The sequence below is a fragment of the Hyperolius riggenbachi genome, chromosome 3 (assembly GCF_040937935.1).
Source record: "Hyperolius riggenbachi isolate aHypRig1 chromosome 3, aHypRig1.pri, whole genome shotgun sequence".
NCBI lineage: Eukaryota > Metazoa > Chordata > Amphibia > Anura > Hyperoliidae > Hyperolius > Hyperolius riggenbachi.
The window spans coordinates 461,822,446-461,894,534 of NC_090648.1; the positions used below are offsets into that span (position 1 = coordinate 461,822,446).

At 45.2% G+C, this 72,089-nt stretch overlaps 1 protein-coding gene across 1 annotated transcript; it reads left to right on the top strand.

Annotated features, from left to right (window-relative positions):
* The first annotated feature begins 4,359 nt into the window (after nt 1–4,359).
* Nucleotides 4,360–53,724, top strand: HSPA9 (heat shock protein family A (Hsp70) member 9). The gene is made up of 17 exons (XM_068277924.1): nt 4,360–4,562; nt 12,299–12,357; nt 13,306–13,393; nt 14,048–14,229; nt 15,984–16,108; nt 17,522–17,595; nt 20,389–20,495; nt 21,734–21,896; nt 22,072–22,164; nt 33,411–33,620; nt 36,048–36,275; nt 38,793–38,897; nt 41,830–41,947; nt 43,314–43,408; nt 46,812–46,904; nt 48,544–48,684; nt 53,004–53,724. The coding sequence occupies exons 1-17, from the start codon at nt 4,497–4,499 to the stop codon at nt 53,082–53,084; spliced, it is 2,028 nt and encodes a 675-aa protein (XP_068134025.1). The 5' UTR covers nt 4,360–4,496; the 3' UTR covers nt 53,085–53,724.
* Nucleotides 53,725–72,089: the final 18,365 nt, after the last annotated feature.

Genomic DNA, 72,089 nt, shown 5'->3' on the forward strand with positions numbered 1-72,089 from the left:
ATGACTGGGATTAATATTCAGCAAAGTGGGTGGAGCCTAAATAAGCCAATCAAAATTCACCTGTTGATTTTCAAGAAAAATATAAAAATTGCTGCCATTCTTGCACTGTTAATGGCTCAAGCCTCAAACCTGGTACAGTTGGTCATTGGGTCACTGGGGTTCAAATTCAGAAAAGGGGACAGAGCCATAAACAGCCAATCAGATTTGTTTAATTTCACTAGGGATATACAAATTTGTGATGCCAAGGACCCGAAAGCTCACAAACTTGGTCATTGAGTGACTATGGGCTCTATTCATAAAAAAGTTGTGGCGAAAAAACTCCTGGAGGGAAAATACCGCAGCGGTATTTTACACTTCTGGGTGGTCATTCAAAAAAATCTTGCCAGCTGCGATGCAACAGCGGAGATCTCCCGCTGAAAGCTGGCGGTAAGCTGTCGGAAGGCATGCAGAAACACTTCAGCCGGCAGAGTCCCTCCGTGCACTTCTCTCTCTGGGAGGTCTGTCCCATTCACTTGTATGTAATCCGCAAAATCAGAGGAAGCTGTATTTCCCGTCCACATACCGCTTCCTCTAAACTTCATGAATGGCCATTTTGTTACTTTTTTCTAGATAAATCTAGAAAAACACTGGAGAGGGCGGAAATTTCTCGCTCTGCTGGGGGATTGTAGATTTTCATGCGGGAACAGCTTTTATGAATGCCCACTTTGCTAAATGGACGGGAAAATCCGCTGTTTTGAGCGGAAAACTTGCGGTAACCTTTTATGAATAGAGCCCTATGTGTCCAGGTTACAAACAGTGGGCAGAGCCAAAAACAAATTTCACTTGGAAAATATAAACTGCAGCCATTCTTACACTGTTAATGGCAGGGTTCTCAAACTTTGCCCAGCTGGTCACTTGGTGACTGAGATTAATATTCAGGGAAGTGGGTGGAGCCTATAATAGCCAATCAAAATTCACCTGTTGATTTTCAAGCGGAATATTTATATTGCTGCCATTTTTACACTGTTAATAGCAGATGCCTCAAACCTGCTACAGTTGGGTTCAAATGCTGGAGAAGGGCGGAGTCACAAACAGCCAACTGATTTGTTTAATTTCTATAGGAATATACAAATTATTGATGCCAAAGACCCCAAAGCTCACAAACTTGGTCATTGATTGTTTGTGTGTTCGGGTTAGAAAAAGTGGGCGGAGTCAACACCAGCCAAATACATACCCGGGCAACGCCGGGTCATCAGCTAGTGAGAGTATATTAATTGTCTTATTTTGGAGCGAGCGCTTTTATTTCCTTTTTATTGTGTAATTAAATCAAGCCCAGAAATAACCAATGAGATGCAAATAATTCAGAGAAGATGCAGGAGAATGCAAATTTTGTATGCAATTTAAATATTTATACATACTACTTTCCCATGCCCCCAAATAAGCTGACACCCCATGCTGGGAAGCCTTGCAGAGTACTCAAGAGACCTTGGTTGAGAAAAACTGGCTTACAATTACACTGTAGAGCAATGTACCATCACGTGGAAGTCATCCGTAAAAGCAGGAAGTTTTGAATCAGCAGGATACCATTTATTGGTGAACTTAAAGTAGGGGGGTAGGGGGAAAAAGGGCTGAACTTACCTGGAGCATCTATTGGTTCCTTTGCAGACATCCTGTGCCTACGCAGCCACTCACCGATGCTCCGGTCCCCGCCGCCGGTTCACTTCCGGAATTTGCGACTTTAAAGGGATACTTAAGTCTGGCCAAAAAAATGAGTTTAACTCACCTGGGGCGTCCCTCAGCCCCCTGCAGCTGATCGGTGCCCTTGCAGCTCCGCTCCGATGCTCCTGGAACCGCCGGCGACGACTTCCGGTTTCCCCGTCACCGGCCGACAGGCATGGGAACGCGAGTGATTGTTCGCGTTCCCAGCCACAATAGCACCCCCTATGCGACTATTGCGGCAAGGAGGCCGCAATAGTCGCATAGGGGGTGCTATTGTGGCTGGGAACGCGAACAATCACTCGCGTTCCCATGCCCAGGAGCATCGGAGCGGAGCTGCAAGGGCACCGATCAGCTGCAGGGGGATGAGGGACGCCCCAGGTGAGTTAAAACTCGTTTTTTTTGGCCAGACTTAAATATCCCTTTAACTACTCTGAGACCACTCCACGCCAATGGGCGTGGCCACGGCGGCAGCCCCAGGACCACCTAACGCCAATTAGCGTCAGGTCCTGGAGCCGGCTACTGAAGGAGATTGCGCGCAGGGAGCACGCGCATCTCCTTCTCGGGGGGCGGAGCTCCACCCCGTCTTCAGTCTCCGAGTGGCTATTGCCGCTCGGGAGACTGTTAGACGGTGTGATCGCCGTCTATTTACACAGTACAGCGCTGCGATCAGCAGCAGCGCTGTACTAGGGACAGCCGTGTGGCACGGCTGTCCCCCTGGGGGACAAGAGAGCGATTGGCTCTCATAGGCAGAAGCCTATGACAGCCGATCGCTGTGATTGGCTGGCGGGGGGTGGGCGGGATAGTGGGAAAAAAGAAAAAATAGATTTATTTATTAAAAATAATTACAAAAAAAACAAACAAACAACTGGGGGGCGATCAGACCCTACCAACAGAGAGCTCTGTTGGTGGGGAGAAAAGGGGGGAATCACTCCTGTGCTGTGTTGTGCGGCCCTGCAGCTTGGCCTTAAAGCTGCAGTGGCCAATTATGAAAAAAACAGGCTGGTCTTTAGGGACCACTGTGGTCCTCAAGTGGTTAAAGTCACAAACCACTGCACCGGTGCGGCCGCGTCCTCGCTCCCGCTGACATCACCAGGAGCATACTGCGGAGGCACAGACCGTACTGGGCCTGCGCAGTACGCTCCCGGTGACGTCAGCGGGAGCGAGGACGCAGCCACAGTGGTTTGCGACTTTAAAGGGCTATAGCACAGCAGTGGGGGGCAGAGAGCAGTGGTTGGGGGGCACAGAGCCATGTCATTAGGCAGAGAACATGGCTCTGTGTCCCATATGCCCCCCGAAGATCCACCTCGGGTTCTCTTTAAATACTTACTGAGTCTCCAACGCCATCTTCAAACCTTCCTTTAGTTCCTAGAGGCTTTCCAGCATCCGTGCATGGCTCCTGGCATGTCATATCACCTGACGGGGTCAGGAGACACGCCGGAAGCAGTACATGGAGGACCCTGAAAACCAATAGGACGGGAAGGTTAAAAGATGGCCTGGTACACCATGAAATTTTCCGTGAAGATAGACAGGCCGAATCGATTATTTTCGGCATGTCCGATCGTTTTTGTATAGAATTAGAAAAATTGATCAAAAATTGATGCACACTGCAAATCCGATTTGCGATTCCAATTTTCCCTGAATGCTAACAGAAAAACACAGAAAAAAATGCAGCATGCAGCAACAATTCAAAATTGGAATTGCATGTAAAAAATGATTAAAAATCGGAATCGCATGCAGTGTGCAGGGAGCCTAATTAAAGGCCTCTTGCACACTACATGCGATTCCGATTTTTAATCCTTTTTCACATGCGAATCACATGCATTGTGCAGGAAGCCTGAGGGCTCGTTTCCACTATAGCGAATCCGCATGCGGGCACTGCATGCGGATTCGCATGGTCAATGTAAGTGGATGGGGCTGTTTCCACTTGTGCGGCGGCAGGATCGTTTTTCGGTGCGGCAGAAATCTGCACGGCAGAGCCGTCAGATTTCGCGTTCGGGAGGAATGCGGGCGAATCGCCGCTAATGCATTTAATAGGGAAATTGCATGCGGCTTTGTCATGCGGATTTCCCCGCGATTTCGCAAGGTTTGCTATGTAGCTTTACTCAGGCAGTGACATGGTTAATTTCGCCTGGCTCTTTGCCATGCGAAATTGCATGCAAAATCGCGGCTAAATCCGCATGCGGAAACGCAGCCGCATGCAATTTCTTCTGCGGTGGAATCCAGGCGATTCCGCACCGCAACAGTGGAAACGAGCCCTTAATCTATTTGACCAGTCAATCTGATGGGACATTGCATGACGTGTACCAGGAATTAGGTATCTATAATTTTTTGACTTTTCTCAATAAATGGTATCACCCCGATTCTAAGCTTCCTGCCTATATTAATAAGTGACAGAAGCACCCGGCATCACATGCAGCAGCATTCTCCACGCTGAGCCCTCTGCTACTTCCTGTCCCTGCTGGTGACCTTGAGGCTGAGGCCCCCGTATGGCCCCGCCGCGCTCGCCCAGTGTGTGCCTGTCTCCCCATGACACCGCGGCTACATCCCACCCGTCAGCCCGCATAGCGCCCCGGACACGCACAGCATCCCCGGCGGACGTACGCACAGCGGACCCTGGCCACAGAGCGGCACGCAGCCCAGACAGGCTCCCGTGTGACAGCAGGAGGGCGGGGCCAGCGGCAGAGCCTTCCCAGCCGTGAACTCTGCAGTCACTCCCACGTGCTTCAGATACTTCTAGAAGTGGCCCAGTGTGCCCGGCTCATTCCATCGCTGTGTCCCCGTCACTGACCGGCTACACCATGCTGAGCGCCAGCAAGACCGTCACCCGCCTCGTGTCACGTGTGCCCCGGAGCGGAGCCCGTCAGGTGATTACACGCTACATGCATGGGTTGCCTGGTCATGTTGCTGTGCCTGGGTGACCTTAGTGACAGAGTGGGGGAGGGGGGGTGCTGGCATAGAATATCGGGCATTCCACATAGCGAGAATAGCGCTTCAGCCATAAGAGAATGTCTTGTGGTGTACATCATAATAAACAGCTATATGTGAATAGTGCAGAGAAGGATCTGCTGCTTCTGTCCTCTGTTATATACACTGTGTGTTGTGTAAGGCTGTGTGATAGTAATACACTGTATATATGTGTGTTAGATATGTGTTTATTATATATATATATATATAATATGGTGGTGTTTAAGGCTGTATATCATATATGCACACAGTGTGTGTGTGTTGTGTAAGGAGTCCATCTCATGCTTCTTCCTGCACCCGGCAAGGTTACATAAAACGTCATCAGATTGCACCATCCAGCATGGAGGCCTGCTGAAGCCTCATTCCTATTCCATGCACAGCCTGCTCTGAGGACTGCTGTTAGCAGGGTTAGGAGGAAAATAAAATACCAAGTTGCTAGAATGAAATGGTTGTCTACTATTCCACTAAATTGGGGGGGGGGGGGGGTGTTTATATTCTTGTAAGTGGGTGGTAACTAAAATGGGATTCATATTGGTGGGTAGGGGGAGATTATGGTTAGACATAATGAAGAGGCTAGTGCTAACAGGTGGGAAGGTTAAAGGTTACTGGGGGGCTAAGGACCAGGAGACAGATCTCTCTCAGATCGGAGAAAGATCCGTTGGGCGCCATAAACCACAGCTCATTTGTTGATCAATTTTAGCATTAAATCTTTCAGGAATTTGCTTTATTGTGCTGCCCCGCAGGTAGTCCTGGGTCTATAGGTGGCCAGCGGTATAGATGTCCACAGAACAGGTAGCTAGGGGTATATGTGCCCAGTATATGTAGCCAGGGGTATATGTGCCCAGTATATGTAGCCAGGGGTATATGTGCCCAGTATATGTATCCAGCGGTATATGTGCCCAGTATATGTAGCCAGCGGTATATGTGCCCAGTATATGTAGCCAGCGGTATATGTGCCCAGTATATGTAGCCAGCGGTATATGTGCCCAGTATATGTAGCCAGCGGTATATGTGCCCAGTATATGTAGCCAGCGGTATATGTGCCCAGTATATGTAGCCAGCGGTATATGTGCCCAGTATATGTAGCCAGCGGTATATGTGCCCAGTATATGTAGCCAGCGGTATATGTGCCCAGTATATGTAGCCAGCGGTATATGTGCCCAGTATATGTAGCCAGCGGTATATGTGCCAAGTATATGTAGCCAGCGGTATATGTGCCCAGTATATGTAGCCAGGGGTATATGTGCCCAGTATATGTAGCCAGGGGTATATGTGCCCAGTATATGTAGCCAGGGGTATATGTGCCCAGTATATGTAGCCAGGGGTATATGTGCCCAGTATATGTAGCCAGGGGTATATGTGCCCAGTATATGTAGCCAGGGGTATATGTGCCCAGTATATGTAGCCAGGGGTATATGTGCCCAGTATATGTAGCCAGGGGTATATGTGCCCAGTATATGTAGCCAGGGGTATATGTGCCCAGTATATGTAGCCAGGGGTATATGTAGCCAGGGGTATATGTAGCCAGGGGTATATGTGCCCAGTATATGTAGCCAGAGGTGTATATGTAGGCAGGGGTATATGTCCCCAAAATAGGTAGCCAGCAGGAGGGGAGCAGCGCAGAGGAGAGCTGTGGGGAAGGGGGGGGCATCTCCCCCCGCCTTCCCTCTCCTTGGGTCTCTCCCTCCCTTGCTCTCCCCATTCAGAACTAAGTGTGGTGTGGTGGCTGGCAGCGGGCGGAACTTCCCTCCGTCTCATTGCAGGCGTGGGATGGTCTGATGGATTTGCCGCTAGTCTGGTCCAGAGCAGCGGCACCAGAACTTCCAGCGCTTGGAGCGAGACGGAGGTAAGTTCCGCCCGCTGCCAGCCACCGCACAACACTTCGTTCTGGAGGGGAGAGCGAGCGAGGGAGGGAGAGCTCCCTCTTTTCTGCGCTGCTCCCCTTCTAGTCATAGGGCGGCCAATTGACCGCCCTTACGGACGCTGCTGAATTCTTTACGGAATTCACGGGCAGCTAAATTTGTAACTAAATTTACGGTATGCCCGTAAATTTACGGGCGGTTGGCAACGCTGGCGGGGAGGCTGGGTAATGTATAAACGGGGGATCGGGGGGGGGGGGGGGTGCTGGACACTTGTACTAGCCAGCCTAGTGCTAGCTTAACATTTAACAGCCATTTGATCGCATTAATTAATTTTGGGGGACACAAACTGGCAAAATCTCCTGAGCGGCGTAACGCGCAGGAGGTTAAGCAGTAAATGAACTCGTGTGAAGGCTAAGATCCAAAAATATCATGTATTGGCTTACTATACAGAGTGCTTAGATGTTACCTTTCTGTGTGAATGAGGTTTCTTCCGCTAGAAACGTCATGAAATTATGATCACCTGACCAGCAGCATAGGCTTTAAATGGACTTTGTTTGAGAGCCTGTGGTGGGGCTGCTGATTGCACTTGGCTTGCATCATTCCTACTGTTCATACTGCAGAGGTGAAAGGCACAGCATGAATCTCTCTGAGAAGGTTGTGGCCTACTGTATAGTGCAGTGTGTCATGCAGATAGTATCTGGGCTCCTTACTTGGTACTTTTACAAGTAAATTTATTTACATTAAAGTAACTTAAAAGTGAGAGACATATGGAGGCTGCCATGTTTGTTTCTTTGTAAACAATACCTTAATTAACATATTGTCTGCCAGCTGACCAGGTCTTCCTGATTACACATTGCTCTAGCTCTGTGTATATAAGGAGAGCACATTGTCGGTTCGCCGACAATAGGGTTCGCTTTCTAAGGGTAGCTTTCAAAGGACGAAAAAACGAATTTACCCGAATTCAGCAGAAATAAGCACCACATCACGGTAACATTATCTTTGTTGTAATTTACTTGTATTTTGTATTTACTTGTATCTGAACTGCACTGCCTACAAGCCACCCCACCAAATAGAAACAAACTAACTGCACTGATAATCTACTAAACGCTGCTCAATTGCCCTAGTTAAGCCCACCACCAAGTATTCTCCAGCCTCTGCTGCACCATTTTCCCTACGTACCTACCTCACCACCACTCCCAGTGCAACAGTATGTATCCCCAACACATCATTATGCGTACCCCCCTCATACCTGCTCCTCTTTCCCCTGATCACCGCCCTATTGGTGCCTCATGTTCTGGCTCCATCTGCTCCTTCCCCTGGTCCCTTGTCCACTTCTCTCCACACATCTTAACCCCAGGCCCACTCCTGTCTCCCAGCCCCCCATTCCCCTCCTCTTACTTCCCCCCCCCCCCCCTCGTCCACCACAACCAAATTCACCCACCAAGCCCCTCTCCCCGCCGCACCTCCCACCCTCCCCATACCCACGAACATTCTCACCCCAATCTCATTCCCATCCGCCCCATACTCAGACAATCTTTTCCTCTATCTGGCGGTCTCTGGAATGCCAGTTCTATCCGTAACAAGCTTACAACCATCCATGACCTCTTTATCTCAAAAACCCTCACATTTTTTGCCCTTACTGAGACCTGGCTCACCCCCTCTGACCTGCCTGCGGCTGCAGCTCTATCCTACGGGGGTCTACACCTCAGCCATACCCCAAGACCAGATAACAGGCCTGTGGGAGGGGTGGGCCTACTCCTCTCCCCGTCCTGCACTTTCCGTGTCCTTACCTCTCCCCCTTCTCTTTACTTTACCTCCTTTGAGGCCCATGTTATCCGCCTCTACCATCCCCTCCCAGCCATTATTGCAGTCCTGTATTGCCCCACCTCCAGTACAATATTGCACTTCCTAGGAAACCTTGCCTCCTGGTTCCCACCGACCTTCCTAACCATCATCCTCTGAGACTTTAACATTCCATTTGATGAGCCTACCACCTCTGCTGCCACTCAGCTTCTCTCCCTCACCAACTCCCTTGGCCTCACTCAGCATACTAAAGCCCCCACCCACAGCGCTGGTAATACTCTGGACCTAATTTTCTCCAAAGCCATCACACTTACAAATCAGGACGTTGCACCATTCCCCATCTCCGACCACCACCTCCTCCCCTTCACCCTCACTCCGTCCAGCACCCCTGTCCCCCTCCCCAAACTGGATGCTGGCAGAGAGATCTGCGCAACCTTGACCCCATCGCACTAGCCACACCCCTCCACTCCCTCTCCTCCTCCCTCCCCAGCCTAACCTGCCCCAACGAAGCGGCAGCTCAATACAACCGTAACCTCTCGGCAGCCTTATGCTGGGCGTACACGGCAGGAAGGGAGGCTTATCAATCGAGCCTGATGGCTCGATTGATAATATCCGACGAGTCCGATACCCCGCCGGATCGATACTGTGCTCAATACCAGCGGGGAGAACAATGCCCAGAAACGAGCGGCTTATTAGCCGCTGCAGCGGGGACGAGCGGCAATCGATCCGTGCGGGGACGCGCCGGCATCCAGCCGCTGGCTCGAGTCGGCGCATAATTGAATGGAGAAATGTGCCGTGTATGCCCGGCATAAGATCATGCTGCTCCCCTGACCTTTCGTACCAACTGTCGCCCCAACCTTGGCACACTGCCCTCACAAAAAAAATTACAAAATGAAACACGAGTGCAAATGGAGGAGGTCCCGCCACAACCATGATTTCCTGGGATACAAGACCAAGTTGCAGACGAACCATACTGCCCTCGCTGATAGCAAACAGATATACTTCACTCGCTTGATCGCTACCCAAGCCTCCAACCCCCGTCGTCTTTTTGCCACCTTCAATGCCCTACTCAACCCCACACCTCCCCCCCCCCCCCCCCCCCCAACCTCCACCCTCTCAGCCACTGACCTATCAGACTACTTTATCAACAAAATTACAACCATCCGGAAGGATATTTCTCTCCATCACCCCATCCTACTCCTACCTCTTTCTCCTCCCTTACCTCCTTCAATCCTGTCACGTTGGAGGAAGTCAACCAGCTGCTGGCAACTTCACCTGCCACTTCCTGCCCCCTAGATCCGGTCCCGTCTGATGCTCTGTGCCCACATTTTTCTGATCTGGCCCCTGTCCTCACCCACCTGTTTAACCTCTCCTTCTCCACCGGCATCTTCCCCTCTGTATTAAAACAGGCCACTGTACTTCACCTGCTAAAGAAATCTTCACTTGACCCTGCTCTGCCATCCAACTACCGCCCAATCTCTCTCCTCTCTTTTGCCTCAAATTCTTGAACGCCTGGCCCACCAACGCCTGACCAACTTCAATTCCAACTCCCTTCTCGATCCTCTGTAATCTGGTTTCGCACAGCCCATTCTACAGAAACAGCCCTCACCAAAGTGGTCAATGACCTTGCCAAAGCCGAAGGTAAATACTCCATCCTGCTCCTCCTGGACCTCTCCTCGGCATTTGACACTGTCGACCACTCCCTCCTCCTCCACTCCCTGCAGTTAATGGGCATTCAGGACCTAGCCTTAGCCTGGATCTCCTCCTACCTCTCCAACTGCTCCTTCACAACATTTTTCAATGGCTCCTCATCCACTCCTACAACCCTCTCAGTTAGTGTTCCTCAAGGTTCCGTCCTAGGACCACTACTCTTCTCACTCTATACTGCCTCAATTGGCAAAATCATCTCCTCCATGGGTTTCAATTACCACCTGTATGCCGATGACACCCAGATGTACCTCCACACCCCAGATCTCTCCTCCTCTATCATAGACAAATTCTCCGCCTGCCTCACATCCATTTCCTCCTGGATGGCTGCCAGGTACCTGAAGCTTAATTTGGACAAGACTGAGCTGCTAATATTCCCACCCCGCACAGCTCCACCCTCCCAGATCTGCACATCACTATCAAAAATACTACCATCCGCCCTACCTCCCAAGCCCGCTGTCTAGGCGTTACCCTGGACTCTGAACTTTCCTTTACACCCCACATCCAAGGTATTGCCAGATCCTGCAACTTCCACCTCCGCAACATCTCCAAGATCCGCTCATACCTGTCCCCTGACACCACTAAACTCCTTATCCACGCCCTTATCATCTCCCGCCTAGACTACTGCAATTCTCTTTTGTCTGGCCTCCCCTCTAACCGTACTGCCCCACTTCAATTGGTAATGAATGCGGCAGCCAGACTGATACATTCTTCTCATCGCAGCGCCTCTACAACTCCACTCTGTAAAGCCCTACACTGGCTCCCCATCAGCTTTAGGATCAATTTCAAAATCCTGTGCTTGGCCTACAAATCAGTGCACAAGACTTGCCCAACCTACATCTCTGATCTGGTCCACAGGCACATACCAGCCCGCCCCCTCCGATCCTCCAATGACCTGCGCCTAGTCGCACCACGCCTAACTCAGTCACACGCACGATTTCAGGACTTCACCAGGGCTGCCCCTACTCTCTAGAACTCGCTCCCACCAGCCGTCAGAATCGCCCCCACCTTTAATACCTTCAAACAAGCTCTCAAGACTCACCTCTTCACGCTCGCATACCCCCCTACACCAGCACCATAATATGTTCTGTTAGACACCCTCTCAAAAGATGCACCTATTGTCTCCACCCCACCCTTTAGATTGTAAGCCTCTGGCAGGGCCTTCCTCCCTAGTGTTTCCAGCTTGACTATGCAAACTTACTGACAATCACCGCTCTCGTGGACTAGAACAGTCTCTATTTTGACCTATGACACTGTATTATTATCAAATCATTTGCATGATCTTGTTTTGTTGTGAGTTTCCTGTATGTTCTACCTTGTATGTTAACCCATTTATCTATTGTGCAGCGCTGCGTAATATGTTGGTGCTTTATAAATACAATAAATAATAATACCTGTTGCCTGGCAGTCCTGCTGATCATTTTGGCTTCAGTAGTGTCTGAGCCACATAGCAGCTAATCCAGTCAGATTTTCATCAGAAACACCTGATCTGTTGCATGCTTGTTTAGGGTCTGTGGCTATAAGTATTAGAGGCAGAGGATCAGCAGGACTGCCAGGCAATCTGCATTGTTAAAAATTAAATATGGTGGTATATACATCTCTCACTTCAGGTGTCCTTTGTGGCCGTTTTTTACAGCGGATGTGATGAGAATTCATATTACCCTGCGCCACGGTGTGGCAATAAGGTCAAATCCATAGGAACCCCGCCCCCTGGCTAGTGACGTACTACCTGCTGAGCAGGAACTACGTAGCTGGGGTTCTCATTGGTCCGTGTTGCATCACGCTGGGATCATGCGGTAATGTGCTGCAGCCTCTGCACCGGGATTGCAGTATATACTTCTGGTGCGCCATGTTGCATGAAGTATGAAAGTCTCCATAGACTTTCATGGCCCTTGTGGTGGGGAAGAATACTGCGGCAGTGTGCTCGTGTTCAAGGGGCCTGATGCTGCATTTCCACTGGGGTGCTTCCTCCGTTCCCATACTGATGCAAAGTCGCATCTGTATCAATTTGCTGTGCCTTAACAATGGGGATTCTGATGCATGCATCATTTCATCCATCCCCCCCCCCCCCCCTTTATTCCCCCTTAGGCCCTAACCAATAAAAAAAAAAAAAAAAAAAAAAAAAAAAAAAAAAAAACGATTAAAAACAAACTGAAACTGCATGCGTATGCTTATCTACATAATCCATTTAATGGGGTTTGTTTGTTTTGTTTTTTTTCTTGTAACAATGACTAAAATGTCCTTAACACAACTCTGAATTTTAGGACTACTTCAATGGCCTCAGTCAAGAAATTCTCAGAGGGATGTTCGCACGAAACTATGCGTAAGTCCTTTTTTTTTTTTTTTTTTTTACAATGATAATCCATATCATTTCTTTCTTTGCTTTGCTCTTCTATTTCATTTTTATACTTTTTTATATGTCAGCTGGAGTATTTCTATACCTCTGTCAGGTCTATAGGTCTATTTTTTTTTTTTTTCCTGAATTATAAAAAACAGTGTATGTGATTATGCTGTCCTTTAACCACTTAACAACCTCTGCCACGCTTATCTACGCCCCTTTAAACTTCACCTGAGTCACAGGGGCGTAGATAGGCAACTCCTGTTTATTTTGCTGCTGTTCGCGATCGCGTTCGCGTCCACGCGGATGTGCATACGCGTCGGGCACCTGCTGGTCCGTGATTGGCTGATGTGAACATGTATTCACAAAGCCAATGACGGTGATCATTCATGCAGAATGTGTGTAAACATTGTATCAGTCACTATGCTGTTACAGTTACTGAGATCACTCGTGAGAGGATCTCAGATAACTAGCACAGCATTAGTGACTGATCAGCATCAGTGAGGTTTTTTTTAAATAAATTATACCCCCATTAAGCCCATTAACCCTTGCCTCCCTTAAATGTGAAAATTGCTGTGGTTTTTAGGTGAAAAACCCTGTGGTAGAGAAGTGGTTAAAGTAAGAGAAGATGTACTTCTTACTTTTATCCACAATGTCGGCCTCTGTACAGTCTGTGGTGTCCAGTGAAACACGTGTGGCCAATGACTTTAGCAGACAGGAAGGAGGGGACAGGAGCAGGGAACTTGCTGCTCCCGGTGTACCTGCTGGGAAGGTTCCTGCTCACCTTCACTTCTATAATACAAATAAGGGGAAACCTAGTTGGTGGTGACAGGGTCTCCTACTTATTTATTTTAAATCTAATTACATTTCTGATTTGTGGAGTAACTGTATATCAATATTTACATTTATTTTATTTATTTATTTTTTTTATAGCTCTGAAGCCATTAAAGGGGCAGTTATTGGAATAGATCTGGGAACAACAAACTCCTGTGTTGCTGTAATGGAAGGAAAACAAGCAAAGGTAAGTTAAAGGGAGCCTTAACTGAGAGGGATATGGATGTTTCCTTTTAAACCATACCAGTTGCTTGGCACTCCTGATCTCTTTTGCTGCAGTAGTGGCTGGATCACACACACCTGAAACAAGCATGCAGCTAATCCAGTCTGACTTCAGTCAGAGCACCTGATCTGCATGCTTGTTGAGGGGCTGTGGCTAAAAGTATTAGCGGCACAGGATCAGCAGGAAAGTCAGGCAACTGGTATTATTTTAAAAGGGAAAAATCCATATCCTTCTCAGTTTAGGTTCCCTTTGAAGGACCACTATCGCAAAAAAAAAAAAAAAAAGTAGGCAGTTAAAATCTGACAGAACTGACAGGTTTTGGGCCATTCCATCTCCTCATAGGGGATTCTCAGGGTTTTCTTTTGTTTTCAACAGCAACTCCCTCTGAGTTGTAGCAACTTAGAGGGAGAAGTTAATCGGGGTTTGGCGATCGCCAGATCGGATGTCCTGATACACTTCATGTCCTAAACCCAGTTAAAACAACCTTTCCCAGTCACCATTTGATCTCAAATTGATCAGTGGGGCTGTAGTTTGTAATTGATTTGGTTTGATGCAGTGTTATTGAATGGTCAGTTCCGTGGTTAGTTCAAGTGTGATACATTTTACGTCTTTTTCCAGGTTCTTGAAAACGCAGAAGGTGCTAGAACAACTCCTTCCGTTGTGGCTTTTACCGCAGATGGGGAACGACTGGTCGGCATGCCAGCCAAGAGACAGGCAGTGACCAATCCCAACAACACATTCTATGCCACTAAACGCCTTATCGGTCGCCGTTTCGATGATCCTGAAGTACAGAAAGATATGTAAGTGAGCTTTGGCTGATGGGAGTTCAGTCATAAAATAATTAAAATTGGGAAGAAATGTCAGTGAAATGGCTCGCTAATTCAGGATTCACTTGCATTTCAGACACAAGTAGTTATGCTTCTACACAGAGGTGCTGAGCAATAGAATGAAATCAGTTGTGACCATACTATAAAGTCGACCACCGTGCATAAACTGCATCATCTGATGTTCCCAGTAGTGCTTTGGGCAACAGCGCATTTTGAAAGAACGTTTTGTGTTTTTGTTTTTTTTTATTCTATCCCCAGCACTGTCCTATCCAGGGTCACATACAGTAGAGTCCCTGTTATCCTGAACTTGGCTAACAAACCGTCTCGGCCAACCAGCGAAAATTGCCAGCAGTACTCAGTGGTGAAGGCCAACTTCTAAGGCTGTTTCTGTGCTGAGCTGTGGTTAAACACTCGGTTCCACGGCTGCCCCAAGGATAATATACTTTCAGTTACTGTATTTTAACATTTAAAGTGTACCAGAGACTTCAAAAAGTATTTGATACTTACCCGGGGCTTCCTCCCGTCCCATAAACACATGCGAGTTCCTCTCCGTCCTCCCCGCGGTCTGCTGTTCATCAGCGATCAGCCCTGGTAACTGGCTGTCGGGTCCAGTCTGCGTCTTCTGGGCGGACCTCCTGTGTATACGCAGAAGACCCAGACTGACACGACTGAAGCAGTTCCCAGGGCTGATCGCTGCAGAACAGAGAACCGCGGGAGTCTGCTAGGGACTCGCAAGTGTTTATGGGGCAGTAGGAAGCCCCAGGTAAGTATCAAATCTTTACTTTCTGAAGTCTCTGATTTCCTTTAATACAGAATTTATGGTATGTATATAGAGTGGGGTATTATACTGCATTAGCTAGGCCTATTTATAACATTGAGTCTCAAGCAACCAGAAAGCACACTTATCCAGCATCAGCTGCATAACCTAGACTCTACTGTACTAAAGTCATCTGGGAAGTAACAGCTGTTTTCAATTAAATACATTTTATTTTAGGCACACTAGTAGTGCTGGGAGAGAGGAGATTTTTCTGACGGGCAAGTACATAAAAATACCTTGTTACAGACAAAAGCATCACACTCCTCATTTATGGGTAGGTGGGAGTGGGTTGGGTTGTGTTAATGCTGCTGAGCAAATGGTTACTGGTGTTCTCCAGTCATGTGATTAGCGGAGCATGGAGGGAAGAGGTTAACCTGGCAGATGAAAGCTAAAGTAAACCTGTAATGAATATAATAATAATTAAAAAAAAAAAAAAAGTTGAACTTACCTGGGGCTTCTACCGGCCCCTGCAGATGTCCTGTGCCTGCATCGGGACAACGTTATCCTCCGGTCCTACGGCCATGGCTCAGTTTCAGCTCCGTCGACTTACAAGTCAGTGGCCACTACATTTGTGCGGCCCTGGCTGCGCACGTCCTTGTTCACGCTACCATTGTCGGGGGCGTCCTGCACAGAGGTTGAGCAAGAAGACCTCGTACATAAAGGATGGGAGCGGCCAGGGTCTGGCACAGTCCCCGCTGACTGTGAAACTGAGCTGCAGCGGGGGACCGGAGGATCATTTAGTCCTGGTGTGGGCACAGGACATCTGCAGGTAAGTTTGAAGTAGGTTTCATCTTGCACAAAAGTTAAACTGATTTCTTTTAATTCTTTATTTTTGTTTTGACTGCTTTAACTTTTGCTTTTATTGTTAAAGTTGTGATTTGCATCTTATACAACTTTTTGTTTCCTGTAGAAAAAATGTACCATTCAAGCTTGTACGTGCCTCCAATGGTGATGCTTGGCTAGAGGCTCATGGGAAACTCTATTCTCCAAGTCAGATTGGTGCATTTGTACTGATGAAGATGAAAGAAACAGCCGGTTAGTAGAGAGAGAGCTTGATTCTGTTACTACCACTGCAGATCGTACACATCTTCCACTGGAAACTGCTGTTCATGATCTATTGATGACATTCTGTTGAATGTACAGGTGACCTGCAGATAAGGGCCTATTTGAGGCTGTGGGACCAAACCAAAGTACCTAGAAGAAACGCACGCAAACTGGGCAGAAACATACAAACTCCATGCATGTACTGTCATGGCATAGATTTGAACTGGGGATGCAAGGCAACAGTGCTGTCCACTACCGTGCTGCCGGAATATTTGAGTCTGGTAGCTTTATACCTGAGCACACGTAGCATTGTGGCCTTTCACAGTGGGACGGTGCATTTGATGCGAAGGTCACATAACGTGCCCCTAATGCAACGCATTGAAAGACTATAACTTGGACGTTATAGTACATTCTTTAGCCCTGCGTTTGGTGCGCCGTTTTCATTGCACAGTAATAGAACGAAAACGGCGCATGCGTTATATTTATAAAAAAAAAAAAAAAGGATTGTAAGCTCGCAAGAGCAGGGACCTCCTCCTAGTGTTTCTCATACCGCTGTATTTTTAACATATGCACATGTACCAACAACACATCAACTATGTATGTATTTGTATGTATTCTAATCAATGCCATGACTGTACAGTGTCTTTTACTTCATGTATATTTGTTCCCCATTATTTGTTTGTACTATGTACAGCACTATGGAAGATGTTGGTGCTATATAAATAAAAAAAAAAAAAATAATAATAATAATAATGAATTGCTAAACGCACAGCATGCAGCACTTTCTGAATATAGCTACACGTTACACACAATGCAACGTGTGCACTGTGAATGTCGCACAGACTTTGTATTGCTGTGCGTTAGTCTGCGTTATTAAATTTTCTAACGTGCGACTTTAACGTCGCACTGTGAAAGAGGCCTAAGAGCACTTTTTGATCAGTCTTCTCTACTAATGGTACCGTATATACTTGCAAGCAAGCCGACCAGCATATAAGCCGAAACACCCCCCACAACTTTTGACCCACTTTTTGGGGGGTCAAAAATTCGTCCTTGCTTGCAAGTATATACGATATGTGCTCTGATGGAAACTGACTGCATGGAATTGACGATATCCTTTAGGCTAGGTTCACAGGGGGAGGCGTTGCGGAGCTGCGTCCATAACATTTTATAACGCAGCTTACCGCACCGCAATAAAGTCTATGCGACGTTCACAGTGCGACATTAGCATTGCATGGTAACATGTAGCGTTATAGTAAGGCACTGCTGCAGTGTCTTACCTCTAAACACACACATGTTACCACGTACAGGAAAGCATGCTTTTCATTGCCTGTATACTTTACTGTATGTACTTAAAAAATTTTTTTATTTTGTTGCATAATAATAGTGTCCTTTTTACCACTACAGAAAACTATCTTGGCCATAATGCCAAGAATGCTGTCATCACCGTGCCTGCATATTTCAATGACTCCCAGAGACAGGTAAGAATCCTGTTTGGTGTAATATAGATAACCACTAAGTCCCCATTATCTGTAAGTCTAAACTCACCGTCATGCCTGAGTAGGATAACAAAGCTGAGTTTTTGGGGAGTTTGGAGCAGCAGGGGACTACGCACTGACATCCAGGCGCCGCCTTCTACACATTCTGTAACTGCCAGTGGCTTTCTGATGTCCGTGCACGGCTCCTGGTGACACACCGGTAGCCGTGTTCTGAGGATTCTGGGAGTTGAGGAACGTGTGAGTAGTTCCTGCTGCTCTGAGGGGGGGGGGGGGGGGGCAGTTCAGTATTGCTTCAATTTAAATGTGTTGGATAAGGATGGATAGAATGGAATTTCTTTTGTACTATTAAAGGGATGCTGTATTGGTAATGTAAAGGTGGTCCCAGGTGAGGAATGTACTGATGAGGATCGATCCCTCCCTCCTACCATTATCCTCTTTGGTGATATAGCAGTATTATTTCTGCCAATCTGTATTCTGTGCCAGAGCTGACCCAGACACTGCCAGCCTCCATTTGCGATGTGATTTTCCCACCAGGTGAGTGAGATTTAGATGGAAGGAGACTGGACCCGCGTCTGGATATTCTCCATTCCAGCAGCCAGATAGAAGTACACATTACTAGAGGGAATGCTGCCTTAGTACTAATGAGGATGGTGGAAAGAATCTCACAGATTGGAAGCACCTCGCCATCCCACCACCATCAGGGGTCACCTTCAGATTAATATTTTTATGGTCCATACAAGGGTCCCTTTTTTAAAGCGGTATTATTTTTATTGTAAGTTTCCTTTTTGTTTTGGATAGTGATAAAGAATTAGAGCCTTTGTCTTGGGGTTTTATTACTCTTAGTACTTTAGGTCAGTGCTGCTCGTAATGGAAAAATCTACGCTTACGGATCATTACGCGTAATTTTACGCTATTACGCAATTACGGTTACGGCGTAGGAAATTATCTACGGTACATCACTGTAATTACGCGTAAACTTACGCAATTACGCGTAAGGATACCGTAATGAAGGCGCTTACACTACGATGTTACGCGTAGTGCCGTAATAACCATTAATGCGTATTTTTTGACGCATGCGGACGATATGTACGCAATAGCCGTCAATGTGACAGTTATTGCGTACATATCATTCGTATGCGTCAAAACGTACGCTTATACTGAAGGGCGGGAGAAGATACTATTGGTTGCTTAGGATGTTGACTGATTGGCTACTCTTAGAAAATGGGAGATTTTACGTTAGTAATTACGCGTAAGTGTTCGTAAAATTACGCATGCCTAGCAATTACGGTAGACAGTGTAATTACGATACCACTTACGGTCTTACGCGTAAATAATTACGCGTAAGACCATAAGTTACGCGTAAATTTACATTGAATTACGATGCGTAATTACGCTCATGCGTAATTTTGGCCCAGCACTGCTTTAGGTGTCGCTGTTAGGAGGGACACCTCAATGAAGGGTCTGCTTAGCAGTGGAAATAAATGGCTTTCTTCCTATCTGTAAATTGGACAGCAATACAAACACTTAACATAAGGAAGGGTTTAGAGCCTATGCTATGAACATCTTTCATTTAATCAGAATGATGCTTGCTGATCTCTATTCTATATTAATGGGCAGGCCTTGATAGTTTTTCATGGTCACCAATGTCAACTATGCTTTGCAATTTAAAATGCAACCATTTGCTATAATTTATAGGGTACAGTAAAAATTTTGGCTGTTTATGGTGCCTTCTCTTTAAAGAGAACCCGAGGTGGGTTTGAAGAATATTATCTGCATACAGAGGCTGGACCTGCCTATACAGCCCAGCCTCTGTTGCTATCCCAAACCCCCCTAAGGTCCCCCTGCACTCTGCAATCCCTCATAAATTACAGCCACGCTGCTGACAAACAGCTTGTCAGAGCTGGCTGTGTTTATCTCTATAGTGTCAGTCTGCTGCTCTCCCCGCCTCCTGCAGAACTCCAGTCCCCGCCTGCATCCCTTCCCTCCCTGCTGATTGGAGGGAAGGGACGGGGGCAGGGACTGGAGCTATGCAGGAGGCGGGGGAGCAGCTGAGACTGACACTACAGATGTAAACACAGCCTCACAGCACGGCTGTGATTTATGAGGGATTGCAGAGTGCAGGGGGACATTAGTGGGGTTTGGGATAGCAACAGAGGCTGGGCTGTATAGGCAGATCCAGCCTCTGTATGCAGATAACATTCTTTAAACACACCTCGGGTTCTCTTTAAAAGGAACCTGAGTGGAAACTGCCATAATTCCTTTTAAACAATACTAGTTGCCAGGCTGTCCTGCTGATCCTCTGCCTCTAATACACACACCTGAAACAAGCATGCAGCTAATCTTGCCAGATTTTTCAGACATCTGATCAACAAGCTTGTTCTGGGTCTATGACTTAAAGTATCAGAAGTAGAAGATCAGCAGGACAGCCAGGTAATGTCTATTATTTAAAAGAAAATAAACATGTCAGCCCCATATATCTCTCACCTTGGGTTCCCTTTTAAAGCAAACTGGGGGGGGGGGGAGCCATAAACAATACATACTTTGAGACGTGGAAGCCCCTGGAACCTTTTGGTGGAAATCGCCTAGCACGATCAGGTGTGTGCTAATGCGAGTGCACAAATCAATAAGCCCTTGTCGGCGGTTTTGCAGAGGGGGCAGCGCTGGAACAGCCCGGTAGAAGGATGGGGAATGCTTCTCAATGTGACTTCAGTCGGTTCACTTTTCTTCGCTACAGATTCCCTTTTAATGCCTTTTTTTTTTTTTTTTCTATTTCAGGCAACAAAAGATGCTGGTCAGATCTCTGGACTGAATGTTTTGAGGGTCATTAATGAACCTACTGCTGCTGCTCTGGCTTATGGCCTAGATAAATCCGATGATAAAGTGTAAGTTTGTGTGTTTGGTTTTTGTTTGTTTTGTTTTTTTATGTTACTAAAAGGTTTTAATGGGAACCTCTCTACTGCCGCTGGCTTCCAACCAGTTGTGTTTTTTTTTTTTCTGGCCGTCACAATGCTACTTTTGGATTTTAATATATATTTTGGGACTTTTTTCACGCAGCAGTCAGGGCAGATCAGGTGCAGTGTGACAAATGTACTACATTGGGGAGGCTAAATCTGCAAGAACCACTACTGACTAATATTTGCTTCTCATTCAGTATAAAGTAAATTACATCCATTATAATTTGGTCACTCAAAACAATTCCTGATTCGGTGGTGTATTATTATTATTTTATTGTTGCATTTTAATTTTGTTCAAGAAGGTCTACAGCTACTTGACAGGGTACAACCAATACAAAAAAATATATATTTTCCTAATGACTGGACGAGTGCTCTTAAAGTGAAACATTCATTATTGGTGTATTTATACTTACCTGGGGCTTCCTCCAGCCCCACGAGGTCTGTGGGTTACCTCGCTGTCCTCTACGACTGCTCTGTTCTCTTGTTATCCCTGCCAGCTATCCTGGATCTAATGCTGGAATGGCTGAGCAAAGCCTCACATGCCACCTACTAGCACCCGCTCTCGGATGTTAGAGGGACACACATGATCTCTAGCTGCTATATTACAGTCCACTGTGTGTAAAAAAAAATAAAAAAAATTGACCATTTTTCAATAAATATCAATATTGGTCCTATTTTCAGTCCACTGTCTATTTGTGTTTGACACCCCTGCCCTAGGGGCACTTTCTTTCCCTTCAAGTGAACACGAGGTGAGAGTGATATGGAGGCTGCCATATTTGTTTCTTTTTAAACCAATACCAGTTGCCTGGCATCCCTGCTGATGTATTTGGATACAGTAGTTTCTAAATCACACCTGAAACAAGCATGCAGCTAATCTTGTCAGATCTAACAATACTGTCAAACACCCGATCTGCTGCATGCTCGTTCAGATTCTATGGCTAAAAGTATTAGAGGCAGAGGATCAGCAGGACGGCCAGGAAACTGGTATGGCTTAGAAGTAAATTAAAATGGAAGCCTCCATTAAACTCGCCTTGGGTTCATGTTCAGGTAAAGAAGGGAATGACTAGAACAGCAGACCTGTAATATGGACTTAATTTATGTGATTGTTTTCACAAACCTTTTCATACCCTCCATTTTTTATTTGTATTTTTTCTCCCCATTTGCAGCATTGCAGTCTATGATCTTGGCGGTGGAACTTTTGACATTTCAATCCTAGAAATACAGAAGGGCGTGTTTGAAGTGAAATCTACGAACGGTGATACCTTCTTGGGAGGTGAAGATTTTGACCAAGCATTGCTGCAGCACATTGTGAAGCAATTCAAAAGAGACGTTAGTATTTAGATTATGAATTACTTGAGAAAGTTATCCATTGGTCTGCAGATATTAAGTGATTACCATTCTGACCATACAGGGTGGTGTTTCCGTTTTTTTGTTGGGCTAGCTTTGTTTTGTTGATTTCAATTCAATAAATTTTTAATAAAATTCCTGGTAATTTCTTTGACAGACTGGTGTGGATCTCCTAAAAGACAACATGGCACTACAGAGGGTGAGAGAAGCCGCGGAAAAGGCAAAATGTGAACTATCCTCAGCAGTTCAGGTGAGTATTTTGTTATTTTAAAGGAATCCATAGACCTACGATACTTTATATATATTTATATATATATATATATATATATATATATATATATATATATATATATATATATATATATATATATATATATATATATATATATATATATATATATATATATATATATATATATATATATATATATATATATATATATATATATATATATATATATATACACCCATACCTGGGGCTTTCTCCAGCCCCATCGCTCCCACGCCGCCGTCCTCCGATGCCTGCAGTTTCGGTATTGGGTCCCGTTACTTCAAGTAGTCACGGCCTGTCTGCGCAAGAGGAAGTGCGCTCTTTACGTATCTCTCCAGCAGCCGCTGGAGAGATGCGTAGAGAGCGCACTTGACTTGCGGCAGACTGGCGGCGTGGGAGCGATCCGTGCCCATGGGGCTGGAGGAAGCCCCAGGTATGTATAAAAAGGCAAGTATCATTGGTCTCTGGTACACTTTAACTGCATTATCTCATCTTTTACAAGCTCTTAACCCTCCTGGCGGTCTATTAAAAACCGCCAGGGGGCAGCGCTGCATTTTTTTTTTTTTTTAAATCATGTAGCGAGCCCCAGCCCCTCCGATCGCCTCCGGCGATAGGCGATCAGGAAATCCCGTTCAAAGAATGGGATTTCCTGGAGGGCTTCCCCCGTCGCCATGGTGACGGGGCGGGATGATGCCACCGACGTCATGGACGTCGTGACGTCTAAGGGAGTCCCGATCTACCCCTTAGCGCTGATAGGCCAGGCAGCGCAGGGGTCTAAGGGGGGGGGGGGCTTTGCGGCGGCGCGGATAGCGGCGAATCGGCGCGGCGGCGGTCGGGGTGCTGACGCAGCTAGCATAGTGCTAGCTGCGTTTAGCAAGAAAAAAAAATTACGCAAATCGGCCCAGCAGGGCCTGAGAAAACCTCCTGCGCGGGGTTACCGCCAGGAAGGTTTTTTTTTTTTAACAAATCAATTTTTATTTTGAAAAACAAACATCAGAAAAATACAGATACAGTGAAGGAACACTGAGCCCCCACACACGGGAGAATATGTCTTAGTTACATTCTCGTCACAATGGGTATTACAATCACAGGTAGAACAGGAAACAGTGTTATCATGCAGTATTCCAGAGGGAATTTCATCAGTCTCATGCGGAGTAACAAAAGGATATAGTTACGGATACATAGAAAGTCCACACATATATACCCGGATTGGCACTTCTACTAAGATGTGATGTCAACCCCGCAAACTGCGCGTGGGAGACCCAGTATCCGACAAGAGAGGCGTATTTAGGGAGGAGAAGGAAGAGAGAGTAAGGAAAGACAGAAAAAAGAGGAAGAGAAGAAAAGGGATTGGCTCCAGGCTCACCCCCAGCCACCACCCAGGCAGCCTTATCCTCCATAGACCCGCTGTTGTTCCATAGAAGGAGCAGGAGATTAATCAGACTCCAGGTTGGACCCATTCGTAGAGAGGTTGTCACACCATGGTGCCCATATTTTATGAAATCTTAATGGGCAGTTACGATTCTTATATGTCATTTGATATAGTGGTAGAGCTCGATTTATAGTGCGTTTCCACATATTGAGTGAAGGTACTGCCTCACCTTTCCATACTCTTAATATTTCTTTACGTGCATAAAAACATAAAATGCGGACCAAGTATTGTGTAAATTTATTATAGGATGGTTCTTCAAATATCCCCAGTAGCGCAAGTTTTGGTGTACATTCGACATACGTCTCTAGGATTTCGTTTATAGTATCAAATATATTGTTCCAAAATATCTTAATTTTGTCACAGGTCCAAAAGATGTGATAGAACGTGCCATTTGCAGCAGAGCACTTCCGGCATAACGCACTATTGCCACTGCAGATATTATGCATTCTGGTCGGGGTTAGGTAGGTTCTGTGCAAAAATTTGACCTGGATTAGCCTGTCTCTGGCTGAGATGGGGACTTTTACAAAATCTTCAAGAATATCCTCCCAGTCAGTGTTATCTAGTCCTGGGATGTCTATGTTCCATTTTTCCTGACAGCGAAGGGTTTTTTCATTATTTTTAGACATAAGGACTGAGTAAATTACGGATAGGGATTTTTCTAGATGTTTTGTCAGGAGAGTGCGTTCGAGATCATGCACAACCAATATAGGTGCGCCGCCAGAGAACTGAGCCGCAAAGGCATGTCGGAGTTGTAGGTAGCGAAAAAACATTTTGTTTGTAATGGAATACATTTGTTTTAGTTCATTAAATGTTAATAAAGAACCATCCTTGATGATATGTTGTAGGCTTTTAATTCCCGCCTTAGCCCATATCTTAGGGTCTGGGATCTGAGCAAAGTGCAGTAGGTTGGGGTTATCCCATATGGGAGTATATGGAGAAATATAAGTATCTACACCTAAATATTTAACCACCTCTGACCATATCTTACAAACCGTTTGCATTGGGATGGTACAGCGTTCATCGTTGGTAGTGCCTCTATACAACAGGAGAGTAAGTCTTTCGTAAGATCCCAAGCACGCCGCCTCCGTAACTACAGCGGGATTATATTGGTCCTGAGAGAGCCACCACCTAGCTGTGACTAATGTTGCAGCGTAGTAATAAAGTTGCATATTGGGAAGCGCCAAACCACCTTGGTCGGTTCCCAATTGCAACGTAGTCAAAGCAATTTTGGGGACTTGGCCCGACCAGATGAATGTTGAGATTAAAGAGTGTAGGGTTTTAAAGAATTTTTTGGGGATCATAATTGGTGAGTTACGGAGTACATATAAAAATTTGGGTAAATAAATCATTTTGAATATATTTATTTTCCCAATGAGTGAGAGCGGCAATTGTTTCCAAGTCTGGGATTTTTTCCGAAAGGCCTCCACAACTGGTTTAATATTAAGTTTAGAATACTCGCGTATATCGTTTGTTACTAAAATACCTAAATACTTAAATTCAGAAACCCATTGTAATGAGTTAGAAGATGTTTGGGGTTGAGAATCGTCGAGTGGCATGATGACAGACTTATCCTTGTTGACCCTGAGACCCGAGAATGAGCCAAATGTTGTGATGATATCTAAAGCCGAGGTCAGAGATTTCTCTGGGTCATTTAGATATAGCAGGGTATCGTCCGCGTATAGTGATATCTTTTCCTCAATACACCCCACCGGAATTCCCCGAATGTGTTCAGAGTCACGGATTAAAATGGCCATGGGCTCTATTGCAAGGGCAAAGAGATATGGGGACAGCGGACACCCCTGGCGGGTACCGCGTTGCAATTGAAAAGACTCAGAAATGTTGTTTCCAGTGCGAATTTTTGCCCTGGGAGCTTGATATAGAGCTTTAATCCATTTGACAAAACTATTACCAAACCCATATCTATTTAGTATCTCCCAGAGATAGGGCCACTCTATTGAATCAAATGCCTTCTCGGTGTCCAGCGAGGCAACTACCCTATGGCCGGGCACCGAGGAGGACAGAGAGATGTTGTTAAAGAGCCTGCGCAGGTTAATATCGGTGCCTTTGTTAGGCATAAAGCCGGATTGATCACCGTGGATTAAGGAGGTTATTATTGGCTTAACCCTATTTGTTAATACTTTAGCAAGGATTTTAGCATCTGTGTTGAGTAATGAAATTGGTCTATAGGACCCGCATTGTGTTGGGTCTTTCCCTGGTTTCAGAATAAGGATGATTATGGCTTCTGAGAAGGACTCAGGTAAGGGAGATCCCTCTAGAACTTCATTGAAGAGGGAGCGCAGCCTAGGAGCCAAGATATCAGTATAGCATTTATAGAATTCAGAAGGAAAACCGTCTGATCCAGGGGTTTTGTTAGGTTTAAGCTCGGATATGGCATCTTGTATTTCCTCAATGGTTATTGGTTTATCTAAGATCGCTTTATTCTGTTCAGATAGCATTGGCACATCTATATTATTTAAGTAGTTGTTTAGTTCCTCTGCGGAGTAATGGGCCCTTGTAGTATATAGTGTTTGATAGAAATTAGAAAAGACCTTATTAATTTCTTCTGGATCCATATGAGTGACATTGCCTTGGTCTACTATAGCAGGAATAGCTGTAGGTAAACCAGAGTCCCTAGACAGCCAGGCCAACAATTTACTATTTTTGTCCCCAAATTCAAAGATGCGTTGCGTTTGATGTAGCATGATATTCTTAGTTAAGGATATTTGAGCTAGTCTCCATTGCCTAATTAGCTGCTGCCAAGATCTCCAGGACTCAGGGGAGTTAGATTGTATAAAGGTATTTTCAGCGTCCTTAGCCTTGTTCTCAAGGCTCAGCACATGTGCCCTAGAGTTTGCTTTATATGTCCTGAGTTCTGTCATATACTGCCCCCTGATAACTGCTTTCCCCGCATCCCAGACCACCGGGTCAGAAGTGGATCCAGAATTTGTAGCCCAGTAGTCTCGTAAGGCCTGCGAAATTTGAGGTTGTATAAGGGGTTCGTTTATATAGAAGCGTGATATTCTCCATAGCCGGTCTTTGGGTTTAGTGGAAATGGTTACTGTGAGTAGGATAGGAGCATGATCTGAAATACCTGATGGTAGTATGTCAATCGACTGTACCTGGGGTAATATAGGTGGGGAGGCAAAGGCTAGGTCTATCCGGGACATAGAGCGGTGCGCAGAGGAGAAGCATGTAAAGGCTTTGTCTGTGGGATGTTTCCATCTCCATATGTCTTGTAGGTGATTACCTTCCGCCCAGGTTTTAAGGTCAGTACCATCTCTGGAGGAGGCACTGGTTCTGTCTAATGCAGGGTCCATAGTTAAATTAAAGTCACCCATTATAATAAGTCTGTCACCATGCCACCTAGAGGACTTAGTAATAATATCATATAAAATTTGTTTGTTTGCTGGCGGAGGAACATATACTCCTGCTATGATATAGTCGAGGCCGTATAGTTCAAAATTAAGTAAAACAAAACGTCCCTGGCCGTCACAGCACGAGTCGACCACCCGTAGTGGAAGGGATTTATGGATGAGTACCGAGACTCCCCTAGAGTAAGAAGAGTATGATGAGTGATAATGCTGCGACACCCAGGGGCGCCTAAGTGACAAGAGTTTGTTCCCTGTTAAATGTGTTTCAAGTAGAATGCAGATATGTGGGGTATACTGCTTTAAATAATTGAACACTAAGGATCTCTTAATTTTAGAGCCCAGCCCTCTTGTGTTCCAACATATACATTTAAGTGTATCCATTTACAGTGTTTAGTAATATTAATAAAGCATACCTACAGTGCTTGTTCCAAGAGCCATATGTTGTCCACATTGCAGGCATCCAGAGGTCATTCAATAGTGTGAACAACAACCTGTTGAGCCGTGACCAGAGGATGAGCCCAGAGCCAAGGGAAAGATAGAAAAGAATAGAAGAAAGAGAAAACAAAACCCCCAGAACCCCCCACCCTACATCTCTTACCAACAACACCAGGTAGAGCATGTCTGCACCCTAACTAACAATCTACTGCAGAGGTAGTCAAGCTTGCGAAGATTAACTTGATGGATGAAATTCCGATAGGGCCACCTCTGAGGGGAAGCGGACAGCGCGTGGGGGGCCGCCACCTAGTGCACCCAACCCAAAATGGGCTGGGGGTGCATATCTTAACGTTTCAAACATAGGAAATACAACATTGCAAGACATAGTACCATGGAGAATTGGGAAAGCTTGCGGAGCTGGACCAGAGTATAGTGGCCAAGCTATGTGGCTATATTATATCTTGTTCAGCGCTCCACATTCTCTTGTGCGTGGTGCCGGGAAAATAGGGTATTGCTTCCACTAATCCACAACGCATTTTTATAGAGGACCAATTTAGAGCTGTGTGACCATTCAAGCCACAACGTGATGCTGCGGTGCCTGGAGTATGAAGCGAGCACTACTAAGTTATCCAAACAACAGGAGCCATTAGAAGTTCCTCAAATTTCATATGTACACTCTGCCCCTAGTTAGATTAAGACTGCTATCTAAAAAGGAGGGCATTAACAGTAAAAGTTACCCTTTAAAGGGAGGGAAAAGCCTCAGATGCGCAGCACCCAGTCCATCGTTCAGTTTTCTTAATGTGTAAGGAGCTATGGTTTCTTGTGAATATTGTATATCTGGTGCTATACCGCCATCTACTGGGTAATGCAGTCTATGGTCAGAATTAGAGGCATATTTCCAACCTAAAGAGAGACTCAATCTGTGTATGAAGCCACTAATTAAAGTATGTGAGTCGACTCTTCCGTCATAAATCGGGGAGGTGTTGTAAACATCCTCAGTGACCCCCTATCACAGAAATATAGTATTTACTCACTTTCAGGGTCATACATATAATAAAGCCGGGCCCCGTAATACTGGAGTGGTATAATCACGGTGCCTCGTACACCCTTCTGCTGCACAGTACGGCGTTTTTAGGATGGTGCAGCCTACACGGTAGGCATAATCATTAACTGAACATGTCCTAGGCACTGAGGGTTAGCATATGGCAGTATAGGAAGCGCACCCCAGGGTATTTTTCCACTAAAACGTGGAACTAAAGGGTAGTATACAAACGGAGTGTCTTAACCATAGAAAGGACCGAGTGGATCCAGCATGTGAAAGGAAGGGTATTATTTACCTATATGCCTAGCATCGTGGGCCAAATCTGCAAGCAGAATGGATATGACCATTTACCATAAAGTACCTAAGGATAGACTAAAATACAGAATAATAGAGATGCCCCCCACCAGCGACGCCGCGGGAGACCAGCTGCAGGCAGTACATGCAGAGCCATCCGAAATCAAGGAATGTAAGAGTTTGAAGAGGCTTATTGTATGAAGGCTAGTAACCGGCCTTTCCTGTAATTATTATTGCAAGTATTAAAGGCATAGCATTCCCTTCAGGAAGATTTCAACTGCTCGGTCCCCCGAGGCGTCACCGGCACAAGGCACAAAGCAAATAAAGAACACATTTTCAGGCATCTCTCAATCCTTAAGGGCTTAGCTGTGCAATAAGTCACATTACCAATGCGCCTGATTGTATTAATCATATCAGTATATCACAATTCACTAATATATATCTATACTCCCATCCTAACCTAACATTGCAGGCACGCAGTATGAAAAATTAAACCGCATTAATTCCTCTAGACGATCCAGGAGACCGAGTATTAGGGTATATCATGTTAGCAGACAGGCTATGAAGAACCGGGGATTACAACTGACCGTTATGTACACCGCGCGCGCGCCAAAAAGATAAAAAGATATGGGCGGGCAATTTAAAAACGAAGAGCAACAAGGTCATTAGCGCGCCAATCGGAGTATAATGGCGGATCAGATTTAGCGTATGCCTGTTGGGCCGGTACATTAGATCCCCTGGGTCGTCTATAGCCGGCAACATATATACAGATAAAGGCAGGAGAAGTATACATTCACTTTGTGTCTGTTGAACAGTCTCTGAAATAAACGGAGAGATCTAGTTCCAACTGCAGGGGTTCGTTTAAGACACCCATTATGTTTCACAGCAATGGTATAGCATATTACAGGAGTTTATAAAATAGAGTTGAACAGTAGAAGAAAATAACAGTATAACGGAAATAACATCAACAAGTCCGGCTGATGATTGAGGGACTTGCATATCAGTATCCCGATACTGCCTAATAGACAGTCTCAGAGCAATAAACCGTGCACCCACTATCAACACTTAGAAGAAAAAAATGAATGAACGTCCTGAGAGAACATATATAGCGGACTGCAAAAACAAAATCGAACCAGGTTCACATATCCGAGTTAGTTATGAAGGAGCTAGATAGACGCCGGGAGTGATCTCTCATCGACCAGTCTGCCGGGCTATCCAGGGGGATATTGTATATGCTCATGGTAATCTGAATATCTGGACCAGCGTCTGATTATCGGCATCAAAGTGGAGATAACATTGTACTTACAGTTCCGTAGGCAAGCAATAATAAACATATTACTCAGGTATACGTGGTAAGGTATTTATCCAAGTCATAGCTTCAGCAGGTGTTGTAAAAAACTTGGTCTCTCCATCTGCCTGGACCCTGAGCTTTGCTGGGAAAAGCATGGCGTACGGGATACTACGATCTCGTAGCTTCTGCTTAACTTGTGAGAAGGACTGGCGTTGTTTCTGCGTCTCGTTGGTAAAATCCGGGAAAATCATTAAACGGTGGTTCTCGAGGAACAGGTCACCGACGTTTCTTGCAGCTATTAAGATATTATCTCGATCCTTGAAGTTTAGGATTTTGAATATCAGGGCTCGCGGAGGTGCTCCAGGAGGATTCTTTTTGCTGGTGACCCTATGGGCTCTTTCAATCACGAAGAAGGGGGAGAAAGTGTTGTCAGGGAGAAGGCGCCTGAGTAGTTGTTCAACATATGCGGGTACATCGTCCCCTTCAGATCCCTCCGGGAGACCAACCAGGCGCAGGTTGTTACGCCGGTTCCTGTTCTCGGCATCTACCGATTTTTCCTCCAGGGTCTTCAACCGTCGTTGCATGGCGGGGATGTCACTGCTGTGTGCCCGGACCGTGTCTTCGTTGTCTGAAGTGCGTCTTTCCACCTCAGTCATTCGCTCCCGAATGTTGCACATGTCTTGTCGAAGCAGCCCCAAGCCAGCGTCCACATGGTCAATTTTAACTGTAAGGGCAGCCTGACATGTCTGTATTGCCTCCATGATGGTGCCCACATATAGCGGGAGTGGCTCAGGTTCTTCAGCTGCGACCATGATGTCTGCTTCCTTATCGCCCTTTTCTTTCAGCTTCTGGGCAGACGGGGTAGCCGTAGGTTGGTCTGGCTGTTTAGTTTTGTCCCCTTTCTCTTTTTCTTTATTCTGCTTGTTGCGCTGCGACATTGCTGGGGCCTCGTAGGGGTGATGACGAGATGAGGATAACTTTTCCCGGGCAGGACCCACAGACTCTCCCCAGTCAGAGGTAGCAGCGGCACCGGTTTCCGCAGATCCCTCCGCTGGAGGATCGAACCAGCTCTCCAGTTTGCGCCTGGGTGTATGCTGGGCTTGCAGGGGGTATGCAGAGCAGGATTCAGCTATGTTTGAGCAGTAGTAGCGGAGAAAAGAAAACTAGGTAGCGGAGCCTCTTCACCACGCGTCCGCTTAGGTCGCCATGTTGACCACGCCCCTTCACCGCCAGGAAGGTTAAAGAGAACCTGAACTGAAAATTTAAAAGTCAAAATGAACATAAACGCGTCATAATTACCTCCTGTGTAGTCTACTCTTCAATCTCCTGTTCCTCTCCTGCGTGCTGTTTGTCCACTGTGAGCAATGGAATTCTCTGTCCTCTATTTTGAAAATGGCGATTACCCCATAACCGCTTCCTGGTCAACACACTGTTAAACTGTAATATCGCCCACTTGAGCCATAGGGAAACATGGACATGTAACTGACAGCAACTGGTATAGTTCAGTTCTGACAAAATATTGTCAGAACTGGAAAGGATTACTGTAAGAAGAAACTGATGAGCTTCTGAGAGGAACTGGCGGTGAGGAAAGTATGTAATATTCATTTGTAGCTACATTCGGTGTTTGTTAAAAAATTTTACTCAGTTCAGGTTATCTTTAAAGAGACTCTGTAACAAAATGTTCAGCCTTATTTCTTCTATCTTAGAAGTTCCTATACCTGTTCTAATGTGGTCAGTCTTACTGTAGCCTTTCTTAGTTGCACCATGGCTGCATTATCTCTGTTATATAATCTAATCTTCTTTCCTCTGATGGCTTTGTCGGGCTCAGGCAAGAATGTGCTGTTCTGCTTGTTATAGGCAGAAGCTCTACACACCCTCTCCATGCCCCTGCAGGCTCTGTGTGAGTCAGACTGAGCTCCTCTCAGCCTATCACATGCCATGTCTTTTGTTTGTAAACACTGCCTAAAACTGGCAATTACAAGCCAGGATCGCAGCAGGGAGTGGCAGAAACAGCACAGAGGGGCCCAGGAGAACATAATTAATAGAATGGTATGCTTTTTATTGTAAGAATTTTAGCGTACAGATTCTCTTTAAGATCAGAGACTGCATTTATGTGCTATTTTACTTTGATAAATCACTCTGTCCTTTTTAAGGCCGGGTTCCCCCTCGTTTCGGACATTGAACGGTCATCGGACAGTGTAGTTTCTGCTCCGATGGTTGATTGTGGTCCGGTTTGCGGCCGGAGCAGATGTGCTTCAACCATAGGCTATATGGGAAAATCATCCACTTCACAGGAAAAATTGCAGACCACACAAGTGTGGTCTGCTTTCCTCAATTGATCTGTTGCAGAATGACAAGTGTGAATGGGTACTATTTATAAAATGTGATCCGATCGTTCACTGTCAGATTTCTGATGTGGTAAAACGGAGACAATAAAAATGTCCATCTTTCCACTGTAGTAGCCTTAACATGAACCTAAACTCAAGTGTAAAAAAAAGTTTCTTACCTGGGGCTGTTACCAGCCCCCTGCAGCCATCCTGTGCCCTTGAAGTCACTCCCGGATCCTCTGGTCCCCGTCACCAGCTAGTTTCGTATTTGCTGACTTGGTGGGCCGCCACACGTATCATTGCATGCATTCCCGAAGGTACAGGATGCTATTGCGGCCGTCAACACGTATCTTTGTATGCGTTGCAGGTGCGACGCGTACAAAGTTATGTGTTTGACGCCTGCAATAGCATGCTGTACCTTCGGGAATGCATGCAATGATACGCGGGGCGGCCCGCCAAGTCAGCAAAAATGTTTTGTTCACTTATCAAGAGTTTGATTGGAAGGTCCGTACACTTTCTAGATGAAACTCTTTAACGACCACCCCTGCCGAGAATATTTTTGACTGTCAGTTTAAATAGCCTGAAGCCTAAAAATAAGTTTTTTTTTTTTGTTTTTTTTTGTTTTTTGTTTTTTTTTTTTACTGGGCAGTCCTCTTCAGCAATAAGTCCATAGCTGAAACGCCGCATTCCCGATCTCTGCCTCCTCCCGCCCCTCTGTCTTCTTTTACTGAGAGAGGCGGGAGGAGGCGGAGATTGACGCGAGCAGAGGCAGAGCTACAGCGCAAAGCTCTGCCTCCCCTGGCAGCAAATCCACGACCTGGAAAGTCATGCAATTTTTTTTTCCCGGGATTTCAGGGGGTATTAATTGATCGTTCTGCCGCGAGAATGCAGCGTTTCAGCTATGGTCTTATTGCTGAAGAGGACTGCCCAGTAAACAGGTATTTTTTTTAAGCTCCAGATCTCTTTAATATAATTTTAATAATCTAAATAACGCCCTGGTATATTTGCAACTTACAAAACCTCTTATTTCTAGACTGATATTAACTTGCCATACCTGACTATGGATGCTTCTGGACCAAAACATTTAAATATGAAGTTGACTCGATCTCAGTTTGAGGGCATTGTGGCTGATCTAATTAAAAGGACCATTTCACCAAGCCAGAAGGCTATGCAAGATGCCGAAGTCAGCAAGAGTGACATTGGGGAAGTCCTTCTAGTGGGTGGAATGACCAGAATGCCAAAGGTAAGTTCTTCCTACGTGAAGTCTCTAAATATGATCACTCCTATACTAGAGAAGATAACTAACTTAGCTTAACTCAATAACTCTTTACTTTGGTTACATGGGTTAAAAACAACTGTTAACCATAGATTTGTAACAGTTACTGCTTAGGCTGCTTTACCCTTGGTGTGGTTCGAACTTTAACGATCGAACCTTGCCAGAGAAGTCGCACCCCGTGTTGTAGCCATGCTTAATAGAGGAGAAAGTATGCCTCACTTCCAGGTTATATGCGCTATTTGGCCAGTAAGGCACTGCATGCACCTGATGCACCCCGCTCAATGTGACGGCATGTGGTGGTTTTCGGTGACGTAACGGACCGCTTATAGTGTAAAAGGGGCCTAACTAGAATATTTTTATTTTTTTTTACGTAAAATATATTCTTGTGATGATAACATACAAAGATTGCATATAGCAAGGTTATAATCAAAATGGCAAAAGCTAGAATATCTGCTGATATTTCTTCAGGACCACTAAAAATTATGCATAAAATAATTCATATCCTGACTAGAGCTGGATATCCTTTCGGCTTGTGAGCTAAATTAGCAAGTCAAAATGATCTACCTACTGGTATGTACTATTTTAGGAGCACAATTGTATATACAAAATGGAAAATGTAGTGCGGTCAGGTCCTTTGCGATCTACCGTTACCGGTAGAACGCAATCTACCCAATGGGCACCCCTGTCCTAGAGAAAAGCAAAATCCCTCCTTCAGCCTAATATAGCTTATTTGTACACCTTCGATGGCATAACTGTGCATTTAGCCCTGTTTATCACCAGAACGCTTTCAGTTTCTAGTAATGGACTGGCTACTTTCATGTTTCTATTTTCTCCGCCTCTTATCTAGCTATGATTCACACACACACCACACACCACACACACCACACACACCACACACCACACACACCACACACACCACACACACACACACACACACACACACACCACACACCACACCACACACACACACACACACACCACACACACCACACCACACACACACACACACACACACACACACCACACACACACACACCACACACCACACACACCACACACCACACCACACACCACACCACACACACCACACACACCACACACACCACACACACCACACACCACACCACCACACCACCACACACACACACACACACACACACACACACACACACACACACACACACACACACACACCACACACACACCACACACCACACACACACCACACACCACACACCACACACACCACACCACACACACCACACACACCACACACACCACACACACCACACACACCACACCACACACACACCACACACACCACACACACCACACACACACACCACAACACCACACACACCACACACCACACACACCACACACCACACACACCACACACACCACACACCACACACACCACACACACCACACCACACACACACACCACACCACACACACACACACCACACACACACCACACACACACACACACACCACACCACACCACACACACACCACACACACACCCACACACACACACCACACACCTAAAGAAACATTCTATAAAGCGAAAATTAAGAGAATAATATTTCTGACAAATGTAATCCTCTTCTACTGTGCAAAATCAGTCATTAGTTCTTTTTGTCTTTGCTATTAACATTAACTGTCTACGTATTTATTTTTAGATTCCGCTACAACATTGTATGAGTAGTATTTTTTTATTTATTTTTTTACATCAAACATGCTGTGAAAGATTGACACTGCAAAGAAAAACAAAACAGAGCATTGCGCATTTGCAATACAGTATAACATTGTTGTTGCGAAATAGTAAGACATGTACTCATAGCTTTGTTCATGTGAAGTGATTCCATTTTAGCTCACCACGTCTCATTAAAATGGACCTGAGCTCAGAGCTTCCTCTCTGCTGTAAAAGATTAGGCACAGTATGAAAACAATCAGGGAATATGTTGGTGCTTTATAAATACAATAAATGGGGAAAAATATATTTTTTACAATGCACAGAAATCCCAATAAAGCCCTAAAAAATATACTGGATAAACGTTCATGGAGCAAAGGAAGGATTAAAGCATGTCTTTTCCTGTACAGCCAGCACTGAGGCGCTGAGTTATGCCTACTGATAACACTCCTACAGATAATTGCACTAAACTGTAGTTAAATAAACTAACACAGCTCAGTGCCGCTGAGTTCTACAGCATTTATATTTGGAATGAACACTTTTCAGTCTGTTCTGTGCAAGAGCTTGGGTCCACTTTAATCATTGATATAATATCAATACTTTGCTAATATTTCTGAACCAAAGCACGATAATTAGAAAGAAGGCTACTTGGAGTTGAGTAAGATGGGGAAAGTATAACTTGTCACCATTTGATTTAGGTTCAGCAAACCGTACAAGACTTGTTTGGTCGCGCTCCCAGCAAAGCGGTTAATCCCGATGAAGCCGTTGCTATCGGTGCTGCCATTCAAGGTGGTGTCTTAGCTGGAGATGTGACAGATGTCTTGTTGCTGGATGTCACCCCTCTTTCCCTTGGAATTGAAACTCTTGGAGGCGTGTTCACAAAGCTCATCGGCAGAAACACAACTATCCCTACAAAGAAGAGCCAGGTAATAATGAATATTACATCACATTATACACCAGTAATGATGTTATCAAAATTGACATTAAAGGTATTATGGGGGCTGCACCACCTTATCCCCTGATATGTGCTTGCTAGGTGCAATCTAATGATGGCTTGCACTCCAGCACCAAAGTCTTTATGATGGAGATGGTATTTGCTGCAAGACAGGAAGTGGCACTATGGTTGCTGTTGCCCTCTCCTCCCACGCTGCCTCTATGGTGTAAAAGAATTAATGCAACCTTAGCGTATCGTAAATTGATATATACTCTAAGGAATAGGCAAAAGCAATTACACCTCATATGGGATAGGTGGAATGATAGAAGTTGAAAATCAAAGCTATATGGCTATGTCAGCTAATGCTTATTTTTCTGTTACTTTTTTTGTGTCAAACTATTCCCTATTGCACAGTTATGAGTCTGAAGGGTGGGTTGCTTGACTCTGCCCTTTGCGACTGCTGAGGATACACCTTGGCAAAGTGTTATGCTAGGTACTTCCACTATTAATACAGCACCACCATTTGTATTATATACTTCCCTTTCTCTTTTTACGCATACTGTGATGACTTTAACATTAATATGTTCATTGTACGGCAAAGTCCCTAGCATCTGGCACCGGCAGGGAGCGCCTGACTGATGTGCTTGCCGGCTTGAGCAACCAGCCGAAAAAGCAGAGCGCCCTCCTCCATCTGCCCCTCCCCCCGTGCAGGATAAAATACTCATCGAGTCTCCAGCGACGTCCTGTAGCTTTCCGGTGTCCTCCGTGTATGGCTCCCCCCCATGTCGCCTGACCTGTGCTTAGTCCCATGACACGCCAGGAGCCGTGCACGGACACCAGAAAGCTGCTAGGAGCTACAGGATGTCACTCCTAGCAGCTTTCTAGTGCTTTCCCGTTAACCCCCAGGCATGCTGGTTAAGACTTCCTATTGCCTGAGTTCCGGATAACTGGGACTTTTTACATTTCAGCTACTGGTTTAGAGATTTTCATAAGCGCAGTCCAGTTGTTAATCTCTTTCTCTCAGTAGTCTGGCCAAAAGTCCACTGTGTGATAGTCTTATGAAATACCTCTCTGACGGCCTAAAACCTTTTTGCAGTGCCAAGAATACTTAACTGTTCACAAAATATTAACCGCTTGAAATCCAGTTGCGTGGGCTTTTGAAGTAGCAAGTGAAAGTTTTAACTGTAGTCTGAGAAGAAATTATCAGTCTTGGTATACATGAAAAGGCATTCCTTGCTTCCTGTAGTTGCGCTGCTATGTTGCATCCCAGTGAAGCTGATTAATTTGAATGCTATGAATACAGGGACCTATGGAGATCTCTCTGGGTTGGTTTGGTAATGTCGCCTAACATCCTATTGTAAAAGATAAAGAGGCTAAACAGTATGAAGTCTTGTTTGGAAGTGGTGGGTCATATGACCAATAGTTATTTGGTTATGTAGCCTCTTCCTCTATACATGCGCCAGACTGGTGTGTTGCTCAGTCAGCTGTCGCGTGCACACAACAATGCATTCTGGGAGATGTAGACTGGAAACGCCTAGCATCCACAGACTTAAATATCCCTGCATGCATTGCAACGGGCCGCCAACCCTGACAAAATGAAACAGGCGGCACTGTGCGGAGGAGATGGTGACCCATGAAAATGGACAAGACGCCATAGGAACAGCCCCCTTTAACTATTATGACCTCCTTTTATTGAAGAGGTTGATTTTAAAACAAAAATGGGGAGGAGGGGGAGACAATGCGCTCGAAGGTCACTTAAAGTGGATCCGAGATGAAAAACAAGTAACTTGTCTATATATCTTATCTAAACTTTATTTTACACAGCAAATCTAGCTTCAACAGTTTGATTATTTATTGCTGTGATACAATGAGAGCGGCCATGTTCTGTTTGTCACATTACAAAGCTGCTCTGCATCTCCTCCCCTCCACCTGTGAAAACTTCCCTCCTCCTCCGCTCTGCCTCTGAAATCTCTGGCTAATAACGCCTACTCCTGCCCAGACTGAGCTCCCATAAGTCCTTGCTACATCTGTCTCAAAAAGTGCCAAGGCACTGGAGAAGCTGAGGGCTAGGCTTGTTTAGTTTATAGGGAATTAGAGTATTAAAACAAAAGTATTTGGCTTGATAAATGCTCTATAAACTATATGAAAGGAACACAATTATTCAATGAATAAAAGTGTATCTCTGGTCCACTTTAAGGATCTGTGCACATTCTAGATTCTCGGCAGAGATGGCGCCAAACTGCCACCTTTGCAACGGATGTAGCATGTGTGCAAAGCTTTTAGCTAAGCATTGGGTGAGCAGTTTTCCCATCTTATAAAACACTTTCAAATTTCAGTAAAAAATAAATGTATGCTGTAGCCATGTTACTATTTGTATTGAAATGGAAGGTACAGTTATAATTTTATAAACTGAAATCTTGCAAGTTTGTGAATATTTTGAATAATTAAAGTATTCTCCAGTATAGTATGCAGGACATTATCACTACAACCTCTTCTTTCTTGTATTCAGGTATTCTCCACTGCGGCTGATGGACAGACACAAGTAGAGATTAAAGTGTGCCAGGGAGAAAGAGAAATGGCCAGCGACAACAAGCTGCTGGGGCAGTTCACTTTGGTAAGCAGATACTGAGCTGTATCGTACGTACATTCTAATAAAATAGAGTCTTATGTATGCATTTACTGGCTTGGCTGTGTTGTATAATACTCTCCTAAACATTCTCCTAATACTGACTAAAATGGGGACCTGGCAGGCAGGGCACACAGATTTTAAATAGTGTGTGTGTGTGTGTGTGTGTGTGTGTGTGTGTGTGTGTGTGTGTGTGTGTGTGTGTGTGTGTGTGTGGTGTGTGTCTGTGTGTGTGGTGTGTCTGTGTGTGTGTGTGTGTATGCGATCAGACAGATTCCTCTCTGATCTGAAGGTTTGGACACTGAACAAGGCGACGATTTGCAAACCGTAAATTTTATAATTGAAAATATTACAAAGGCAGCATAGCGAATTTTAAAGCTCAGAATTCTTTTAGGCTGCAACGCACCACTGTAAACGTGTACAGCAAAAAAAGATAGAGAGATGGGTACAGCTGCATTAAAAACCCTTTATTGTGGCTGGGTATACTCAGTGGTTACAGCAGTGGGGGTGAAAAAGATGTCTGACAGCTGTTTCGCAGAGATTAACTCTGCTTCATCAGAGACACTGGTTAATCTCTGCGGAACAGCTGTCGGACATCTTTTTTTTACCCCCACTGCTGTAACCACCGTGTATACCCAGCCACAATAAAGGTTAGGGTTTTTTTTATGCAGCTGTGCCCACCTCTCATCTTCTTTTTTTGCTGTAAACATGGATGTGGACTGGAGCATGCTGCAGGTCAGCCCAGGTGTGGTAACAATCTATGCCTTCTGCATTTTTGGTGCCAGTATTCTGTGTTTCTACTTTACCCTTTGAAACCACTGTAAACGTGGCCTAAAGGGTGTAAATGAATGATCGAGACCCCATGCAGAGGGAGTACCCTGTCTAAGGTCTCACACTACCCAGTAGGGTTGTCGCGATATACCGGTATCACGATATACCGCGGTTTCACATTGCATGGTAATCTTACCATGCAGATCATAGAAATACCGTTTTTTTTGTTTATGCTTTCTCTGCCTTCCGCTTTATGCCCGCCACCGCGCCGCTATTGCCCAGCTCTCTGTCTCACTCCCATTAGAAAAGCAAGCTCCCAAAGCTTGCTGACTGGTGGCGGATGGTGACGCACAGGACAGGACGTCATGCCGCGGCTGGAGCGCATATGCAGGGAGCTCCTGGCCGCAGCTGGAACGCACAGCAGAAAGCTCCCGGCCAGAGACACGGAGCTCACATTACAGCAGAGCTTCCTGCTCTAAGGATGAGTGCCGCCCCCTCTCATTCCCGCCCGGCTTGTTTGAAAGTGCGTGCCAGGCAGACACCAGCATGAAAGCCAGCAGCGGTGAGTTTATCAGCTGCAGAGACTAAGATGACAGAGATGCACAGGATGTAGGGAGAGATGAGCTGTTTCTTCTGCGTGTTCCAGCGACAGAATCGGAGACGCTGAAGCACAGTGGAAGGTCTGCACTAGATTTACTGTAGATAAGCAAGCGAAGTTCCTGTGTCTAGCTGCCCTGTTATTGTCCTGCTTTGCTTTTCTACAACCCATATGCTCCTCTCACCCTCCCTCCTTCTTGTATCCCCCTTCCCAGTGCTTTAACCCCTGCCCTGCTGAACTAAACCACCTATGGTGAGACCTCTCTTTCACTCATTCATTCTCCTCTGACTCCCACAGCATCTGTCCCTCCTACATTCCTCTATCGGCCTTACTCCCCCCACACTCTCCTTTTCCTCTACCTCCTCTATTTCCAGACACTCTTCCACTTTCTTGCATCTCTCTCTGCTGTCTCTTATGCTGGGTACACACGTTGCGATTTCCCGCTCGATCGACGGGACCGATCCTGGTCGATCGATTGTTTCCGACATGTTCGATCGGGTTTCGATTGATACAGCTGTTGGTTTTGCATACTTAACATGAGTAAATCGACAGCTGTATTAATCGAGACCCGATCGACCATGTCGGAAATAATCGAGCTCGGGATCGAGCGGGAAATCGCAACGTGTGTACCCAGCATTACTGTCCCTACCTGCCTTCTCTCACAGACTGCTGTGTATTTCCCTTCCTTCTCTCTCACTTTCCTCTCTCTAAACTGTTTTAAGTTTGATGTATTTATTGTATAGTGCTTCAGTAAAGATTTTATAACCTTTATAGTTATGTCACTGATTGCCCTCATAGGAGCTCACAATCTAATCCTACCATAGTCTAATGCCCACCATATTATTATGTATTTATATAGCACTGACATCTTCTGCAGCACTTTACAAAGTACATAGTCATGTCACTGACTGTCCTCGTAGGAGCTCACAATCTAATCCTACCATAATCAAAGTCTAATGTGTCTGATCTCTCCCCATGTCACCTGTGACCTGACTGCCACTATGGCAGATAAGTTCATTTTTAAAGAGAACCTGCATCTCCAGCCACAGATCATGCAGGCTCAGGTTAATTGAAATGAGAATTGTGTAATACCGTATACCGTCATACCGTGGTTTTTGTTTTTTTTTTGACGGTTATCATACCGTGGATTTTCATACGGTTGCAACCCTACTACCCAGTGTGTATGGTATAAAGCCTAAGTTCTCAACATGTGGTACGCGTACCCCAGGGGGTACTTCTGATGGTTCCAGGGGGTACTCAGGCTTGATATATATAACCAAGAACAACAAATTTAGAGTTTTAGAAAATTATAAACCTTATTTAAACAAAGCCAAATTAGTATTTTAGCTAATTAAAAGCCATAGTAAATGTTTGTAAATTGTTTAGAACCAATTATCATGTACTACGATTCAATATATATTTGTCAAGGGGTAATTGTGATAATAATGTTTACTATGCTAGGGGGTACTTGGTGAGTTCAGGGTTTCAAAAGGGGTACATACCAATAAAATGTTGAGAAACACTGGTATAAAGAATATTCCCTTTTTCTAGGTTGGAATTCCACCTGCCCCTCGAGGAGTTCCCCAAATAGAAGTAACATTTGATATCGATGCCAATGGAATCGTTCATGTATCAGCAAAAGACAAAGGAACTGGACGAGAACAGCAGAGTGAGTTCACACTTCAGGAAATACTTGTTGTGACATGCTCTATGCTTATATGTTATGTAAGAATGGATGAGAAGGTAAATAAACTAATGCTGAGTAAAAACATGATGGGGGCGTGCATATGTAATCGCAGCCAGGTGACTTGTGCGCAGGATACAGCCGGTATGGCTTATCCTGCTGCTGCACAAGTTTCTGGTGATGTTACTTAGTATTCCCCCTCTTGGTCCACGTGGATAGTGGGGAATTATATAATTTGGCGTCCAGCTATAGCTGGAAGCCGAATTATATGGTTTTAAAATGTAACTTTTGCTCCGTCTTCTGACGGCACCGAAATTACTCATTGTGCACCCAAATCTCCCCAAATCAACTCTTTTGCATTGCTAAGCCATTTTCAGCAACACCTCTGTGCAATATGCAAGAAGTCAAAAAGCTAGAAAGAAATCCTGGCAAGAAACAATTCAAGAATGGAGACGGCACACCAAAGGTTCAACATACAAATGTATTGGAGTAGACAAAAGTGCAAGATACACATGACATGTTTCGGGCGTTGTCCTTCCTCAGGTGGGCACCTGAGGAACGGCAACGCCCGAAACATGGATCCAGTGTGCTGCAGGAGTGGTGTACCCGCAGGAGTCTGGCACCGGTGAACTGGCCTTGGAAATATTGGCCAGTGTAGTGGAATAAGGGTCCATTCACACTAGAAGCGCTTTTCTGAGCGTTTTTCGATTAGCGCTTTTTTAAAATCATTCACTTTCAATAAAATCACACCTAAGGCCCCCTGCAAACTGCAAATCCGAATTGCTTTTGTGATTCCAATTTTCGCTGGATGCTTTTAAAATAAGAAGGGAAACAACGCATTAAGGCCTCTTGCACACTACATGCGAATCCGATTTTTATTTTTTATCGGAATCAAAAATCAGATTGTATAAAAAAAAATTGGAATCGCACGTAATATGCAAGAGGCCCAAAACCTCAGCATGCAGTACAGATTAAAAATCAGAATCGCATGAAAAATTGCGTCAAAATTGCAAATCAAAATCACATGTAGTGTGCAAGAGCCCTAAAACTGTGCTATGCACAACAGAAGCAACACTCCACAGCACAATTTCGTGTGGAAAAGTACAGATCAAATAAAGTGCCTCACCTCCTAACCATTATGGTAATCCTGTAAGCTGCATGGTTAATCACTAGGGGGTCAGCCCTGCAACAGAGGGCTACACAGGTGCCATGCACTTGTGCAGCCACTTGCAATGCAACAGTGTAAAAGGGCTCTTGGTGTCCTATCTAGAAACTGTAACAGAAGCTGACAAGTGTGGAAGTGGAGTATAAGTTGACAATTAACTATAATTCTTTGCATATTTTTCTTTAGTTGTCATTCAGTCATCTGGTGGCCTCAGCAAGGTGGACATTGAAAACATGGTCAGAAATGCAGAGAAGTATGCAGAAGAGGACAGGAGGAGAAAGGCAAGTTCATTGTTTTTTTTTTTTTGTTGTTGTTGTTTTTTAATTTTGACCATAGTAAATGCTTATGGGAATAGTCCTGGTTAAAAGAGGAGCTGTCAGCCATACTATCCCAGAAAAAAAAAACCACATGCAAAAGTAGATAAATACTTTAACTACTTAAATAACATATGTATTGCACTGTCCACGTTTTGATTTTAGTGATTTATTTTTTTTTATTCCACAGTAAAAAAAAAAAAAAAAAAAAAAAAAAGAGAAAATCCTTAGCATTCTCCATTTTAAAGAGAATCCGAGGTGGGATTTAATTACCGTATATACTCGCATACAAGCCGAATTTTTGCCCCCCAAAAAGGGGGTCAAAAGTTGGGGGGTCGGCTTGTATGCGAGTCATGCTGGTCCGCGGGTCCCCCCCTCCGCTGGTCCGCGGGTCCCCCGCTCCCCCCACGGCCGCCGCCGCTGCTATTACCTGGCCGCATCTTCTATTCCCCTCTCCGTGCTTGTAAACATTCACAGCAGCGCGCCCGGCGCTGCTACTGTGACGAGGCAGGAAAGAGCGCGGCTTCCTGTTACTATGGGAACCGCTCTTTCCTGGCTCGCCGCTCGTCACAGTAGCAGCGCCGGGCGCGCTGCTGTGAATGTTTACAAGCACGGAGAGGGGAATAGAAGATGCGGCCAGGTAATAGCGGCGGTGGGGGGAGTGGGGGACCCGCAGACCAGCGGAGGGGGGGAGGGGACCCGCGGACCTACACTGGGCACTTTACTAGCTATACTGAGCGCTATACTGAGCACTATACAAGCTAAACTGGGGCACTATACTAGCTATACTGAGCACTATACTAGCTATACTGAGCACTATACTATCTATACTGAGCACTATACTATCTATACTGAGCACTATACTAGCTATACTGAGCACTATACTAGCTAAACTGGGGCACTATACGATCTATACTGAGCACTATACTAGCTATACTGAGCACTATACTACCTATACTGAGCACTATACAAGCTAAACTGGGGCACTTTACTAGCTATACTGAGCACTATACTAGCTATACTGAGCACTATACTAGCTATACTGAGCACTATACTAGCTAAACTGGGGCACTATACTATCTATACTGAGCACTATACTAGCTATACTGAGCACTATACTACCTATACTGAGCACTATACAAGCTAAACTGGGGCACTTTACTAGCTATACTGAGCACTATACTAGCTATACTGAGCACTATACTATCTATACTGAGCACTATACTAGCTAAACTGGGGCACTATACTATCTATACTGAGCACTATACTAGCTATACTGAGCACTATACTACCTATACTGAGCACTATACAAGCTAAACTGGGGCACTTTACTAGCTATACTGAGCACTATACTAGCTATACTGAGCACTATACTAGCTATACTGAGCACTATACTAGCTATACTGAGCACTATACTAGCTAAACTGGGGCACTATACTATCTATACTGAGCACTATACTAGCTATACTGAGCACTATACTACCTATACTGAGCACTATACAAGCTAAACTGGGGCACTTTACTAGCTATACTGAGCACTATACTAGCTATACTGAGCACTATACTATCTATACTGAGCACTATACTAGCTAAACTGGGGCACTATACTATCTATACTGAGCACTATACTAGCTATACTGAGCACTATACTATCTATACTGAGCACTATACTAGCTAAACTGGGGCACTATACTATCTATACTGAGCACTATACTAGCTATACTGAGCACTATACTACCTATACTGAGCACTATACAAGCTAAACTGGGGCACTTTACTAGCTATACTGAGCACTATACTAGCTATACTGAGCACTATACTATCTATACTGAGCACTATACTAGCTAAACTGGGGCACTATACTATCTATACTGAGCACTATACTAGCTATACTGAGCACTATACTACCTATACTGAGCACTATACAAGCTAAACTGGGGCACTTTACTAGCTATACTGAGCACTATACTATCTATACTGAGCATTATACTAGCTATACTGAGCACTATACTAGCTAAACTGGGGCACTATACGATCTATACTGAGCTCTATACGATCTATACTGAGCACTATACTAGCTATACTGAGCACTATACTACCTATACTGAGCACTATACAAGCTAAACTGGGGCACTTTACTAGCTATACTGAGCACTATACTAGCTATACTGAGCACTATACTAGCTCTACTGAGCACTATACTAGCTATACTGAGCACTATACTAGCTCTACTGAGCACTATACTAGCTCTACTGAGCACTATACTAGCTCTACTGAGCACTATACTAGCTATACTGAGCACTATACTAGCTAAACTGGGGCACTTTACTAGCTATACTGAGCACTATACTAGCTATACTGAGCACTATACTAGCTATACTGAGCACTATACTAGCTATACTGGGGCACTATACTAGCTCTACTGAGCACTATACTAGCTCTACTGAGCACTATACTAGCTCTACTGAGCACTATACTAGCTATACTGAGCACTATACTAGCTCTACTGAGCACTATACTAGCTCTACTGAGCACTATACTAGCTCTACTGAGCACTATACTAGCTATACTGAGCACTATACTAGCTATACTGAGCATTATACTAGCTATACTGGGGCACTATACTATCTATACTGAGCACTATACTAGCTATACTGAGCACTATACTAGCTAAAATGGAGCACTTTACTAGCTATACTGAGCACTATACTAGCTATACTGGGGCACTACCTACCCATACTGGGCACTTTACTAGCTATACTGGGACACACTAGGGGAATAAGGCGGCCAGCATTTCCTACCCCCGGCTTATATGGGGGTCAATCATTTTCCCCTGGTTTTTCAGGTAAAAGTTGGGGGGTCGGCTTATATGCGGGTCGGCTTATATGCGAGTATATACGGTATATTAGTGGGGCACAGAGGCTGGTTGTGCACAACATCACCAGCCTCTGTTGCCCTATGGTGTGCCCCCAGGACCCCCCTGCGATCTGCTGTCCCCTCCGCTGTGCGTGTCGCTAGCACGGCGGAGGGGACAGCAGATCGCAAACTGGGGAATGATCATTTATCAACAAGAAAAGAAATAGTGATTTTAACTTTTGGATTACCTGGTTAGCATCCGTACTACTTCTTTACCAGATAAAAATAAAGAACTGATTTTATGCCCGACACTACGCGCGATTCCGATTAATTTTTTTTTACTCAGAATAAAACATCGGATCTATAAAAAAATCGAATTGCATGTAGTGTGCAAGCGGCCTTAGAGAGTTACTGTTATTTCAAAGTTGCCGTCACAGAGGGACCGAATTTGAGAGTTAGGAGCTGAATTTTGAAGTCTACAAAAAGCTTTAATAACTTTTTTTTTTTTTTTTAGGAACTTGTTGAAGCAGTAAACAACGCAGAAGGAATTATTCATGACACAGAGTCCAAGATGGAAGAATTTAAGAGCCAGCTGCCTGAAGATGAGGTTGGTTTTATGTAACAAAAATATTGTATTTATGGATGTCACATTGGGCTGTTTATGCCAGCCATTGCATGCCTGTTCTGTAAGCTGAAACATCGAGTATTGAAAAATTATCATTTACCAAAGGGGAAGAAGTTCTGTTGCATTCTGTGCACTTTTGTACTTTGCATAAGCCAGAAGAACAAAGAAGCGGAATTCCGGGCACCTTCCGTCCAAACTGTTTATTGGCAGTGACATCAAGATAGATGGCTTGTATTCGGCACATCCATATTGTGGATTCTCAGGTGGTGGTGAGATGGAGGTGGGGGGGTGCCAGGCACCAGATGGGGCTTGCGACGGCCGTTTCGCGTCCTACGAGACGCTTGGTCACGCTGTGCTCCAATACAGAGGCGAGTTGCGGATTTCCGGTAAAATAATATTTAACTACTTTACGACCGCCCCAAGCCGATGGGCGTGGCCGCAGCGGCAGCCCTAGGACCGTCTAACGCCAATTGGCGTCAAGTCCTGGGGCTGCAGTTTCCCAGGGAACGGCCGTGCGCATGCGTGATCGTTCCCTGACGCTTCACGGAATGGCGTTCCGTGAATAGCCTGCTAGCCGCGATCGCTGCTTGTTAAACGTAAAGGGAAAGAAATCCTCTTTCTTTACAAGCGTACAGAGCTGCCGGGGGCCGCAGCGCTGTACCGACCGGCGATCCCCGGCCTCTGATTGGCCGGGGAGCACCCTCCTCTCATAGGCTGATGCCTATGAGAGGCAGAACAGGGCGGATAGCCATCCTCTTTCAATAGCAGTACACGGGAGGAGGAGGAAAGGGGAGGGAGGGGGACGGGGAGAGAGAGAGCCTCGCTGAGGCATATGAAAATAAATAAATAAATAAATAAAGCCTGCAGCGATCGGACCCCTCCGGCGGCATCTCCCCTTAGGGACAAAAAAAGGAGGCGAGTCCGATCGCTGGGCACCTGAGCTGTGCAGAAGGCTGAAAAGCCTGCACAGCCCAGCAATGCAAAAATTAGCCTGGTCTTTAGAGGGGGTTACCACTGCGGTCGTCAAGTGGTTAAAATTTATTGAAGTGGTAGAACTATAACACATGTGGGGACCCTGCTCCTTCCCCTTCTGCAGAGTAGTGCAGTGGAGCAGTTTAATACTTGCCTGTTCTTCCTAGCAGCCACACGCACTATGGTGCATACCTCTGGCATCCAAATGCATGTCATGTGATTGGGAGCTGGAGGTACAGAACCATAGAGCGTGCAGCTGCTGCGAAGAACAGGAGAGAAACAAGATTACACTGCTCTGCTACTCTATTTAAAGAGGGTGTGTGTTGGGGGGGGATTTGTCGGGGGTGCATTGTATGTTTGTGTTTTCCCACCTATATAGAGGGGGGGGTTTGGATTCCAGGACTAGGCCCAATGCTAATTTTGATGGGGGTCCTATGGGTTGTTCTGCAGCTCAAACTGACAGTTTCAACCAGAGCTTTTACATAAACTTGAAATAACACGATCAGGTATTTTGCTTTGGTCTGCTGTTTTCTGTATACAAGTCTTCTCTTCAGTTGCACTTTTCCTTCCAACGGCAGAACATGTAATCCTTCTTCTCTCTGTTGGCCTCAAATGATTTCCCTTGACTCTGTTCTCCTTCCCTTCCAAGTGCAACAAGCTGAAAGAGGAGATCAGCAAAATGAAAGAGCTTCTGGCGAGGAAGGACCAAGAGACGGGAGACAGCATAAGACAAGCCGCTTCCTCCTTACAACAGGCATCATTAAAGCTATTCGAAATGGCATACAAAAAGGTAATGAGAAAACTCCATATAAAAAGTGTGTTTATTATTTGTGTGTGTGTGTGTGTGTCCCCCTTCAATTATCAAAACCAGTTAACACACATTTCCTTTTACATTCAATATAAAATGATTGGTTATTTGAAGGCACATAGCAGGTCCACTTTGATACAAGATTCCTTTTTACATTCTATAGAACATGATTGGCTATTTAAAGGGACATGCATACTAAGCGGAATAATCTCAGGTTATAACTTCAGTGCTCTGTTGTTTAGCACATCCAGGATAATTATCACCCAAATCACTCATTTGTACTCATTTCTGGTGACAGATCATTGTACAGACATGCAGCAGCCCATTTTCTTCTGCATGGAGGGGGCGGGGCAAACAAGCAGGCGCAGCAATAGTGAAGGATTTTCTGGCTATTGTACAGTGTATGGCCAGCTTTAGTAAATCCTCACCAATTAATGTTGTGCACTTATATTCAGTGAAAGGAGATGTAGTCCTTCAATGTGAGTAAATCTCTCAGCCTTTACATTGAAAGACTACATCTCCCAACATACATTGCAGTGGTGGGAGACGCACGCTTCTGTTGGAAGCACTTCTAGATGGAAAAGATGGCCCACACCATTTACAACCTCAGGAGAAGGTTCATTTTATATAGTATGCAAATGTTTTCTTGCTTTGCCTGGCTATGAGAAGTGATTTTATAGAATTGTTGGGTTTTTTTTTTGGTTTTTTTTATCTTTACCATAGTTTCTGGGCTTAAAGAAAACCTGTAAGAGAAAAATATTGCTCCTATGGGGTACTTGGGAGGGGGGGGGGGGCGCCTCTGGATCTAAATTAGGCTCCCCTCCTCTGCGGTAGCCCCAATCCAGCACTGGCTCCCCCCTGCTGACAGTCTTCTGTGGATGCGTGATCACTGGGATATTTACCTTTGCAATCCAAAGCAGGTGCGGTACCAGCTTCCCCCTCAGGCTCCGGCAGAAACAGCTGAGACCGATCAAGTCCTCTGCACTGTGCAAGCGCGCCTGCACAGTAGAGCGGACCCGATCGGGCTCTGCTGTTTCCACCAGAGCCTGAGGGGGAAGCTGGTACCACACCTGCTCTGGATCTCAGAGGTAATTATTATCGTCAGCTGCAGTCCAGAGGTCCCATCGCTGGCTCCAGGGGGCGCAGGAGGAAGTGGGAATCCTCATTAGGATCCAGAGGCTGCCCCCTCCCGAGGAGAGAATTAGAGGAGCTGTCAGCCATACTATCTCAGATTTAAAAAATCACATAAGTAGATTAATACTTGCTCTACTTAACATATGTATTGCGCTGTCCATGTTTTGATTTTAGTTTTTTTTCTACAGTAAAAAGAGAAATCCTTTTTTAGCATTCCCCATTTTAACTGTGGCTATTTTGAAGCCAATCCTGATGTCATTTCCTCCCTTACTCTCCTCTGCCTGATTTGCCCGCCCTTCACTATAGAATTGTCTCAGCATGATAAATATTGGCCAACCAGAGAGGAACAGAGGTGTGGGAGGGGAATATAGGAGGGAAAAAGGTTTCAGCCAATCGTGCTGCATTAGTTAAGTCTGAGGGTAAGTAGAGAAGCAAAAAGGACAACCCAGCATGCCCTTTTTGTGTACCAAATTTTGTGTCTACCAAATAACCATTCTCCAGTTTACCTGACTCTTATCAACAAGAAAAGTAAATGCTGCCATGCACTGGTCGATTGCCACCAGATCAAGCAGCAGATAGATCCCCCTGTGATCTAATCTGATCAAAGAGGGATCTATTGGCTGCCTACACTGCAAACAGATTTTGAATAGATTTCACTATGAAACCGATTCACAATCTGTGTAGCTGCCACCTTCTCAAACCCCCCCCCCCCCCCCCCAGTAGTCGGCGCTCTACTGTTTAAACTTCCCCCGACAGGCAGTAAGTGAAGCCAGCCGGAGCCCAGCTGGGACACACGCCGGCGGAACAAGTAATGTATTGCTGCTAACGTCGGTTGTCGGACATTCGACCGTCGCTATCGACGCACTCCAGACCCACCGGCGATCGAGCAAAATCTTCCGCTTGGACAGTTCGACAGGACTTTTTAACTTTTGGATTACTTGGTTGGCATCCTTATTGTTTGTTTACCAGATAAAAATAAAGAATTGATTTTTGATTTTATGCCCGACAGTTACACTTTAACTGAGTAGTAATGGGTTTGCTTTGCCCTGGTCTGTTGCTGCATTGTTTGAGCATACAAAAGAAGTTCTTGTGTGTCTGAATAAAACTAACCACACGTGGTTTCTTTGTTCAATGGTCTTTTGAAACTTCATTCAGAAGCAAGGATAAAGAGTTTTCATTGTTCAGCAGTAAAGTACAGGACAATCGCCCTTTTAATTTGCTCTTAAAACCCAAATGCTGATTTTTATTCCCATTTACCCCCATCCCAACCCAGTAGACTTAAAAATGTACCTCCAAACCCCTTCCACACTCCCAGAGCTCTTCATGTGACCCCCGCCTTACAAATGGACTGCCTGGATGTTACAAGTTCAACCTCCGGATGGTACTATTTCAATGCCACCTCCATTTCTTGGTCACTCCTTCCTCCCATAGGGATGACTGTTGAGCTGGCCACTCCCCTTCCCACAAATCTCTGTGCCATTAGCTGAAAGCAAACTTGAAGTGAAAAAACTTATGATATAATGAATTTGTATGTGTAGATAACAAATAGAATATTGGTAGCAAAGAACAGAGACTCTTATGTTTAGTTTCAGTTAATAGGGGGAAAAATATATAACCTAGCATCATTTTGTCGTATTTGCCATTTGGAAACCACACTTGTTTAAACTATAAAACAAAGACAATGACCCTTTGAACTTTTCTGCAGTAAAACCTTATCTCAAGCTGTCTCTTGGCTGGTTAAGGGCTTCTGAAAACAGGAGCTGAGCTCAGGGAAGCTCTTTTGCAAATATAACTGAAGTTGTTTAACTCTTCCTGTACTGGAAAATATGATCAGACTTTTTTTCTTTGCTACTAATGTACTATTTCTTAGCTATACTACACATACAATTCATTATCTCATAAGCTTATTTTCGCTTCAGGTTTTCTTTAACCCCCTTGGCGCTATGATTCTTTCCGGATTTTAGGATCTAAAAGCGGTGCAATTTTTTTGCACCCTTTCAGACCTTAAGACCTGGAAGAAAATCATGCTGTCAGGGAGATCTGCAGCAGCCCAGCAATCACTCACCTCCCTGGCTCCAGCGCTGCAGTTATGCCTTCATCCTCCGGGTGGCGCTGCAACTTCTAAAGTGAAATTGCCGGCTGTCGTCATGACGACAGCCGGCGATCTCACCAGCAGGAAGCGGAGCCCCGGAGGAGAGGAAGAAGGTCGGCCAACGTTGGGATCCCCCGGGAGGTATGTAAAACCGCCCGCTGTGCGCTATACTCTGCACAGACCTCCCGGCGGCTACCCCGAGCAGAGGTCGGGATTACCGCTCTTAGCTGCAGTTTTTGCTCCGACCCTAGCTCAGGATTACCGCCAAGGAGGTTAAAAACCACCATGCTAACCTCAGAGTTCCTGCAGCATCATTCCTGTGGTAACTATGCCTCTGACGCTGGTCTATGAGAAATGACTACAAGTTGCTGGACTGCTGTGACATTGCAATAGCCCCTCCACCAAAAGATAACGAAGGCCCAGAGTGACATAAACCCTAGGACTTCAGGGGATAATGTTAGTATGTTGGGAAGGGTTGGAGACCCTTCTTGGTGTTAATAACATTTGTAACAGAGGCACCAAATCAGAATAAAATACTTAGACGTTTAATGCTGGGAGTACACCATAAGCTTTTTCAGCAGATAGATGGTTCGATAATTTCCGACATGTCCGATCTTATTTTTGATCGTTTTTCTGATTGATTTCTCATAGAAGTGAATGGAAATGGATAAGAAAATCGATTGAAAATAAGATCAGACAGTAAATTGACTGAAAAATCTCATTGTGTATGCCCAGCATAAAAGGAAGGTAGTGGTGGACTTGCCTCCGGGTAGTCGAACACTCACTGTCTACTTTCAAGGTAGATCTTTATTCAATAAGCAAAAAAGTACAACAAAAAATCCACTGTAATGAGTTTTGTGGGTATACCTGCTTCCTCAGGCAAAATTAGTGGAACACCTGTATTGTCCATGCATATAAACCTGGCGCCTCCTTGGTGTTGGTGAGGGAGTGAAATGATTGCCTAAAAGTAATCTCATTGTAGAGTGTGACTCCAGAACTGAGCAATGCAGTATAAGGTGAGCACTTCTGCTGAATGTCCAATTTTATAACTGGAACCTTGTTTGTTTTTTTTCAGATGGCATCAGAAAGGGAAGGTAGCAGTAGTGGAGAGCAGAAGGAAGAGCCAAAAGATGATAAAAAAGAAGATAAACAGTAATGTAGTAATTCAGTGCTGAAGCGAGGCTTGGGAGAGCGGTGCTACGTGGATGTCCTGAGCAGAAATGGTCTATAAAGTCAAATGGTCTACTGTGTTTTGGCAGTACTCTAATATAATTTCTGTACCGTGTTCATTTAAATGTGTCTGCAGTGTTTTGCTACGTAAACCAAACAAAGAACTGCAGACTGTAAGCCCTCATTCCCATTAATAAATGCAGATGGCCATGCGTTCAGAACGCAACGCACTCAGTGTGTGTTACGCTGCTGATCTGCTTCACTACAGTGAATCGGACAGCACTGCATTTTGCACACAAAAAAAGAATGCGTGCAATATCCCAACACACTGCTGCTTACTGCATAAAGTGAGACAGCGCGGTCTGTGCACTTCTGAGGTTGCGTTTCACACACCATCTGCATTGTTGAAATGCGCACAGCAACGTGGATAGTGTGAACGAGGCCTAAACCTTTAAGTTTTTTTTTTTTTGTTGATGTTTTTTTCCCCCCAGATTCTACCAATTCTTTTATACTGTGTCATGTATGTTGTCCATTTCACTCTAATGCCTCATATTTGAGGCAATGTAGAATAAAAGAAAATGTGTCAAGCTTATTTGCAGTACAAATAAACTACTGGCTGAGCTTTATCTGTGTCCCCTTTTTTTATTTTTGTTTGATATCGACAACCTTTTTGAAATGCCCAATGTCCAGGATTGAAAGGGAACCCGAGGTCAGAGGGATGTGGAGGCTGACGTAATTATTTCCTTTTAAACCATACCAGTTGCCTGGCTGATCTTTCAGGCATCGGTAGTGTTCGAATACTACATCTGAAACAAGCCTGTAGCTAATCCATTCAGATTTCAGTCAGAAATGTGATCTGCATGCTTGTTCAGGGTCTATGGCAGTGATCTGTGAAGTTCGCTCTCCAGCTGTTAAGGAACTGCAAGTCCCACAATGCATTGTGGAAGTCTGACAGCCACAGTCATGATTTATAAAGGCAAATGAATTGTGGGACTTGTAGTTCCTTAACAGCTGGAGAGCCAAGTTTGCAGATCACTGGTCTATGGCTAAAAGTATCCGGGCTCAAACCCACAAGCAGCCTTTTCTAAGCGCTGATGCTTTTATAAAATCGCATAGCTAAAGTGGGATCACACCCATAGTATTACCTTAGCAAGAGATTTTCAAATCACAAGCGCTTAGTAATGTACTGCTAGTGGGTCCCAGGCCTTATGCTGGGAATACACGGCTCGATTCTGAGCCATTCAGATGGCTCGATAGATAATTTCCGACACATCCAATCTCCCGCCCGATCGTTTCGACGCTCAATTCCGCATTGAGGACAATGCAAAAAGATAAGAGAACAAGCGGAAGATACGAGAATCACCTGCGGAATCGATCAGGAGAATCGAGTGGCAAAATCGAGCTGTGTATGCCCAGCATTAGAGACACAGCATCAGGGGGACAGCCAGGAAATTTACATTGTTTAAAGTGACACTGAAGCAAAAAAGTGTGATGAATTGTTTGTGTAGTACAGATAATTAATAGAACATTAGTAGCACAGATTTGAGTCTTATATTTTTATTTTCAGCTATATCGCTTTTTTTTTTTTTTCCATCATTGCAGCATCATTCTCTAATATTTGCAGTTTACAAACCACACTTTGCATTTTACACTCTGATACAGAGCAGAGCTAATGACCCTTTAAAGTCTCCCTGCAGTAAATTGTAATCTGACGGTTTAACTTACCCATGTCACCATCTATAGCTGATGAGGATCACTTGTGGTCCACATCACTCACGCTTCTGCCTTCAAACCTGGAAGGTGGAAGTGTGCGTGATGTGGAGTGCGAGTGAACCGCATGAGCTATAGGCGGCAACATAGGTAAGTTACGAGCAGTGGAGGTACCTGAAAAAGAATCTGTACTCTAAAATTTTTGCAGCAAAAAGCATACCATTCTATTCATTATGTTCTCCTGCGCCCCTCTGTGCTGTTTCTGCCACTTTCTGCTGCAATCCTGGCTTGTAATTGCCAGTTTTAGGCAGTGTTTACAAACAAACTAACCAGCTTGTGATAGGCTCACATAAGCAGAGTGTGTGAGTCATACAGAGCCTGCAGGGGGTGTGTATAGCTTCTGCCAATGACAAGCAGTGCAGCACATTCCAGCCTCTGCCGACAGAGCCCACAGAAGAGAAGATTAGATCATATAACAGAGATAACACCGCTACTGTGCAATTAGGAAAGGCTGCAGTAAGCCAGAGCACATTAGAACAGGCAAAGGAACTTATAGGATAGAAGAACTAAGGCTGAAAATGTTGTGAGTCTCTTGAAGCTCACCTCTTCTCTGAACCACTTCAGCTTTGATTGTTGCTGTCGTGCCTCCCCCATCATGCTTCCCTTTAATCCATCATAAGCCTTGCCTGCTGCCTGATCTACAAGTGAGAGGTCTGTGGCTGTAAGGCAAGGTGTCACCACAGGAGTATATCTGCCTCCTGAAGCTAACAGTACTATATGAAAGACCCAGCATAACTTAATCGGTGATCCTTTCTGTAATACAATTAAGCATAAGGGGGTTGTAGTGGACCTAGTGCTTGTGGACCGCATTGGTTGAAATCTACCTCCTGCAGGCGGCTTTGATAGGACGTAGATTTCACCTTCCGCATGCTAGCACCAATCGCATAGCTCTCTCCCTGCCGCAGTTTACGTGCCCTGCCGTCTATGACAGCAGAGCTCTGTGAGGCAGGCAGGAGCAGACTTCATTGGCTCCTGACCATGTGATCACTGAGCCAATCCCATTGGCTTACATTGATGGACAGGGTCAGGAGCCAATGAAACTTGCAGCAAAATGATTTTGAACGGCAGAGCTATGCGTTGATCCCCACACGTGCTTCACTATAAAAGTTTCTGTTTTACTACGAAACATGGAGTCACTGGACAGAAAGGAGAAGGCAATGACTACTCCAGTACTGAGCAATGCAGTGTTAGGGCGCATTCACACTTATAAAGCGCAAAATGGTAGCTCCTAACGCTACCGGTTTATGCAGGTGATTTTACCGCAATTGGCTCTGTAAAACCACTGTACACTCGCAACTCAGAGCAATCGCAATCAACGCTTTTATAAGCACTGTATCGTGATCGCGCCTGAATCGTGGGAAAATGCTGGCAGCACGTTTTGCATTTGCTGTTAATCGCAAAACGTCTGCAATCCGCAGCAATCACGGCAGTGAGATCACTGCCATAGGGTTACAAAAGCGCTAGAGCTTCGGTGATTAGCGGGAATCACCCACTAATCGCCCAAGTGTGAATGGGCCCTTAAAGAGACACTGAAGCGAAAAAATTATGATTTGTATGTGTAGTGCAGCTATGAAATAAAATATTAAGATCAGATACATCAGTCTAATTGTTTCCAGTACAGGAAGAGTTAAGAAACTCCAGTTGTTATCTCTATGCAAAAAAAGCCATTAAGCTCTACGAGAAAGTCGTGGAGAGGGCTGTCTTCTGACTTTTATTATCTCAACTGTTAAGCCTCATCTACACACGTAGATGAGGCTCCGATCCGACTGCTCAATTAGCCGCCGGATCGCCTCTTCCGCGTACCCGCCGGATTTGATTCCCTGCCGGTGCCGCTTATCTTCCGCTCGATTCCCTGCCATTGACCCCTCGCGGGGAACAAGCAGGGAATCGGCGGTGGGGAGATCCGTCCTGTCGGATCTTATCAATCGAGCCGCATCAGCGGCTCGATTGATAAGCCGCATCGCTGCCTCATCTACCCGTGTAGATGAGGCGTTAGAGAATAAATTTCTTTTTCTCTGCCAGAGGAGAGGTCATTAGTTCACAGACTGCTCTGAAAGAATCATTTTGAATGCTGAGTGTTGTGTAATTTGCACAGATTATAGAATGATGCAATGTTGGAAGAAACACTATATACCTGAAAACAAAAAATATGAGAATATTTTCTTTGCTGCTAATCTTCTAGTAATTATTCATAGTACACAACCAATTCATATCATTTTTTTTTTTTTTTTCGCTTCAGTGTTTCTTTAAGCTCCATCTACACCATACGTTTTGTTCAATTTGATTCAATCCAACATGTCCGATCGGGATTTGATTCAATTTGCCATTGCAAAATAAATTGGACAATAAATTGTATGGTGTAGATGGGGCTTAAGGTAAGGACTTCTGCTGATTGGCCAATTTTACCATCTCCATATAATATGAGCTAACCTACATAATTGTTAATTGTATTCAATATCTGTTGGCACTCATACTACATTGAAGTGGTAAAATTGGATGTGTGTACCAGGCCAGGTTCTATTGGCACTATGTAGTGCTGGGCGTAATGGAAAAAAACTACGTTTACGGATCATTACGCGTAATTTTACGCTATTACGCATTACGGAATTACGCTTACGGCGTAGACATTTATCTACGGTTCATGTCTGTAATTACGCATGGCCCTTACGCAATTACGCGTAAGAATACCGTAATGCAGGTTGTTACGTTATTGGCTTAAGCATAATTTCTTACTAGCAATGAATGCGTAAGGCCATGCTCCCAAGCGGAAAAGTTGACGCATGGATCAATGTTAGGTAGCCGCCGACTTTAAAGGTTAATAGCAAAGCCCCCTTAATTGCTGAGAGCCTCAAATTTGGAGAATATATTAAGGAGATCAGAAGGAATAAGAGGAAAAAAATTTTTTTCAAAAAGACCTTATAGTTTTTGAGAAAATCGATGTTAAAGTTTCAAAGGAAAAATATATACATTTAAGAACCCGCCGAATTTAACGGTTAATAGCAAAGCCTGCTTAAAATTTAGGAACACCAAATTCCCAGGGTATATTAAGGGGATCAGTGGAATTAAGAGGAAAACATTTTTTTTCAAAAAGACCTTATAGTTTTTGAGAAAATCGATTTTTAAGTTTCAAGGGCAAAAATGTCTTTTAAATGCGGAAAATGTCAGGTTTTTTTGCACAGGTAACAAAAGTGTATTATTTTCATAGATTCCCCCAAGTGGGAAGAGTTTTACTTACTTCGTTCTGAGTGTGGGAAATATAAAAAAAAACGACGTGGGGTCCCCCCTCCCAGACCTCTTTAACCCCTTGTCCCCTATGCAGGCTGGGATAGCCAGAATGCGGAGCACCGGCCGCGTGGGGCTCCGCACCCTGACTATACCAGCCCGCATGGTCCATGGATTGGGGGGTCTCGGAAGGGGAGGGGCAGCCAAGCTTTCCCCTCCCCCTCCGAGCCCTTGTCCAATCCGAAGACAAGGGGCTCTTCTCCACCTCCGATGGGCGGTGGAGGTGGATGCTGCAATTTCCTGGGGGGGGGGGGTTCATGGTGGCATCTGGGAGTCCCCTTTAAAAAGGGGTCCCCCAGATGCCCACCCCCCCTCCCAGGAGAAATGAGTATAGGGGTACTTGTACCTCTTACCCATTTCCTTTAAGAGTTAAAAGTAAATAAACACACAGACACCACGAAAAAGTCCTTTAATATTCTTAATTAACTATTAATACTTACCTGTCCCTTTAAATAAATGATCCCTCGCAATAGCCTCGGAAATGTTCTATCAGTTACAATGTAACAAAGTTATTACAATGTAACAACTTTGTTACATTGTAACTACGCCGCACCCGACGTCACTCGCCGCTCAGCCGCCGCATACACTTACGCGTCCGTGCAGGACGCTAAGTCCCCGCCGGCTCTCGCTATCCACCCCGCCCACATCTGTCACCCACATGTAGGTGACATGTGGGAGAGGCGGGGAGGGCAGCGGTAGCCGGCGGGGACTTAGCGTCCTGCACGGACCCGACAGAGCTCTGAGCTATATAGCTCAGAGCTCTCTAAGCATCTTTGAATTTGGGCTCCAAGGAGCCCCATTGGTCCTTAGCAGACCAATGGGGTTCCTTCAAATCAGATTTGAAGGAACCCCATTGGTCTGCTAAGGACCAATGGGGCTCCTTGGAGCCCAAATTCAAAGATGCTTAGAGAGCTCTGAGCTATATAGCTCAGAGCTCTGTCGGGTCCGTGCAGGACGCTAAGTCCCCGCCGGCTCCCGCTGCCCTCCCCGCCTCTCCCACATGTCACCTACATGTGGGTGACAGATGTGGGCGGGGTGGACAGCGGGAGCCGGCGGGGACTTAGCGTCCTGCACGGACGCGTAAGTGTATGCGGCGGCTGAGCGTCGAGTGACGTCTGGTGCGGCGTAGTTACAATGTAACAAAGTTGTTACATTGTAATAACTTTGTTACATTGTAACTGATAGAACATTTCCGAGGCTATTGCGAGGGATCATTTATTTAAAGGGACAGGTAAGTATTAATGGTTAATTAAGAATATTAAAGTGAACCTTACGGACTAAAAATCGACTCAGCAGTACTGAAAAGGCATGGTGTTTCTTTAACAGATTCACAGCATCAGAACTTTGTTTCTCTTATACAAGCCTCATTTTTAGCTGCACAGAAGAAAACTGCCCGGGCTTTTTTCCCCTGATGCTGTGCAAAGCATGATGGGATTTCTGATGTTGTTGCTCTCGTTCTGCTGTTTTGGTGCAAATTTTTTTTTTTACATTTTTAATTTGACATTTGAAGCCTAACGTGTGCAGCTGGGAGGAGTTATCAGGACACAGGACAGTTGGAACTGTGTCTCCTGCTCCTTGTCACCTCCTTTCAACCAAAAAGATGGCTGCCCCCATGACAAAGATGGCAGCCCCCATGAATCACAAACATTTGCCTGTTCTTTTAAAACAGGGTGGGTAAAAAATTATATTACCTATCTTTTCTAATTAACATAACTAATGTAACTTAATGACAGTATGTTTGTTTAGGCTGAAGTTCCCCTTTAACCTCCCCGGCGTTCTATTGAGATCGCCAGGGAGGCTGCGGGAGGGTTTTTTTTTAATAAAAAAAAAACTATTTCATGCAGCCAACTGAAAGTTGGCTGCATGAAAGCCCACTAGAGGGCGCTCCGGAGGCGTTCTTCCGATCGCCTCCGGCGCCCAGAATAAACAAGGAAGGCCGCAATGAGCGGCCTTCCTTGTTTTGCTTAGATCGTCGCCATAGCGACGAGCGGAGTGACGTCATGGACGTCAGCCGCCTCCGATCCAGCCCTTAGCGCTGGCCGGAACTTTTTGTTCCGGCTACGCTGGGCTCAGGCGGCTGGGGGGACCCTCTTTCGCCGCTGCTCGCGGCGGATCGCCGCAGAGCGGCGGCGATCAGGCAGCACACGCGGCTGGCAAAGTGCCGGCTGCGTGTGCTGCACTTTATTTGAAGAAAATCGGCCCAGTAGGGCCTGAGCGGCAGCCTCCGGCGGTGATGGACGAGCTGAGCTCGTCCATACCGCTCAGGAGGTTAAAGGACTTTTTTCGTGGTTATGTTTTTTGTTCAATTAAAATACTTTTTCTAAGTGTTTGTGTGTTTATTTACTTTTAACTCTTAAAGGAAATGGGTAAGAGGTACAAGTACCCCTATACTCATTTCTCCTGGGAGGGGGGGTGGGCATCTGGGGGACCCCTTTTTAAAGGGGACTCCCAGATGTCACCATGAACCCCCCCCCCAAGGAAATTGCGGCCTCCACCTCCACTGCCCTTTGGAGGTGGAGAAGAGCCCCTTGTCCTTGGATTGGACAAGGGCTCGGAGGGGGAGGGGAAAGCTTGGCTGCCCCTCCCCTTCCGAGACCCCCCAATCCATGGACCATGCGGGCTGGTATAGTCAGGGTGCGGAGCCCCACGCGGCCGGTGCTCCGCATTCTGGCTATCCCAGCCTGCATGGGGGACAAGGGGTTAAAGAGGTCTGGGAGGGGGGACCCCACGTCGTTTTTTTTTATATTTCCCACACTCAGAACGAAGTAAGTAAAACTCTTCCCACTTGGGGAAATCTATAAAAATAATACACTATTGTTACCTGTGCAAAAAAAAACTGACATTTTCCGCATTTAAAAGACATTTTTGCCCTTGAAACTTAAAAATCGATTTTCTCAAAAACTATAAGGTCTTTTTGAAAAAAAAAATGTTCCTCTTATTCCCACTGATCCCCTTAATATACCCTGGGAATTTGGTGTTCCTAAATTTTAAGCAGGCTTTGCTATTGACCGTTAAAGTCGGCGGGTTTTTAAATGTATATATTTTTCCTTTGAAACTTTAACATCGATTTTTCTCAAAAACTATAAGGTCTTTTTGAAAAAAAAAAATTTCCTCTTATTCCTTCTGATCTCCTTAATATATTCTCCAAATTTGAGGCTCTTAGCACTTAAGGGGGCTTTGCTATTAACCCTTAAAGTCGGCGGCTTTTTTATATTATACGGGAGCGTAATATTACGCGATTACGGCAGACTGTGTAATTTCAATAGGAGTTTACGGTCTTACGCGTAATTTGTTACGCGTAATAACGTAACCTACGGTCTACGCGTAATTAATTACGTGTAATACCGTAACCTTACACGTAACACTTACGGTGCATTTGTAGTGAATTACGATGCGTAATTACGCTAATGCGTAATTTCGGACCAGCACTGGCACTATGTATGTTGCTTTGTACAACAATACAATACTGCATCCATTTGCAGTCCCTTCATTTTTTATTTTATTTTTTTTGTTCAACCACTTTGTCCTCCTTGATGCGGAACTATGTCAAGGAGGACATGTGCGCTCCCATGCATCGGCCGTGCATCGTTAGCCCAGGAATCAATGAATCGGGCCATGGTGCCCGATCACTGATTCCTCTCCCACGCAGAAAAGGCGTCAGCTGCTCTCGGAAGTTTCGCTTTTTCTGCCTCCTATGTCCCTAAGTGTACATTGTACGCTTAGAGTGAGGTCATGTAAACAAACTCAAAAAAAAAAAAGTAAAACTACATCTAAATCTAAAAAAAAAAAAACAACACACATATTTACCCCAAACAAATACTAATTACATCACACCCTCCCAAAAATACCCGCATAAAATGTTTAATAATAAAAAATTACAATAAAAAAACACAAATATTTACCTAAGGGTCTAAACTTGTTAAATATTTATGTAAAGATGAAATATTTAAATTTTTTTAATAAGCTTGTAAATAGTGATGGATGCAAAACGGAAAAAATGCTCTCTTATTTCCAAATAAAATATTTTCGCCATACATTGTGATAGGGACATAATTTGAACGGTGTAATAACCGGGACACATAAGCAAATACGTGGGTTTAAATTATGGAGGCATGTATTATTATTATTCAGCTTTTGCTTATTCTTACTGTTAAAATGCATTTACAGTAAGGTAGCTCTTAGCAAAATGTACCACCCAAAGAAAGCCTAATTGGTGGCGGAAAAAACAAGCTATAGATCAGTTCATTGTGATAAGTAGTGATAAAGTTATAGGCTAATGAATGGGAGGTGAACATTGCTCGGATGCATAAAGTGAAAACGACTGAGGGCTTAAGTGGTTTAAAAAGGGTGTTGTGATAAGTGTACTTCAACATGTTGCAGGAACATACTGCAGTACATATTTTTGTCCAGCATGGGGCACTGTCCTTTCAGTCTATGAATGGGACTACTGCTGCAATGGGCTTGTGTATTATTGCGGTAGAACACCCCGGCCACGTGTAGGCCACCTTATTGCCCCAAGAAAGGGAAGAAGTACTGGTGCCCCACCACACAATTTCACTGCCTGGAAGCACCATGACTGCACTACAGATGGAGGGGTAAAGGAACCCTAAATGTGTTTTCATGTTGGGGGGGTTCTTCTTTACCACAGCTAACGAAAGTCATTTAATTGTATTTTTCGATCAATGCGTAGCAAAAATCTATTGGAATGGACGGAACATTTCTGACACATCGGCAGCAGAAGATCGACTGCCCTTAGCACTGCGCTGTAACGAGCAGTGCAATGCTGTGGCCTTACTGATTTTCAATTGATTTCATGGTAAAATCTGTTTGCAGTGTATATAGGGGGGGTGGAGGTTTCAGATCAGAGAGGGTTTGTTAGGCTTTGGTGGCAATTGGGTGCCCTCCATACATCTAGCAATGTATGGGTAGATCGACCAAGAAGGAAAATTCCTGATGAATTTCCCACACACAAAATGCCTAAAATCTTTTGAATCATCGATCAGGCACGCTTATTGTGGCACAGATTTTCATCCAATTTGATAAAATTACTGAATCGGATGGACGATCTGGCTGCAGAATCGGTAGATGTATGGGCACATTTAGCGTGCATGGACACCTTAAAGAGAACCCGAGGTGGATCTTCGGGGGACAGAAGGGACACAGGCATGTTCTCTGCCTAATGACATGGCTCTGTGTCCCCAACCGCCACTCTTTGCCCCCCCACCGCTGCGCTATAGCCCCCGGAGATAAGGGACAATAGGGGTAATGGGAGAGGGATTCCCTGTTCAAAACGCCCGCCAGGGGCGGTCCTGCAGGGTTTCCTGAGCTGCCACTGGGCAGCTCTCTCTCCCTGGCCGCACCTCCTGCTGCTCCCCTGCCTCCCTGCGTGCTATGAGAGACAGTCTCTCAGAGCAGCGTTGTGACTCAGAGGTCGTGAAAGTGGGCTATTGAGGGGGCCACAGGAGCCGTGGTTTTTCCAGCTACCTGATCCACTCAGCCCCGTAGATCAGGTAGCCTTTTTTTTTTTTTTTCATTTTTTTGAGCCCACTTCGGGCTCTCTTTAAGACCACTTTTCCTTGAGAGGAGTCTCAGCACTGCAAGGGTGAGCACTACGAGTACGTAGCTACTTGTAATCGAAATGTAAATTAGATCTGCCTACGAGGGGGGGTTAACTTGCCTACGCCGCTGCTTATAACTGATGTGGTTCACATATCTCCACTACTTCCTCCTTCAAACCCAGAAATAGGAAGTAGTGGAGTTACATAGGAAGTGGGAATGCATCGGCTATAAGTGGCAGCATAGGTAATTAAACCCCCAGCCGCAGGCAACGCTATCTTGTTTAAATTTCGATCATGAGTAGCTACATACTCGTAGTGCTCACTACTACCTGCTACACCACTGTGCCGGTCTTTCAAGTTGATCAGTCAAAGCATGCCATGCATATGCAATTTGGAAAATCCCAACTAAAAATAGCCTGGGGTGTGGGGATCGGGGAAGAGAAGGTGGGGTGTGGACAACTGTAGTACTAACAGTCTTCTCTTATAATTTCTTGCCTTCTTATCTACCAACCAATGCTAATTGTGCTTGTATGATTATCAATACTCAAATATAACTTCAGCTGGCTATTATGCTAGGAATACACGGTACGTTTTGTACCGTGTAATCGAGCTGCTGGATAGATTCCGGCGCGTCCCCACTGGCGCCTGGATCGATTCCCGATCGTCCACGCGGGCGCTCCTTATCTTCTCGTTTTCTTCCATTTTCCTGCCCGCGGTATCGAGCGCGGAACCAATCCGGCAGGTGATCGGACACGTCGGATTTTATCAATCGAGCCATCAGCGGGTCGATTACACGGTACAAAAACGTACCGTGTATTCCTGGCATTAGACCCAGTGTACCACTGATCTTAGATAACTCAATAATGGGCTTCGGGCCAGGGAAATATATAGTGCTATATAAGATGAACCAGTGTGATGACCCTGACCAGTACATCAAAAAAACAGATGCATGATGTTAGAACTAAGTCTGCTCAATGTATTTATCCTATGTAGCCGTTTGGAATGGAACTGTGAACGAACCAGTTTGATGACTATGTAAATTATTTCTGTACTAATAGTGGAGTATTGTACCGTGTTAGCCATTAGTAAAAGCAAGACGTTTTGAATCAGGATGATACCATTTATTGGCTAACTTAAAGATATATAAGAGTAAGCTTTTGTCTGACGAAGGCTCAAGAGTCGAAAGTTTACTCTTATGTATCTTTGTTAGCCAATAAATAGTATCATCCTGATTCAAAACGTCTTGCTTTCTTTACTGTCAGTTAAAGAGAAACTCCAGTGAAAATAATGTAAATAACCACTTAAGGACTGCAGTCTTAAAGCCCCTTAAAGCGGACCCAAACCAAACATTTTTTTAATGCAAAATATTTAGTTGCACCACTCTGACACATACAGAGATAAATAAACACTCCTTCAAGCCTATGAACATTTCAGTGTATGCTTTTCACCCTTCTCTTTTCATAACTAGGGTTATACAGGTGGCAGCCATTAGCAATTCTTCCTTTGCCGGACACCTCCTACTCCACCAGTCTGCCGGATTCTGTCCCGGCAATATGAAAGGAAGGGAGGGGTTCCTCCAATAAATGTAAAATATTTTATATTTGTCATCATGCAGCTGAAAAAAAAGGCTATTATATTATTTTAATTTAGAAATAGATTTTATTTCTAAAATCTTGTATTTTTAATTTGGGTCCACTTTAAGGACCAGACACTTTTTTTTTCCATTCAGACCACTGCAGCTTTTTAATGGTTTATTGTTCGGTCATACAACCTACCACCTAAATTAATTTTACCTCCTTTTCTTGTCACTAATACAGCTTTCTTTTGGTGCTTTTTGATTGCTGCTTTGATTTTTAGTTTTTATTATGTTCATCATAAAAGACATGAATTTTGTCAAAAAAAATAATTTTTTAACTTTCTGTGCTGAGATTTTTCAAATAAAGTAACATTTCTATATACATTTTTGTCCAAATTTATTGTACTACATGTCTTTGATAAAAACAAATCCAATAAGTGTATATTTATTGGTTTGGGTAAAAGTTATAGCGTTTACAAACTATGGTGCTGCAAAAAGTGAATTTTCCCATTTTTAAGCATCTCTGACTTTTCTGAGCACCTGTCATGTTTCATGAGGTGCTAGAATTCCAGGATAGTATAAATACCCCCAAATGACCCCATTTTGGAAAGAAGACATCCCAAAGTATTCACTAAGAGGTATGGTGAGTTCATAGAAGATTTTATTTTTTGTCACAAGTTGGTGGAAAATGACACTTTGTGACAAAAAATAAATTAAAAAAAGTTTCCATTTCTGCTAACTTGTGACAAAAAAAATGAAATCTGCCACAGACTCACCATGCCCCTCTCTGAATACTTTGGGGTGTCTACTTTCCAAAGTGGGGTCATTTGTGGGGTGTGTTTACTGTCCTGGCATTTTGGCGGGTGCTAAATTGTAAGCACCCCTGTAAAGCCTAAAGGTGCTCATAGGACTTTGGGCCCCTTAGCACACCTAGGCTGCAAAAAAGTGTCACACATGTGGTATCGCCGTACTCAGAAGAAATTGTATAATGTGTTTTGGGGTAAAAGAAGGAAATAAGACACCCCAAGGTATTCAGTTAGGTGTATGGTGAGTTCATAGAAGATTTTATTTTATGTCACAAGTTAGCGGAAATTGATTTTTATTGTTTTTTTTTTTCACAAAGTGTAATTTTCCACTAACTTGTGACAAAAACATAATGTTCTATGAACTCCCCATACACCTAATGGAATACCTTGGGGTGTCTTCTTTCTAAAATGAGGTCACTTGTGGGGTTCCTATACTGCCCTGGCATTTTAGGGGCCGTAAACCGTGAGGAGTAGTCTACAAACCAAATGCCTCAAAATGACCTGTAAAATCCTAAAGGTACTCAAAGGACGTTGGGCCCCTTAGCGCACCTAGGCTGCAAAAAAGTGTCACACGTGGTATCACCGTACTCAGGAGAAGTAGTATAATGTGTTTTGGGGTGTATTTTTACACATACCCATGGTGGGTGGGAGAAATAAATGACAATTTTTTTTATTTTTTTACACACAATTGTCCATTTACAGAGATATTTCTCCCACCCAGCATAGGTATGTGTAAAAAAACACCCCAAAACATGTTATACTACTTCTCCTGAGTACGGCAATACCACATGTGTGACACTTTTTTGCAGCCTAGGTGCGCTAAGGGGCCCAAAGTCCTATGAGTACCTTTAAGATTTCACAGGTCATTTTGAGGCATTTGGTTTCCAGAGTACTCCTCACGGTTTAGGGCCCCTAAAATGCCAGGGCAGTATAGGAACCCCACAAGTGACCCCATTTTAGAAAGAAGACACCCCAAGGTATTCCGTTAGGTGTATGATGTGTTCATAGAAGATTTTATGTTTTGTCACAAGTTAGCGGAAATTGAATTTTATTGTTTTTTTGTCACAAAGTGTCATTTTCCACAAACTTATGACAAAAAAAATAAAATCTTCTATGAACTCATCATACACCTAACGGAATACCTTGGGGTGTCTTCTTTCTAAAATGGGGTCACTTGTGGGGTTCCTATACTGCCCTGGCATTTTAGGGGCCCAAAACCGTGAGGAGTAGTCTGGAAACCAAATGCCTCAAATTGACTGTTCAGGGGTATAAGCATCTGCAAATTTTGATGACAGGTGGTCTATGAGGGGCCAAATTTTGTGGAACCGGTCATAAGCAGGGTGGCCTCTTAGATGACAGGTTGTATTGGCACTGAAGTGCAGGAAGCGCAGGATGTTCTCAAATCGTGACCTGGACATGGCAGCAGAGAACATGGGCATGTGATGTATTGGGTGCATAGACCAATAAGACCGCAATACATTCTTTTTGACAAGACCCATGTTGAGAAGGCCCCAAAAAATGTTACGTTCAGAAACTTGGAGTGGTTTCCATCTAAAAGGCTGGGCATGGTAGCTTGGATTGGCGGTTGCGTATTGTGTGGCATAACGGTTGGTCTCAGCCACAATTAAGTCGTAGAGACCAGCAGTGATCAGAAAAAAAAACTTCTGTCACTGCGGTGGGGTGGGTGAGGGTTTGGCCGGGTGATCAGAAGCCCGCAGGGGGCAGATTAGGGCCTGATCTGATGGATAGGAGTGCTAGGGGGTGACAGGAGGTGATTGATAGGTGTCTCAGGGTGTGATTAGAGGGGGGAATAGATGCAAGCAATGCACTGGGGAGGTGATCAGGGGGGGTCTGAGGGTGTGGGCGGGTAATTGGGTGCCCGCAAGGGGCAGATTAGGGTCTGATCTGATGGATAGCAGTGACAGGTGGTGAAAGGGGGTGATTGATGGGTGATCAGTGGGTGATTAGAGGGGAGAACAGATGTAGATAATGCACTGGGGAGGTGATCAGGGGTGGTCTGAGGGCGATCTGAGGGTGTGGGCGGGTGTTTGGGTGCCCGCAAGGGCAGATTAGGGTCTGATCTAATGGGTAGCAGTGACAGGGGGTGACGAGGTGATTGATAGGTGATCAGGGTGTGATTAGAGGGGAGAATAAATGCAAGCAATGCACTGGCGAGGTGATCTGGGGGTCTGAGGGTGTGGGCGGGTAATTGGGTGCCCGCAAGGGGCAGATTAGAGTCTGATCTGATGGGTAGCGGTGACAGGTGGTGACAGGGGGTGATTGATGGGTGATTAGAGGGGAGAACACATGTAAACAATGCACTTGGGAGGTGATCTGAGGGCGGGTCTGCGGGCGATCTGAGGGTGTAGGCAGGTGATCAGGTGCCTGCAAGGGGCAAGTTAGGGTGTGATCTGAAGGGTGGCAGTGACAGGTGGTGACAGGGGGTGATTGATGGGTGATTGACAGGTGATCAGTGGGTGATTACAGGGGAGAATAGATGTATACAGTACACGTTCATTGTGATACGCAAGCCCCTTCACCGCGGCAAGGTAACGATCATGAATGGGGAAATTGACACATGTACAGGCCTTTTGTTTTGTTGTTGCAGCCGCAGTGCAGCCAGAAAAATTAGGCAGACATGTACACCCACCAGAAAAAAATATTGTTTTTGTTAGCAGCCGCTGCTAGCAGTGGCCTTAAAACTTCAGGAATCCACCTGGAGTCCTGGACCCTGTTGGTGGTGGCAAAGAAGGCAATCAAGCGGCCTGCAGGCAGAGATGCTGTTTGGGGACCGACTTAGTCTTGGGGCAGGTAGTGACACAGCGTGCAGGCAGAGATGCTGTGTGTGGGGACTGACTTAGTCTTCTGGCAGGCCCGGACCGTGCTTTGCAGACCAGGCATCCATGGTCAGATGGACCCTTGACCCAATCCTGTGTGCCAGAGATGACACCACTTGCCTTTTAACATCACGGTACAGTTTGGGTAAAGCCTTTTTTGAGAAATAATTGCGGCCTGGTATCTTCCACTGCGGTGTGTGGCTTTGCTTTTGTGTGCTGCTTTTCCTCAGGTGGTCATCCCATTGCACTTTGTGGTTTGTCATCATGTACCTTCGTAAGGAAGTTGTCCCTACGCGGGTCTTGGTCTTTCCACGGCTCAATTTTCGGTGGCAGAGAGTACCGATGGCATTGCTCTCATCTGAGGCAGACACACAAAAAAATGTCCACACCACTGAGCCCTGGGATGATGGTGGTGGTGGCTGACTGAGTGGGGTGCCAGAATCTGTTCTGTTCTGTTAACTAGTCAACTACGTCCTGACAATCTTGGGGGTTGATGGCACGTGCCTTCTGAACACCGTACTTTGATCCAGGGCAGCACGAAATCATGACAGCACGACCTCAAAAAGACCTGCCAGGTGGCCTACCTCTGGCTCTGCTTCTGCCTGTTTTGTCCATATTGGGGGGAATGAAGTGAAAGGTATGCACTGACTTAACTAATACAATGTGCAGTCACACAGGTGTAGTGAAAGGTATGCACTGACTGCTGGTATAACAATGTGCAGTCACACAGGTGCAGTGAAAGGTATGCACGGACTGGTATCAATACAATGTGCCGCTGTCGCACACACAGGTACAGTGAACAGGTATGCAGTAACTGGTATATAAAACTGCGTGCTGTCAAACAGGTGCAGTGAACAGGTATGCACAGACTGGTATTACAAATGTGCAGCTGTCACACACACAGGTGCAGTGAACAGGTATGCAGTGACTGGTATATAAAACTGTGCTGTCACGCAGGTGCAGTGAACAGGTGTGCAGTGACTGGTATCAATACAATGTGCAGCTGTCACACACACAGGCGCAGTGAAAAGGTATGCATGGACTGGTATTACAAATGTGCAGCTGTCACACACACAGGTACAGTGACTGGTATATAAAACTGTGTGCTGTCACACAGGTGCAGTGAACAGGTATGCACGGAATGGTATTACAAATGTGCAGCTGTTACACACACAGGTGCAGTGAAAAGGTAGGCACTGAATGTGCTAGGCCTGGCACAGTTTAGCAATTAGCTAAATCAGCAGCAGACTGAATGAAAAAATGGCAGACGCTGCAGCCTTTTATAAAGGGGGGGGGGGTCCAGGAGGGAGTGCAGCTGGATTGGCTGCCATGTGTCTGCTGACTGTGATGTAGAGCAGTGGTCCCCAACCTTTTCCGGCCCGGGGACCACTTTCTGACCAAATTTTTCTCCGGGGAACGGCGAGGGGGGGGGGGGGGGGGCGCAGGTGTTTACGCGACCTAGTGGACAGTATCGTGCGCAGTGGGTTATGGGGGGGAGGGGGCTGGGGTGCGGCTGCATAGCTAGCATAGTTGCCCCAGTATAGGGAGTTTAGTTGCCCCAGTATGGCTAGTATAGTTACCCCAGTATAGCTAGTATAGTGCCCCAGTATAGCTAGTATAATGACCAGTATAGCTAGTATAGTCCCAGTATGGATAGGTAGTGCCCCAGTATAGTGCCCAGCGTGGGTAGGTAGTGCCCCAGTATAGCCAGTAAAGTGCCCAGTATAGCTAGTATAGTGCCCAGTATAGGTAGGTAGTGCCCAGTATAGCGCCCAGATAGCTAGTATAGTGCCCAGTATAGCTAGCATAGTGCCCAGTATGGTGCCCAGTATAGCTAGTATAGTGCCCAGTATAGCTAGCATAGTGCCCAGTATAGGTAGGTAGTGCCCAGTATAGGTAGGTAGTGCCCAGTATAGCTAGTATAGTGCCCAGTATAGGTAGGTAGTACCCCAGTATAGTGCCCAGTATAGCTAGTATAGTGCCCAGTATAGGTAGGTAGTGCCCCAGTATAGTGCCCAGTATAGCTAGTATAGTGCCCAGTATAGGTAGGTAGTGCCCCAGTATAGTGCCCAGTATAGCTAGTATAGTGCCCAGTATAGCTTCCTAGTATGGGTAGGTAGTGCCCCTCCCCTCTCCGCGGCCGTCGCTCCTGTTACCTTATCATGAGCGGGCGGCAGCTTGTCCGATTAGATTCCCTGTAGCGGCGATATGCATCGCCGTTACCATGGGAACCGCTGTACCGCTTCCTGCTCATCACAGCAGCCGCCTAGCGCGCTGCTGTAATAGGAGATGCCACTGAGGAGAGCGGCTACGGGGGAATCTAATCGGACAAGCGGCCGCGGGGAGGGGAGGAGCGAGAGACCAGGCAACATCTCGGAACAGCGGTTGAAAAACACTGATGTAGAGGGTCAAAGTTTAGCCCAATGATGTAGTATAGAGGGCAGGTCAAACTCGCATAAAAATTGCATTCGATCACGAACGTGAACCACTGATGTTCGCGCAAATAAGTTCACATGTGAACAGTTCGGGCCATCTCTACCACAGACCAGCACCAAAGACCTACAAGATCATTTTGTTGCAGATGGAGTCGATGTGCATCGTTCAACCATTCGGTGCACTTTACACAAGGAGATGCTCTATGCGAGAGTGATGCAGAGGAAGCCTTTTCTCTGCCCACAGCACAAACAGAGCCGCTTGAGGTATGCTAAAGCACATTTGGACAAGCCAGATTCATTTTGGAATAAGGTTCTGTGGACTGGTGATGAAACTAAAAGTGAGTTATTTGGGCATTATGCATGGAGAAAGAACACAGCATTCCAAGAAAAACACCTGCTACTTACAGTAAAATATGGTGGTGGTTCCATCATGCTGTGGCGCTGTGTGGCCAGTGCAGGGACTGGGAATCTTGTCAAAGTTGAGGGACGCATGGATTCCACTCATTATCAGCAGATTCTGGAAACCAATGTCCAGGAATCAGTGACAAAGCTGAAGCTGCGCTGGGGCTGGATCTCTCAACAAGACAATGACCATAAACACTGCTCAAATCCACTGAAGCTGGACATACACTGGCCCGATTGGCCGCCGTTTCGACAGCAGATTCGATCACTGGGATCGAATCTGCTGCCAATCGTTCGTGCTACACGCCGAATTTCGATCCATTTC

Coding starts and splice junctions, on each gene's coding strand:
- HSPA9 (XM_068277924.1), top strand. CDS start 4,497: ATGCTGAGCGCCAGCAAGACCGTCACCCGCCTCGTGTCACGTGTGCCC. Junction 17,596..20,388: donor TCAATGACTCCCAGAGACAG/GTAAGAATCCTG, acceptor TTTCTATTTCAG/GCAACAAAAGATGCTGGTCA. Junction 48,685..53,003: donor TCGAAATGGCATACAAAAAG/GTAATGAGAAAA, acceptor GTTTTTTTTCAG/ATGGCATCAGAAAGGGAAGG.